Source organism: Artibeus jamaicensis, unplaced genomic scaffold (genome assembly GCF_021234435.1).
Source record: "Artibeus jamaicensis isolate MK-2021 breed Jamaican fruit bat unplaced genomic scaffold, CSHL_Jam_final contig_781, whole genome shotgun sequence".
Classification (NCBI taxonomy): Eukaryota; Metazoa; Chordata; class Mammalia; order Chiroptera; family Phyllostomidae; genus Artibeus; species Artibeus jamaicensis.
Window position 1 is genome coordinate 8219835 of NW_026521968.1, and position 70927 is coordinate 8290761.

At 43.6% G+C, this 70927-nt stretch overlaps 2 protein-coding genes and 1 pseudogene across 5 annotated transcripts; 2 read left to right on the forward strand and 1 right to left on the reverse strand.

Moving 5' to 3' along the window:
- Window positions 1-6718: 6718 nt before the first annotated feature.
- Window positions 6719-25712, forward strand: LOC119037161 (asialoglycoprotein receptor 2). 2 transcript variants are annotated; one of them, XM_037129218.2, is made up of 9 exons: window positions 6843-7019; window positions 7216-7528; window positions 11803-11922; window positions 12160-12255; window positions 12899-12970; window positions 13253-13339; window positions 13426-13571; window positions 24820-24926; window positions 25164-25712. In XM_037129218.2, the coding sequence occupies exons 2-9, from the start codon at window positions 7405-7407 to the stop codon at window positions 25318-25320; spliced, it is 909 nt and encodes a 302-aa protein (XP_036985113.2). In that variant the 5' UTR covers window positions 6843-7019; window positions 7216-7404; the 3' UTR covers window positions 25321-25712. The 2 variants fall into 2 exon arrangements, with proteins under 2 accessions (XP_053528626.1, XP_036985113.2); XM_053672651.1 differs by lacking the exons at window positions 24820-24926; window positions 25164-25712 and adding an exon at window positions 19691-24809 and having other exon boundaries at window positions 6719-7019.
- Window positions 25713-36507: 10795 nt separating this feature from the next.
- On the forward strand, window positions 36508-39077 carry LOC119037159 (C-type lectin domain family 10 member A-like; annotated as a pseudogene).
- A 21346-nt stretch (window positions 39078-60423) lies between these two features.
- On the reverse strand, window positions 60424-64096 carry LOC119037181 (C-type lectin domain family 10 member A-like). 3 transcript variants are annotated; one of them, XM_053672649.1, is made up of 10 exons: window positions 63831-64095; window positions 62980-63057; window positions 62286-62402; window positions 61908-62003; window positions 61745-61816; window positions 61597-61668; window positions 61404-61490; window positions 61163-61314; window positions 60981-61087; window positions 60424-60842 (listed from the first exon to the last, which is right to left on the reverse strand). In XM_053672649.1, exons 2-10 carry the CDS (start codon window positions 63044-63046, stop codon window positions 60686-60688), a joined length of 927 nt encoding a protein of 308 aa, XP_053528624.1. In that variant the 5' UTR covers window positions 63047-63057; window positions 63831-64095; the 3' UTR covers window positions 60424-60685. The 3 variants fall into 3 exon arrangements, with proteins under 3 accessions (XP_053528624.1, XP_053528623.1, XP_053528625.1); XM_053672648.1 differs by having other exon boundaries at window positions 62980-63065; window positions 63831-64094; XM_053672650.1 differs by lacking the exon at window positions 62286-62402 and having other exon boundaries at window positions 62980-63065; window positions 63831-64096.
- Window positions 64097-70927: the final 6831 nt, after the last annotated feature.

A 70927-nucleotide genomic window follows, 5' to 3' on the forward strand; every position in this document is an offset into this window, starting at 1 on the left:
TGGTGATTCCCTATCTCCAACCCAGATCTCTCCTCTGAGCTTCAGATTCATCTGTATCCACTGCCTCCTGGTTGGCTCCATCTACATGAATCACTGGTATGATATACCCATGTTCCAAGTGAAACTCAACCTCCTCATCCTGCTGCTAAACCAGATTACCCCCAGGATCCTTGGCTGATGAGTGGCACCACCAGTTACCTGCTTGTCTCAGCAAGAAACCTGGCTATGCTGAGTCCTCCACCTGCTCCCCCAGTGCAGTGGTTACAATGGTTACAGCCAACTCCATGGCCTCCTATGGTTGTGGATTCTGGAGTTCTAGCTAACATATGTTAGAATACAGAGGGTAGAGACTTGGCTTCACAAAGCATTAGAACAGAATGTTCTCCAAATGGTTTCTACCAGTGCACAAGTCATGCCAAGTCCCAGGACCAACCTTTTCATAAAGTGAAAGGACAATTACTTGTCAGGTTTCTCCAGTTAGTCCCACTCCCTCCCACTGCCATGTGGCTACTGGACAAAGTGGAGGAGGGGATTTATAAATGTTAGACCATTTATTTCTGGTTATGACAGATGAGGTTTAGCTTTCTTATGCCACTGCATCCTCCAAATGTAGTTACAGCAGCACCTTTAGCTAAAAGAGTGAAGCGTTGATGTCATATGCCTACATAAATATTATGTCCTATGGACCTACTATTGCAATGTGGTAACATTTTCTTTCTCTTATAGTTTATTTTGCTTTTACTGGAGATGTACTACTTATTCTTTTTCATCTTGCAATGTTTTCTTTATAACAATTTTCTATTTCTTCAAATTAAAATTCCATACAATCATATTTGCTTTTCCCAGGAGGACTTCCTTCATGGTGTTATTAGCCACTGTCTGAGTTTTTTGAGTGGTAACTTAATTCAAATTATTTGCTAAGCATTAATTCAACAGAACCATAGCTTTTAGTTATTCCGTCATGCCCATAAGAAGAGGAAAGAGCCAGTGAGACACTTCTGACTGGAACAAGAATCAGAACCTTGCTTATGGTCTCCAAGTTCAACACATTATCAGGAAAGACAACTGATCTGAATCACAAGCATTTGGGGGAAATTATTTTTACCAGTGATGACAACAATTTCTTATGTCTTGGGAGTCTTAAGCCTTCCAAAGGGAGAGTTAATATTGCAAGACCAGAATATGCCCTCAACAATTAGGAAGGTCCTCCTAAGTCTCCGTGGTTCATAGGAGAACAAGCTGGGAAAGCTTGTGAGCATTCTCACTTGAAGAGCCTATCAAATGAGAATATTCATGTCTTCTTAGATATTTATGTCCATTATTATAACAGGGTGCAGCCAAGAGGGGTGGCAAATGGGGATTCGTAATGGGGCTCAGAACTCAGGGTGTCCAGGAAATATTAGAGACAAAAATATGTATGATGTCCTCATCCTCACCAGTTCGGGTTGGAGAAAGAGACACAGGGAGCAGGGCTGCTGAGAGCTGTTTTGCATAGCAACAGCTTTTCAGCTAACCTCTGGCATGGTCATTTAACATATCTATAGCCTTTAACTGGTTTCACAGATATGTTAAATAGCTGTGGCCAGGCTTTGAGCCAGGAAAATGGGAGTGACTTCAACCCAGGAAGTAACTGGGAAGCAACTCCCCTTGGTTATAGCACCTGCATGAGAGCTTGGAGATGACTGGCTCCACGCCATGGGGCCGTTCCTGCCTAGACTTACTATGGCAGCCCAGTAAAGCTGGAAGGATACAGTAATGCTGTCAGGTGTAATTGATTGTGGGAGGAGTCAGAAATGGGGCTGCAGAGGAAGATTGGCTTGGGGATTTAAACCCAGACACTGTAGCCATGAGGGGAATCACCACGTGGCTTGGGTGAGAGTTGGGACCACGTGGCTTTGGATTGCTCCCTTTTGCCACATGACTTAGGAAGCAGGGGAGACTTTGCCTGGAAGAAAAGGGGAGAAAGGAGTCTTGCTGGTGGGCCAAGAGAAGGTGCCACATGGCTTTGGATTAACTGGAGATCAAGGTGGCAACACAGCTGATGGTGCCGGGAGCCTAAATCACGGACTTCTACTTCTTTTCCTGAGATTTGGTACCCCAGACTGAACAAAGGGGAGAAGGAAGTGCTGTGTGCATTTGTGGGTATTCAAAAGAACTTTAGCTTTAAAAAAAAAAAAAAGCCCTGGCTGGTGTAGCTCAGTGGATTGAGTGCGGGCCAGTGAACCAGACAATCGCGGTTCGATTCCCAGTCAGGGCACATGCCTAGGTTGCAGACCAGTTCCCTACAGGCCAGTTCCTAGCAGGGGACGCACAAAAGGCAACCATACATTGATGTTTCTCTCCTTCTCTCCTTCCCTTCCCCTCTAAAGATAAATAAATAAAATCTTAAAAAAAAAGAACTTTAGTATTTTAATGAAGACATTAAATCATTATTCTAAGTCTGTATAACTTTTGATGTCAATTCCGCACATAGAGCAATCAAGCCGCTCTACGTGTGCCACTCACGACAGAATCCCTTTTTTTAAGTCTGTATAACTTTTAAATAAATATGTTTTTTCACCAATCTCTGGCATTGAGAGATATCTTTCCTCTGGCGGCAGGCAAAGCAAACCTAGTATGAGGGGGAACCCCCAGAGAAAGAAGGGGGTTCCTTTCAGTAACAGTATATGGTTCATCACCCCCTGGGTCTGTTCTGTAACATTATGATGATTTTCAGTTTTTAAAAGATTTTATTTATTTATATTTAGACAGAGGGGCAGGGAGGGCCAAAGAGAGGGAGAGAAACATCAGTGTGTGGTTGCCTCTCATGCACCCCCTGCTGGAGACCTGGCCTGCAACCCAGGCATGTGCCCTGACTGGGAATCCAACTGGTGATGACCCTATGGTTTGCAGGCTGGTGCTTAATCCACTGAGCCACACCAGCCAGGGCTGATTTTCATTTTTAAGGCCAGGCTCTCAAATTTCACTAATTAACATTACAAGGAAAGAAAAGCTGACCTGCAGGCAGAAATACAGAAAGAGCTGAACAAGATTTTTACTTAATACTAGTGAAAAAGGCTCATATTGAGATGTTCTTCTACATACCTTCACTTTCTTTTTTAAAAAATAGTTATTTATATATTTATTTTTGAATTATTTCCTCACTTTCTTTTTTAAAAAATAATTATTTATATATTTATTTTTTAGAAAGGGGGGAAGGGAGGGAGAAAGAGAGAAACACCAATATGTGGGTGCCTCTCACGTGGTCCCCACTAGAGAGCTGGCCTGCAACCCAGGCATGTGTCCTGACTGGGAATTGAACCTGAGATCCTTTGGTTCGCAGCCTGCACTCAATCCACTAAGCTACACCAGCCAGGTCTATTTCCTCACTTTCTATGGTACTTCCTAAGACAGTAGAAATGGGAGATAAATATTCTGAGCAGTGGCATGTCTGAAAGCTCTTTATTCTCCTCTCTCATGCTGATGATCACTTGTCTACAGTTCTAGGTTGAAAAACATTAACCTTGGGTTCGAAGGCATCATCCTGTTGCCGTAATGTCGAATTTAACAGCTGGGAAGTAGAACCCATTCTCATTCCTGTTTTTTTTGCAGGTGACTTTTTCCCTCTCCTGGAGTTTTTAGAATATTCTCTTGATCTCTGGTATTCTAAAATTTCACAATGGTATGCTTTGGGTCATTTTTCAGTGAAAAGCTGTGGAATTAGTATCTTATTTAAATTTGGAACTTCATCCTTTTAATTCTAAGTAACATTCTTATATTATTTCTTTGATAACTTTTTTCCCTTTTACTTTCTGCTGTATCTTCTAGAACTCCTGTTAGATGTTGATTCTCCAAATTGATCTTTTATGTTACTTGTGGATGTTTTACAGGGATATATATATATATGCCCTTTTTCTCCTCTAAAATTTGAAATCAGTTGAGAATTAAGATGCAGTAGACAGATAAATGGATGTCAAGGTGTTCGCTTTTGCTGATAATCAGTGAAGGAGGATTTGGCTTAACATCTTAAATCAAAAGCACTTGTTAATGTTTTATTCTAAAATTAGGCAGCATACCTATGGAGTCATGGGCAGAGCTGGCAAAGCTGGGTTCAGTCCACCTGTCAGCAAGTGGACAAGGTGGGCAGGGAGGCAGCGAATGGAGCCCGGGGGAGCTGTGCCAAGGCAGCTAAGCAGTAAGCCAAGCTTCCTCTTCTGGAAAGGAGTGAGCAGGCTGGGGGAGAATCTGGAGAGAGAGCCAGAAAGCTTCACTTGTGGGAACTTGAGGCAGGGAAAACCGCCCCCCCAAATTTAGTTATCAATTTTCACATTAATTCTTTTTGTTCTTATCTCTTTTTCCTTCTTATTTTTCTGTAAGATTTTCTAAATTTTATCTTCCAAAGCTTCTATTTTTGGCTTTAACAATACTATTTTTATGTTTGAAAGACTGTTCTTGTTTTCTGAAAAAGTATCTAGAATATACAAGAAATTCTGGCTAATCAACAAAGTGAATTCAGAAAACCCAGTAGAAACATGGACAAAGGAGATGAAAAGGCACTTCATACAAGGGGAAGCTGAATGGCTGTTCAGTAGATGAAGAAATGTTCAGACCCACTATCACCTAGAAATGAAAAATAAAAAACATGAGATGGTATCAGGTTGGCAGTAGTTGGGAAGCTGAATAATATCAAGTACTTGGAAGGGTGGATGAAAAGAGGGAGCCTTCCTATGCTGGGGGTGGGCGTCACCCGGCATGGCCGTTCTGGAGAATGGACGCTCTGGTGACACCCAGTAAAGCACAATCTCATTCCTGGATGCATTTCACAGGGGAAATCTTATTCAGGTTCACTCGGGAACATAATGAGACCATGGTGTCGGTGTAGTTCATGACGAGGAGACAGCATAAATAAACCAGGACATATACACACCATTTAATATGGGTCATAGCAACAGACCAGATGCACAAATAACACCATAGCAGACCTTAAACAGCTCTTGTTGGGTAAAAAAGGTCAGCAACAAATGAGATTTGTAAAAGTTTCATTTATGTATATGAAAAACAGATGGACATAAACTATACTGCCATATATTTTATAAGGATATATTTTAAGAATATATATTGCTTTAGTTAACTATTGATACATAACATAACAACCCAAAATTCCCGTGGCTTAAAACAAATAACCATGTATTATTTCTCAAGATTCTCTGGGTGAGAAATATGGGCAGGGCTAGGCCAGGTGGACTGTGTGGTACTGGCTAGGTTACATGCTTGGATTCATTCAGCTGTTGGCTGGGCTGCTCTGGAAGCTCCCAGAGGCTTTGTTCACATGTTGGGGGCCTCGTGCTTCTCTAGGTGGTCTCTCTCACTCTCTCTTTCTCTTCATATTGTAACTCAACTTCCCTACCCTGAGAACCTCCCACACCGAGTGAGTGCTCCATGAGGTCAGTCTCTCTCTAGCAGGATAGCAGGGCCTCCTTATAGCATGGCGGCTGGCTTCCTGGGAGTGTTCTCAGACTTTGATTTGTGACCCATGAATGGATTAGGAAACTCAGTTTAGGTGGTCATGAAGTAGAATACAACTAGTAAGGTAAGTATTATTTTATGAAACTTTCATGTGAATAGTATATCTACAAATTCATTAACTAATTCATTCGATCCCTTGTTCATTCAATAAATACCTGTTGAGCTCTGCCAATGTGGCAGACACTGGGTACTCAGGAGAAATAACATACAAACGTGTCTGTGTGCAAGTGTTGGCAGGCATGTTCAGGGTCATGTTGTAGTATGTCTCTCTCACTGTGTTTACAGTCAAATGGCAAGGCAGCTGCCACTGCCTCGGGGGTTTCGTAGGAAGGTCGGGATGCTGAATTGTGTGGCTACTTCCCTTATATGTCAGAAAGTCACCACATACTTTCTCCATTAAAAAAGAAAACAGGAAACAAAAAGCACAGGCCTCTGTTTCAACCCCTTTTCAGCACAGGGGGCAACATGGGCTGCTTTATAAGTAGCCAGTGTGGCGAGGGTCTGAAAATCAGGGACGAAAACTCTGCTTTCTTTCCTCAGCTATTGTTAGTGTGAATGTGGATGGTTCCTCAGCTCGTGGAACTCGCCTTCCCCATAGGACTGAGAAGGGCCCCCTTTCACATGACTTTTTTCCTCTTTATCCTGTTTTGCTTTCCATTTCCCTCCCCTCTGACCCCTCCACCCAGGGCAAGTCACTGAATCTCCCCGAGGATCCATTGCTTCCCCTGTAAAATAGGAACAACACAAGCAGCCCCTTGCTGGGGTGTTGTGTTGTGAGAAATACAGGAGAACCTGGCTGGGAGGGAGGACGAAAGCTTAGGTTGCCCAGGCCTGTTAAGGACTTAGTGAGGTTGAAGACCTCCTGCCCCAGAAGTGTGGCTTCTGCCACTGTCCCTCTCCTCCCCCTGCACTTCTGCTTTTCTGGGCCCTTAACTCCCCAGTAGGGTGAAGCTGTCAGTCCTGAGCTGGGGAGACTGGGGCTGAGCCTACAGGAAGTGGGGCCTAGACTTAGATGGTGCCAGACTGGGCAAGAGCTGAGAATCATCAGCCCCTCTGATCCTGGCCAGAGGTATTTAGCAACACCAACAATTCTGGGAAATTCAGAGGCAGGAAGTAAAAGGGGGGAAGAACAACGGGAAACCCTGAACCATATTTTTGCCTTCCCGGCCTGGTCCCCCTTCCAAACTGTGTGATGATGAGTAAGGTGACCAGCTTATGGGGGTGATGGGGACAGACCAGGAGACCCTTTCTCTAGGGAGAACAGAGACAGTCCTGTCCCAGCCCCCACTATACTTTGCCCAAGTTCCAACTCCATTTCCATTCTGTTTACTGTCCAAAGTCCCGGGGTCAGGACATGCCAGCATAGAACCTCTTGGACATTCAGACACATGGGCTCAGGGCCCTCACTTGGACCAGCCTCCTCCCCTCCTCTTCTCTCCTGTCTAACACCACCTGCCCCACTTCTCCCAGCCTGCTTGAGGGACCCGGGAGTCAGCTCTTCACACCTTTAACAGGTATTCAAGGTTGGGGAGGCAAGTGGGACTGGGGATGTTTGGGATTAAGGAGACCGTAGGTCAGGGACAGTGGGGGCTGGATGGAAAGATGAGAATGTAGAGGGAAGGCACCTCCCCAGCCATGTCACAGCCTAGGGAATCATCTGAAAAGGGAGAAGACCCGGTTGTATTTCAGGCCCAAACTCACCTCTTTCAGCCCAAACTCACCTCCAACCTCAGACTCAACCCAAGCTGTCTCCTCCACCTGCCCTGACCCTGCCTCCAGTCCCATCCTCAGCCTCCACCTGAACTAGCATTTGAGCAGGAGCACCAGCCCTGAACTGAGCCCCAGCCCTGAGAGCAGCCTCAACAGCAGCCCAGGCCCAGCTCCTGCCCTGGGCCCAGCATGGCGAAGGACTTTCAGGACATCCAGCAGCTGGACTCTGAGGAGAGCGACCACCAGCTCAGTGGGGGTGAGGGGCCAGGCACCTTTAGGCACAATCCCAGGAGAGAAGATGCATTTTGGAAAGGCAAGTATCCGGTTTCCAGGGCTGCACTTCACCTCTCTTTCTCGCTCCTGATGTCTCTGTCTCCCTGAGGTCTCTGTCACATTCACCCTGTGAGCAGGGACCAGTCCCTCTAGGAGTGTGGTGCCAACTCCTTTGCTTGCCCCCTGGCTCCACCTTTCTCTCCACCCTCAGGACCCCAGGAAAGGGTGTGTGTCCAGAGGTGAGGGAATAAGTGGAAGCTGGAGATGACTTCCTCCTCTCTTCCTCCCATCCTTCCTTCTGATAACATGTGCTGTGTGTCTGTGCACATTTGTGTGTGCAAGGAAAGCACATTCAGCCAGGAGAGTGTACACGTATGTGGGAGGGTATGGGGGTGGGTGGATGAGAGGCAATGGACACAGACATACAGAGATATTTCAGAAAATTCCCACTCTCTCCAAGCCCCCCATCTGGATCTTTCTCTAGCAGATCTTGATGGAAGGCCCCTTGTCTAGGAAAAGGTTTTAATGCAAGAGAGACATGAGACCAGGGGTGGGGAGTGGGGCGTGTCAGGTGTGTGGGTGCTGGCAATAGCATGATGCTCTGTGGAGACAGGAGGGGCTGGGACTTGGAGCTCAGGAGAGGAATTGGTTAGCCTGGGCTGGGAGGTGAAACCCCTCATTTCTGAGGCTGGCAGACTGTGGAGGCTGGTGATGTCACAGGTGAGGGTTGGAACCGGGCAGGGCAGGAGCAGCAGGAGGGACAGGCGATCCCACTGAAGGCTTCTCCTTTCCTGGGTAGGGGACTGGCAGGTCTCCCCACTGGGCAGTAGGCTTCAGGGGGCAGACACCACATCTGTCTCACTCCCCTCTGCACCCTCAGTGCCCATATGATGCCTGATAACGTAGTGAAATGATTTTGGATCACTTGACTCATGCTCACTCAAAAAAGATTTTGGATATTGTTGAATCTTTGGAGGTGAGAGGGTTGAGAGTTTTAGCAGGAGGCTTGGAGAGAGGCCGGAGGTCTTGGGTTTCATGGGAGAAGGAGCTCACCCAGAAGGCCTGATGGGAGGCACTACAGGGCAGCTCTGAGATGGCCTGGCCCTCAGCGCGTTCCTCCCCGGCAGCCTCTGCTGCCCTCCTGTGAGCTGGCACCTAGCACCCACCTACCTGCAGCCAAGATGGAATATCCTACAGTTTTCAGCAAATGTGGAAATATTTTGGCCATTGTTATCCTCAGCCTTCTCTCCTTTCTTTCAAGGACCCCAATTCTGCATCTATTAGTGGTCCCACAGTCCACTGATGCTATTTCCACTTTAAAAAAGTTATTTTTTCTCTTAGTGTTTCTTTTTATATATTTTTTATTGTTATGTCTTTAAATTTACTAATCTTTCTTTCCTTATGCATTTCTAATCTTCCATTAACCCCACTCAGTGTAATTTTCATTTCAGACATGTATTTTTTGTGTCTAAAAGTTCAACTTTGGACTTTTATATATCCACCTTGATATTCTACTTAATTTTTTTGAACATATGGAGTACAGTTACAATATCTGTTCTAATGTCCTGTCTGCTAATTCTAGCATCTTTGTGAGTTCTGGATTTGTTTTGGTAGATTTATTAACCTTCTTGTTATAAAATATGTTTTTCTGCTTCTTTGTCTGGTAATCTTTGATTGGATGCTCAATATTGTGAATTTTACCTTGTTGTGTGCTGGATATATTTGTATTCCTCTAAATTTTCTTGAGCTTTTATTCTGGGATGTAGTTAAGTTACTTGGAGTCACCTTGGTCCTTTTGGGCATTGCTTCTATGACTTGTTAGGTGGGTCTGGAGGATGGCCAGCGCAAGGCCTTCTTGGGTCCTCTACCCAAAACCTTGAGGGTTATGTTGTCCAGTCTGGCTGGTGGGAGTAGGCACTGTTCCTGGTCCTGTAGGAGTGTCAGGCACTGCTCCCTAATCCATTCAGATGGTTTTCTCCTGGTCTTGGGTGGTTTTCTTCACACACATGCACTGATCAGCACTCAGCTGATTGCTTGAAGGAAACCCTCCGCTCATCTCTGCATGTCTCTGGGCCGTCTCCTCTGGTACTTTGTCCTGTGAAATCTGATGACCTTAGTTACCTTAAACTCTTGGCTCCATCTCCTTAAGTGGGGGAGTCTGCTGGGCACTGCTTGGTTTGCCCCTCCCTGTCCTGTGGCCTGAAAACTTTCTCCCAACACTAGGCCGGGACAATTGATCGTAGGGCTCATCTAGTTTATGTCCTGTCCCTCGGGGGTCATTGCCCGGTGTTGCTTGAAGTCCAGTGTCTTGAAAATGGTTGTTTATTATTCTGGTTGTCTCTGGGAGGAGGGCATGTCTAGTCCTTGTTATTCCATGTTGGGCAGATCCTTTCTTTTATTTTCAAACTTGCTTAGTCAGTACTTTACATGTTTTAACTAATTTCATTCTCAGTACAGCCCAATCAGGTAGCTACTATTCTTACTTATATTTTTTCTATTGTTGTGAGAACATATAACATGGAATCTGTCCTTTAACAAACTTTAAAGTGAACAACACTGCTTCATTAACCATAGGCACATGGACGTTCAGCTGATCTCTCAAACTTATACATCTTGCGCAGTTATAACTTTATACCCATTGAACAGCAACTCCCAGTTTCCCAAGCCCCAGCCCCTGGCAACCACCACTCTTCTCTCTGTTTCTATGAGTTTGACTACTTTAGATTGTATAAGTGGACACAAGAAAACCATGGGGATGAATGACTTGCTTATGACCTCAGAGCTAGTTGGTGGCACAGCTGGACTCAGCCATGGGTGGTCTTGTTTCAGGACACAGGTGCAGAGAGATTGTTGAGCTGACTCAGAGCGGAGGGTTTATAGGTCATAGGTCAGTGGGAAGCAGAACAAGGGCCCACTGAGTGGACAGTATTGGAGAGGGCAGTCAGAGGCTCAGCCATGGAGTACTAGCTGGGTTGGGGAGACTGGTTTGGGAGAGCTCTCTAGAAGAACAAAAACTCAGGGGATGAGGAAAGACATGTGTGGGGAGAAGCAAAGGGAAGGCAGTGCTCACAGCAGGAAACAGGCAGTGGAGGTGTCAAAGACATGGCTTTTCTGGGTCCAGATGGGGTCCTGAGTGTGGCTGAAGTGGAAGAAGGTGACAGATATTGGTGTGAAGAGGTCAAGTGATCTGGGTGATTACTCATGGGGACAACTCACGATGGTGGCAACTGAGGGACTGGAGAGGAAGATGCTGGACCTCTGAGTATCCCCAGGATGTGAGGCTCCATAGGTGCGATGGGAGTGAGAAGAGAGGGGAGGTCAGGGTTTAAGGCAACAAGAAGGAGGCATTTTCTTAGAGGTGGATGGTGCCAATTGCAGAAGCCAGGCCTGGAGGGATGAAGCCAGTTCTGTGCATGTGAGAATGTGGGTGCATGTGTGTATGTGTGTGGGAACACATGTGTCACTGGGTGTATATGCGCAAGAAAGTATGTGAATGTGTTAAAGAATGAGAGATTGTGTATGAGAATGTGTGTGGTAATGTGTATGAATGTGAGAATGTGTGTTAATGATGCGTTTGCTTGTCCTGGGCCTCAATGCCCTGCTGATGGTGGCCATCCATGTAATTGGGTCCCAGAGTGAGGATCACAGGGGCCGGTGGGGATGGGACCACGATGGGAGGGGGTGTGGGCAGCACGGAGGGTGGTGAGTGTGTGTGCAGTAATGAGTGTGAGAGTGAAATGAAAAATGCATATGTGTGTGTGGCTGTGTTTTCAGTATTCAGCTTGATGAAGAGGAGGGAGAGGGTTCTGTGAAATGACTGAGGGCTAAGGGGAGGGTGTTTGTGGTGGGGCAAGGGTTTCTGGGGTGAAGGGGCAGAGAGACCTGGGAGATGAGGCTCTGAAGGCTGGGGGATGAGAGAGCTGGGGCTTGAAGGGCAGCCCTCATGGAGTGGTCTGTGGTGGAATGCCCTTGGACTTAAACATCCCACTGGAAGTGGGGGTGGTTGTGGTGGGGCTTCTACTTTTGGGTCTGAGAGGCCCAGCTCTAAGACTGGGGCTTTAAACACAGCTGATGTGAGTATCAGTACCACATGCAGGTGTGCTGTATGCCCATGTAGGTGTGTGCATGTGTGCAAATGAGTGTGTGTGCAACACTTAAATGCCAGGGTTAAAGCCCATTGACTCCCCCAAACAACACTCCCCAGCTACTTTCCTATCACCTGCCTGGGCTGCACTTCCGCAGACTTCTGTTCCCCTGGTGCTTCCATTAGGTGGGATCTAGGCGGTACTGCTCCTGACGCCCCTTCTCTTGCAGGGACTCCTGCACCCCAGCCCCTTCTGCTGCAGAGTCTCCACCCCAGGCTCTGGCTCAATCTGCTGGTCCTAGGCTTCAACCTCCTGCTGTTGGTGACCATCTGTGTGATTGGGTCCCAAAGTGAGGATCACAGGGGCCAGCAGAGATGGGGTGGCAATGGGAAGGGGGATGTGTGCAGTGCAGGGGGGTGGTAAGAGTTATTACAGGGGAAGAGAGGGAGGCAGTACGGGGCAGAGCTGGGGCACGTATGGGGGCAGTTAGGGGGTAGTGAGGGGACAGTGCTGTGGACAGTGATGAGGCTGTCCCATGGGGCACAGCCCCCTCCACTTTGTCCTGTGTCCTCTCTCTCCTGACAAGGAGCACAGATGCAAGTGGAGTTTTGGACCCTAAAACAAGCTTTCAGCAACTTCTCCTCCAGCACCCTGGCAGAGATCCAGGCTCTCAGCTTCCACGGTGAGTGGGTGCACTTGGGAGGGGAGGGCCGGGGGGTTGGGCCGCTGAGGCAGTTTACTAGCACAGGTTTGCTGGATTCCAAGGTGGTGCCCAGTGTGGGGTTTGCAAAGGGGTGTGTTTGGGGTGCTGTGGGCAGATAACCCAGCCTGAGATGCAGAGCAGTTTCCAGGGATGCTGTTCCCCAGGCTAAAGGACCCTGAATGATGAATAGGCAGGTGAAGAGGGTGGGGGTTAGTACCAGGTAGAGAGAATGAATCTGTGGTTACTGGGAGATGAGGAAGACCACTGCACATTTTGGGGCAATAAACACTTGCAGTGTGGCAGGAGCTAAGTGGAGAGGTGTGGTGGGTAGGGTCCAGGCCATGGAAGCAAGCTGTGTAAATAAAGTGAGGCTTTCTTTTGAGAAAATGCAGACCTATGGAAGGGGTTTGCCCAGGGGAGTGACCTGAGCGGGTTTGTTCCTCAGAAAGCCAGAGCAGCAGGGTGCAGGGAGACTGGGCAGAGCTGCGGGGACTGAGAGCAGGGCCTGGAACCTCCCAGGTGAAGGTGACAGGTGGCTCCAACTGCTGCTCCAGGGGCTGAGGATGGAGGGATGTTAAGGAGGCAGAATGGAGGGAAACGGTTTAACCTTCTTCTTTTTCAGGAAGCAGCACAGGTGACAGAGTGACAGCTTTGGAAGCCAAGCTGGAGAAACAGAAGCAGGACCTGAAAGCAGGTCGGAGACCCTCCCTTGAGTGTGTGATATGTGAGAGGGTGTTTATGTGTGAGAGAGAGTAATGTATATGGTGTGTGTGTGTGAGTGATGTGTGTGTATGTGTGAGTATGTGGTGTGAGTGATATGTTTGTTGTGCGTCTCTGAGTGAGTGTGTAGAGTATGGTATATGCGATTGATGTGTGTGTTGAGTTTTCCCAGACAAAGCCTGGGTTCCTGTGCAGGGCCCTGGCAGATGGGGCACTCATACTGCCCGAATCATTATCTATCATTCTGTCCCCCTAGATCATGACACCCTGCTCTTTCATCTGAAGCACTTCCCGTTTGATCTGCGCATTCTGGCTTGCCAGCTGGTGTTTCTGCGAAGCAATGGTAGGGAGAGGGGACGTCTCCCGTCCAGGGCGTGCCTGTGGCCTCCAGCTGGATCTCATCTCCCATTGCTACTGCCATCTCCTCAGGCACAGAATGCTGCCCCATTAACTGGCTGGAGCATGAAGGCAGCTGCTACTGGTTCTCTCGCTCTGGGCTGACCTGGCCTGAGGCTCAGAAGTTCTGTGAGGTGGAGAACGCGCACCTGGTCGTCATCAACTCCAGAAAGGAGCAGGTGAACCATACCCTTCCCAAAAGCAGAAGGCAACCTCTGGAGTGCAAACTCTGGGAAGCTGGACCAGGCTGGCTTTATTATTATTTTTTAACCTAGGAAAGAATTCAGAAGCAGAAGTCTGGCAGAACTCTGGGAGGTTCAGAGCAGAGTAGCCACTGATTCTAAGAGGTGGGAGGTGACAGCCAGGAGCTCAGGCAGAGGGGCAGGAGCCAAGAGAGCAGGGGGTGAAGAACAGGTCACCCTTGGAGACAGATTGAAAGACAGGATGAACTAAATAAAGTAAGACTTGGGTGGAGAGCACAAAGTCCCTTCCTGTTGTGTGCTGGCCTAGGGGTGTGGTGGCAGATTGGGTGAAAGGAACAGAGTGGGTAGGATTCCCAATGACGTGCCTGCCACAGCACTACAGGTCTCACCTGCCCCCTGCAGTCACCAGGCCCCAACCCCAAACACCAAAGTTCACAGGGAAAAACCAACCTGTTAGAATAGGTGAGCATTTCTTTTTTGAAAAGGAGCATATTAATGGTAACACTTACTTAGTCCTTACTAAGAACAGGCACTTTCATATGTATTCCTTTAACCCTCACACTCCCACAAGCAGGTGCTCTTATAATTCCCATTTTTGAGGAAGCGAGAGGTGAGGGAACAAAGGAACAGGGAAGCTAAGGGACTTGCTGTGTAGGTAGTAAGTCAGGATGGAGCCAGAATTCAAAACCACTCTACCTCCTTAGCCAGTGTTCTCAACTGCTACACATTGCTCGAATACATTCAGTTTACATTGTGCAATAATTACAGACATATTTAGCTTTACCAATCAGGTTGAAATTGCCAATTGCAATGAATTTTGACCTATAAAAATGTCAGTTTCACATGGGCCAGTGTAAGATTCCAGCGCTCTGCCAGCTGGCCCACAAGACTCAGCGAGCTGGTCTCGATGACAGTGGCTTCCTGTTCCGTGGGCTGTGCTCATCACGGTGCGGCGAACATCAGCATTGGCTTTGATACTTTTGCCTCAAGTTCATCTTTACATGACATAAATAGAATGGATCTTGATTTTTTTCACTTGCATTTGCTGAATGTAGCTCTGTCCATCTTTTCATTTCCAACCTTTTGAGTCTCTGTTTTGGATTAATGCTTCTCAGCCTTGGCTCTATATTATTAATATAAGCCTTTACACTTGGGGAGTTTAAAAATTCTGATTTAATTAATCTTGGATTCATCTGTGGCATTGAGATTTTTTTTTTAGTTTTCAAATTTTACTCTTGTTTATTCTGTTACAGTTGTCCCAACCCCCCCCTTTGCCCTCCTCCATCCTGCCCCATCCCCTGCTCCCACCATCCATCCCCACCCTGTTGTCCATATCTGTGGGTCATTCATACATGTTCTTTCACTACTCCCTTCCCCTTCTTTCCACCATCCCCCCACCCCCTATATTCTGGCCACTGTTAGTCTGTTCCCTGTTTCCATGTCTCTGTTTCTATTTTTTCTAAGTTTGTTTTGTTTACTAGATTCCTCTTATAAGTGGTATCACATGGTATTTGTGTTTCACCAACTGGCTTATTTCACTTAGTGTAATGTTTTTAAAAGTTACCCTGACTGATGCTACTGTGTGTGCAGCTCAAGGTATTTCTCTTATCCATTGTGCATTAAGTTTTTTAAAAATATATTTTATTGAGTATGCCATTACAGTTCTATTTCCCCTCTTCATTCCCCTCCACCTTGCACACTCCTCCCCCACTGCTCCCCCCTTAATTTATGACCATGTGTCTTAAGTTCTTTAGATTCTATATTTCCCATATTATTCTCACCCCCCCCCATTTTCTACCTACCGTTAATGCTACTTATTTTCTGTACCTTCTCCCCCCTTCTCCTCCTCCCACTCCCCTGTTGCTAACCCTCCATGTGATCTTCATTTCTATGGTTTGCTCCTGATCTAGCTGTCCTCTTAATTTGCTTTTGTTTTAGGTGTTGTTGTTAATAACTGTGAGTTTGCTGTCCTTTCACTGTTCATCTTTTTTATCTTCTTTTTCTTAGGTAAGTCCCTTTAACATTCCATATGATAAGAGCTTGGTGATGATGAACTTCTCGAATTTGATCTTATCTGAGAAGCACTTTATCTGCCCTTCCATTCTAAATGAAAGCTTTGATGGATAGAGCAATCTTGGATATAGGTCTGGATTTCATGACTTGGAATACTTCTTTCCAGCCCCTTCTTGCCTGTAAGGTCTCTTTTGAGAAGTCAACTGACAGTCTGATGGGAACTCCTTTGTAGGTGACTGTCCCCTTATCTCTTGCTGCTTCTAAAATTCTCTCCTTCATTTTAACCTTGGCTAATGTAATGATGATGTGCCTTGGTGTGTTCCTTCTTGGGTCCAACTTCTTTGGGACTCTCTGAGCTTCCTGGATTTCCTGGAAGTCTGCTGCTTTTGCCAGATTGGGGAAGTTCTCCTTTATTATTTGTTCAAATAAGGTTTCCACTTGCTCTTCCTCTTCCCCTTCTGGTACCCCTATAATTCGGATGTTGGAGCATTTAAAGATGTCCTGAAGGCTCCTAAGCCTCTTCTCATTTTTTTGAATTCTTCTTTCTTCATATTTTTCTGTTTGGTCACTTTTTCTTCCTTCTGGTCCACTCCCTTGATTTGAGTCCCAGTTTTCTTTCCATCACTATTGGTTTCCTGTGCATTTCCCTTCATTTCAATTAGTTTAGACTTCATATGTTCCTCTAATTTGTGACTAAAATCGACCAGTTCTGTGAGCATCCTAATCACCAGTGTTTTGAACTGTGCATCTGATAGGTTGGCTATTTCTTGGTCACTAAAATTTATCGGCTCTGGGGTCTTGCGTTCTTCTTGAGCCATAATGTTTTGGTCTGTTCGCGCCTGTTACGTATGAGGGGCAGAGCCCTAGGTGTTCACCCCAGTGGGGCAACTCAGTTGCTGGGTTGTGAGGCTGTATGTGGGGCATGGTCAAAGAGGGGCTATGGTGGTCCCCTCTGCTGCTTCCCGTCACTGGGGCCTGTGCGGTCTGTCTCCCTGCTCGCTCCTTTGTCTGGTTTATCTGTGTGTGAATGTGTGACCGTGGTCAGCCTTGTGCCCTCATTGGGTCCACCCATTGCTACTCCATGCCTGGGATCCATCCATGGCTGCCTGCACGCCTGGGTCGGGGGATCTTTTCTGACCAACCTGCTCTGCTGCTGGTTCTGCCCCTCTTACCGGTCTGGCTGAACGGTTAGTTTTTGTTGGACTTCTATATAGTTCAATTTTCTGTGTTTTAGCTGCATTTTCTGTTACTAAAACTTTATTGTCTTTAAACTTGGTTGTGGGAGAAGGCACAGTGTTTCCACCTGTGCCTCCATCTTGGCGGAAGTCCCCATAAGTTTTGTTTTTAGTGTTAAAAATTGAGGGAGTCTTTTAATAGATGTGTTGAGGTGGACCCCAAAATTTCCTAAATTACTCCTGGGGGGCAGGCCACTTGTAGTATAGGTTTTTCTTGCTAGGTGAGTGTTCTAGAAACCCATCTATATGAGTGTACCAGCAGGCATTGTTGTAAGAGGCTGTATTTGGCTTAAGTGAATTCTTTTGAAGATTCTTTCAACGCACTTTCCCATTTCATGATGGGTGATTTACAAGTGCACCTGCTCATACCACACTGAGTGTTCAGAAGTTTTTGACCAAAAATGGCATGAGCCCTGTGCCCCACTCTCCTTATTCACCTGATCTTGATCTCACCCCCAGAGACTTTTTTTTTTTGTTTCCCTGGATGAAAAAAGTCCTCAAAGGGAAATGTTTTGCTGATGTGGAAGAAATGAAACAAAAAATGGCAGAAGCAATAAAAAGCATCAAAACTGATGAGTTCAAAAACTGTTTTGAGCAGTGGAAAAAATGTCTCAATAGGTGTATTGCACCAAATGGAGAGTATGCTGAAGGTGATTAAAGTTTAAACATGTAAGAATAAATACACAGTTTTTAATAAATATATTGGTTTTGGGGGTCACCCTCATGTCTAATTTATTTTTAATAGATATGTTTAACCTGCATTTGCCTTTTTTTCTGTTTACATTCTTCTGTTTTCTCACATTTGTTGTGTAAGATGTGTTTTTATTTTCTTCCCCTACAGTATTTTGTACTGTTTATAGTTATAACAGTGATTCCTTTTATAACTTCAAATGATGGGCTGAATAAAATCAAGGAGTTGCCCTGGCCTGGTGACTCAGTTGGTTAGAGCACCATCCACACACTAAACAATTGTAGGTTCCATCCCCAGTCAAGGCACATTCTTAGGTTTCAGGTTCGATCTCCAGTAAGGGCATGTTCAGGACGCAACCGATTGTTCTTTTTCTCTCCCTTCCTTTCTCGGAAGGGAGATGTTAAAATCTCCCTTGTTAAAACCATCTCTGATGTTAAAATCAATAAACATATCCTTGGATGAGGATTTTAAAAAATCAAGGAGTTTATATAGTTTTTCATAAGAAATATGAGGAAACCAGGACACTTTTTTACACACCTCACTCTTTTTAAAAAAATTTTATTGATTATGCTATTACAGTTGTCCCATTTTCCATCCTTTATTCCCCTCTGCCCTGCACACCCCCTCCTACCCATATTCCCACCCTCCTTAGTTCATGTCCATGGGTTGTACATATAAGTTCTTTGGCTTCTCCATTTCCCATACTGTTCTTAAACCCCCCCCCTGTCGATTTTGTACCTACCAATTATGCTGCTTATTTCCTGTATCTTTTCCCCCATTCTCCCCTTTCCCCTCCCCACTGATAACTCTCCATGTGATCTCCATTTCTGTGATTCTCTTTCTAATTGTTTGCTTAGTTTGTTTTTGTTTTTATTTTTAGGTTTGGTTGTTGATAGTTGTGAGTTTGTTCTCATTTTACTGTTCATATTTCCTTTAACATTTCATATAATAAGGGCTTGGTGATGATGAACGTCTTTAACTTGACATTATCTGAGAAGCACTTTATCTGCCCTTCCATTCTAAATGATAGCTTTGCTGGATAGAGTAATCTTGGATATAAGTCCTTGCCTTTCATGACTTGGAATACTTCTTTCCAGCCTCTTCCTGCCTGTATGATTTCTTTTGAGAAATCAGCTGATAGTCTTATGGGTACATTTTTGTGGGTGACTGTCTCCTTTTCTCTTGTTGCTTTTAAGATTCTCTCCTTCTCTTTAACCTTGGGTAATGTAATTATGATGTGCCTTGGTGCGTGCTTCCTTGGGTCCAACCTCTTTGAGACTCTCTGAGCTTCCATACTTCCTGGAAGTCTATTTCTTTTGCCAGATTGGGGAAGTTCTCCTTCATTACTTTTTCAAATAAGTTTTCAATTTTTTGCTCTTCCTCATCTCCTTCTGGTACCCCTATGATTCAGATGTTGGAACATTTAATGTAATCCTGGAGGTTCCTAAGCCTCTCCTCATTTTTTAAAATTCTTATTTCTTCATTCCGTTGTGGTTGAATGTTTCTTTCTTCCTTCTGCTTCAAATCATTGATTTGAGTCCCGGTTTCTTTCCCTTCACTGTTGGTTCTCTGTACATTTTCCTTTATTTCATTTTTTATAGCCTTAATTTTTTCCTCTATTTTGTGACCATACTCAACCAATTCTGTGAGCATCCTGATTACCAGGGTTTTGCACTCTGCATTTGATAGGTTGGCTATCTTTTCACCACTTGGTTGTATTTTTTTTGGAGCTTTGATCTGTTTTTTTCATTTGGGTCCTATTTTTTTTTGTCTCATCATGCCATTTACATAGTAAGGGGTGGAGCCTTAGGTATTCAGCAGGGTGGGCAACCTACTCTGTTGCCTTGTAGTACTGTGTGTGGGGGAGGGGTCAGAGAGGAAACATGACACTTGCTGGGCTCTTTGCTGACTTTCAGTCACTTCCCCTGCTATCCACAAGCAAATTGGGCCCTTCTGGTGATGATTCCTGGGTGGATGGGTTTGTGTGCATTCAAGGACCTTGTCGGTCTGTCCAATAAACTCTCGTGTGAGACTGGGAGTTTCTCTGTTTGCAGTAACCCCCACAGAATTTTTCAGTCAGAGGTTTTGAGACTTTATTTCATGGCCTGGAGGCCTGGGTTGCACAGTCTGTCTCATTCCCCATTTGTTCTTACCAGATTATCCACCCGCAAATGTGGGACTGCCCGCTTCACCAGTGGCTGCCTTGCTATGAGTCCTCTCCACCCAGCTGTTCCTCTCTGCCCCTCCTACCAGTCTGGATGAATGTTTTTTATTTAACTTCTTGGTTGCCAAACTTTCATACAGTTTGATTTTCAGCAGTTCTGTGGGGTTTTTTGTTTTTAAATTTGTTGTTGTCCTTCTTTTGGTTGTGTGAGGAGGCAAAATGTTTCTACCCTACACCTCCATCTTGGCTGAACTCATTCTTTCTTTTTAAAATTGAGATATAACTGACATATAACAGTTTATAAGTTTGAGGTCTATACATATTGGTTTGATACATTTACATATTGCAATATGATTACCACACTAGCATTAACTATTACCTCTTTTGTGTTATATAATTGTCATTTTTTTGTTCCCCAATGTTTATTGTTTTTTTGGCTTTTATTTATTTATTTTAATATATTTTTTATTTTATTGATTATGCCATTACATTTGTTCTATTCCCCCCTCTGTTCCCCTCCACCCTGCACACCCCTCCCCCACCATTCCCCCCCTTTAGTTCATGAACACGTGTCTCAAGTTCTTTAGATTCTATATTTCCCCTACTATTCTTACCCTCCCCCTATCTATTTTCTACCTACTGTCTATGCTACTTATTTTCTGTACCTTCTCCCCCTTCTCTTCCTCCCACTCCCCTGTTGCTAACCCTCCATGTGATCTTCATTTTTATGGTTCACTCCTGATCTAGCTGTCCTCTAAATTTGCTTTTGTTTTAGGTGTTGTTGTTAATAACTGTGTTTGCTGTCCTTTCACTGTTCATCTTTTTTATCTTCTTTTTCTTAGGTAAGTCCCTTTTACATTTCATATAATAAGGGCTTGGTGATGATGAACTTCTCGAATTTGATCTTATCTGAGAAGCACTTTATCTGTCCTTTCATTCTAAATGAAAGCTTTGATGGATAGAGCAATCTTGGATGTAGGTCTGGATTTCATGACTTGGAATACTTCTATCCAGCCCCTTCTTGCCTGTAAGGTCTCTTTTGAGAAGTCAACTGACAGTCTGATGGGAACTCCTTTGTAGGTGACTGTCCCCTTAGCTCTTGTTGCTTCTAGGATTCTCTCCTTCATTTTAACCTTGGCTAATGTAATGATGATGTGCCTTGGTGTGTTCCTTCTTGGGTCCAACTTCTTTGGGACTCTCTGAGCTTCCTGGATTTCCTGGAAGTCTATTGCCTTTGCCAGAATGGGGAAGTTCTCTTTTATTATTTGTTCAAATAAGGTTTCCACTGGTGACTGTTCCTCTTCCCCTTCTGGTACCCCTATAATTCGGATGTTGGAGCGTTTAAAGATGTCCTGGAGGTTCCTAAGCCTCTCCTCATTTTTTTGAATTCTTGTTTCTTCATTCTTTTCTGTTTGGTCATTTTTTTCTTCCTTCTGGTCCGCTCCCTTGATTTGAGTCCCAGTTTCCTTTCCATTACTTTTGGTTTCCTGTGTATTTCCATTCATTTAAATTAGTTTAGCCTTCATATGTTCCTCTAATTTGTGACTAAAATCAACCAGTTCTGTGAGCATCCTGATCACCAGTGTTTTGAACTGTGCATCTGAAAGTTTGGCTATTTCTTCATTGCTTAGATTTATTGGCTCTGGGGCTCTGAGTTGTTCTTGAGCCATGTTTTGATCTGTTTGTGCCTGTTACGTATACGGAGAGGTGCCTTTTAGGTGTTCACCAGGGCGGGGCCACCCAGGTTGCTTGTTTGCGATGTTGTATGTGGGGGCAGGGTTAGAGAGGGAGCAATGGCGGTCCTCTCCGCTTGCCCAGTCTGCCTCACCACTTTCCCACACCTGTTTATCTGAGCACAAATGTGCAAGCCCGCCGCCCTGCACTGCCGGGGCCTGCGAGATCTGTCTCAATGCTTGCCTCTTCATTGGTTTATCTGCGTGCAAATGCATGACCAACCGCAGACAGCCAGCTGCACCTCTTCCCTGGGTCCACCTGTAGCTAGCCCGCACCTGGGATCCGTGCCCTCAGCTGCCTGCACACCGCCCGGGTGGGGGGATCTTTTTTGCCGACCTGCTCCACTGCTGGCTTCTCCCTTCTCACTGGTTTAGCTGAGTGGTTTGTTATTTTCGGACTCTGTATTGTTCCATTTTCTGTGTGGTTTGGTTGCGTTTATTGTTGTTAAAACTTTGTCGCTTTTAGATTTGGTTGTGTGAGGACACAAAGTGTTTCCACCTACGCCTCCATCTTGGTGGAAGTCTAATTGTCATTTCTTTTATGTGTTGAGAACAAGGAAGATCTAGTTTCTTAGCAATTTGGAAGTTTATAATGCCTTGTTCTTTTCTTCTCTTATATTCCTTAAGTGTTTCGCCTGAAGAATTGGAGCCTTTTCTATGTTTTAAAATTTCATTTATCTCATCCAGATATATTTTGGTGTTGCTCATTCTATATTTTTTCTCTGAGTCCAGGAGAGTCCTTTTATTATTTAACTTAGGTTTTCTAACATTTTATTTTATTATTTTTATTTTTAATCCTTACCTGAGGATATGTTTGTTGATTTTGGAGAGAGAGAAGGGGAAGAGAGAGAGAGAGAGAGAGAGAGAGAGACATTGGTCAGTTGCCACTCATGTGCCCAAACCGGAGATTGAAACCTCAACTTAGGTATATGCCCTGACCCTAAATTGAACCCAAAACCTTATGGTGCATGGGACCATGCTCTAACCAACTGAGCCACATGGGTAGAGTGAGGTTTTTTCACACTGTAGATTTTCTTAAGTCACATATGTGAATATTTTTTTGTCCATTTGTTCTCTTTTCCTCTGGAACATATCATCCAAAAGTATCTCCATTGTCTGCCTTCCACAGCCATCAACTTGTTTCCATTACTTTCATCTTTCTCTGTTTTCTACTGCATTCTGAGTCCTTTTCTCAGGCCCATTTTTATATCTCAGACTTGGCTTGCTGCTGAGATCCTTGGTTGTTTTTATACAGCTCAAATTGTTCTCTTACATGTCTTCTTTTTAGTTATTATATTGTGTTATCTTTCTTTTAAAATATATTTCTTGATATTTTATGTCATTCATCTCCTCTTTAATTTTTAAAAAAATAACTAATTTTAATTTGTAATTTATTGATGAGAGAGACATTAATTTGTTGTTACAATTATTTACACATTCATTGGTTTCTTCTTGTATGTACCCTCCCAATGTTCAAACATGTAACCTTGATGTATCAGAATGATGCTCTAACCAACTGAGCTGCCTGGCTGGGGCATCTCTTCTTTAATTTTTCTGAGGCTGTAAAAAAGTTGTTCTCCAACATCCATTTCTGTTCTAAAAGATGCCTTTTATTCAAAGTATATTTTTCAACTCTCTTTTGTGATATCACAGTTCTTTCATCCTCCTCCTCATCCTCTTTATTTTTGCATAGGTTTCATGATAATTCCCCTCTCTACCACTTTTATAAATGGGCACAATTCTTTCTTGCCTGTTATTTACCCATGAACCAGGGAGATGAATTCTCCTGGATTATTTTCTTTGCTTATTTTGCACTATTAGATTCCTCTCATGAGTCTGACGCAGAGGGCTGGGTTTTTGTTCATTTGTATTCTTTGTTCAGTTATTCAGCTTCTTGTGGTTTGGGGAGAGGGGACTGGGCAGCAGGCAGCAGCAAATAGAATATCTTGTCTACAGCTCTATTGACTTCTGAATTTGGATAATAGCCCCCCAACCTCCAAGGGCTGCCCTTGCAACACAGGACATTATCCTATTTGCAGGATTCTAGAATCCAAGGATGCTCCTATATCTGCCCTCAGATGATGAGACTAACGGTAATCTTAGGTGTGTCTCTAGGATGTGAGTGGAACCAGGAATTTGTTTCTACCTGTAGTTGGAGACCCTTCACATGCTGTCAAAGGGAACTAATTGCTAAGTGTGGATGTTGGCCAACCCATCCCTCTGCTTTTTCCACTCTCTCCCCCTCTACCCAGGGCAGCTTCCTGTGTTTATCACAGACTTCCAGACCCCATGTAGTCAAGTCATAATGGACTCTGGGTAGTGGGTCCAATGGGAAGCCCTAGGACCTGGTGAACTTTTGGAAATGACAGCTAGACATAGAAACCAAGGGCTCCATGGGGACCATCAGGACAAGGGCCAGAGATGGGATCCTGAGTTTGAGGTTGTGGGCAGAAGACAACGAGAGGACTAGAGCTGCAGCAGCATCCATGAGTTGAGAATAAAGTGAGGGGCCAGATTGGGGGCAGCAGTCATACACTTGGGCACTGCATTGACTTTTTGGGCTCCACCAGCTACTGTGAGTTCCTTAACATCACATGTAAGTTAGGGCAACCATTTTAGAGGGTTTATGAGGATTTAATAAAATAATCTTTGTGAAGCACTCAGCATGTACTTTAGTGCAGTAAACATTCTCTAAAGCAGGGGTCCCCAACCCCTGGGACCCAGACCCAGACTGAGGCCACAAAGTAGGACGTGAGCAGTAGGTGATCAAAGCTTCATCTGCATGTACATATTTACAGCTGCTCTCCATCACTTCCATTACCACCTGAGCTCTGCCTCCTATCAGATCATTCATAGCATTGATTCTCACAGGAGCATGAACCCTGCTGTGAACTGTGCATGTGAGGGCTCTAGGTTGCTCACTCCTTATGAGAATTTAGTGCCTGATGATCAGAGGTGGAGCTGTCTCCCATCACCTCCAGATGGGAACCGTCCAATTGCAGGAAAACAAGCTCAGGGCTCCTACTGGTTCTGTATTATGGTGAGTTGCATAATCATTTCATTATATATTATAATGTAATAATAATAGAAATAAAGTGCACAATAAATGTAGTGTGCTTGAATCATCCCCAGACCATCTCCTCTCCCTGCTCCCCAGTCCATGAAAAAATTGTCTTCCACGAAACCCATCCCTGTGCCAGAAAGGTTGGGGACCACTGCTCTAAACAATAGCTTAGGTTACAATAGAAAAAGTGAGGACTTTTTTTTGGAGGGGAGATGATACTTCAGCTTAGGGGCAGATCAGGCTGGGGAAGTGTAGAGGGAACCACAGCTAATGATTGCATGGAGCTACAAGGGACTAGAAACTTCCCTCCCACCTGTTTTCCAGCAATTCATTGTACAGCACACGCGCCCCTTTCATACCTGGATAGGTCTCACTGAGATCGATGGTTCCTGGAAATGGGTGGATGGCACAGACTACAGTAATAGCTACAAGTAAGTGCCCTCTCCCTGGCCTAGTTTGGCCTGGGGATGGCCACCTGGACTTTTGCCCCTAATATCCCTACCCATCCTTAGAGACCAAATTCCCCAACCCTCTCCCTTTCAGACTCCCAACCTCCAAGGCTGCAGCTTCTGCTTCCTGAATTCTCCAAGGCTATGCTTTTCTGATATGGGGATGAGGATTGCTGGAATAGGGGTGGTGAGAGCTTCATCTCTGTCCTGCTTTTCTAGGAACTGGAATGTCCCTTGGCTAGATAACTGGAGAGGGCATGAACAGGGAGGAAGTGAAGACTGTGCTGAAGTCCGAGTGGATGGCCGCTGGTCTCACAATTTCTGCCAGCAAGTGCAACGCTGGACATGTGAGATGAGACGGAACATTACCGGCTAGGAGTTCTGACCTCCAGCAAATCTGTCTGTACCCCATTCCCATGCTGCCCCCAGCTTCTCTTCTGGGGATTTTGAAGATAGTCAGGGGCATGGGGAGGAATTGAGGGAAGATAGAAGAGGATAGTTTAAGAATCTCAGACCCTGGGGAGGCAGATCCCAGCCTCCTGCTACTCACTGAGATTATTATCATTTTCAGCCTCCTCACTGGAGTAGAAGAAGAAACAAATACTTGAAACTCTGTGTGGACTAGTTATTTGGAACTGGGAAATGTAGTGTGCAAAGAATAGGGAGCAGAGAGCATCTGGAAGAAAGTTTAAGTCACAGACAGCTTCGCCTAGGTACCCAATCTCTTAGGAATGGCAGGGGTGGGGCAGGGGATCTTGGAGCAGAAGCATTCAGTAGAAGGCACTGAGGTTTGGGGGTGGGGGAAGGAGCTGGCTGGGCTGGGTTGGAGGGTCTGCCCACACACTGAGGGGTTCCTGGAGGAAGCGGCCTTCTCTGCAGCTGGGATTTGCTCCAGAAGAGGTTTCAGGGAGCACCCCACTTTCCTCAGCCCAGGAACTGTGGAGTGGACTAGCAAGGCCAGTGAAAAATGTTTGCTAAGAGAAGGAGGATTGGTAACAGACTTTTCCACTGTTTTCAGTGTGGCTGCTTCTTTTTGACCCCAGACAAATCTAGACATATATTCAGCACAGGGTGGCACCAACTATTTCACAGTGGATAAATGTCATCTTCCAAGATCATTCTAAAACCAATCTTAGAAGGATCTTTAAGCAAATAGATTTTTTGTTTTATTTTTATTGCAAAAGTAATATATACTATTAGTGGAAAATATTTTAAACGCACAGACATGTGGAGAGATTTGTGATAAGGAGTTGGCTCTTGAGATTATGGAGGCTCAGAAGACCCAAGTTCCTCAGGTAAGCAGGCAAGCTGGAGGCCCTGGAGAGACAATGGTGTAGTTCCACTCAAAGGCAACAGACTAAAGACCCAGAGAGAGATGATGTTTCCCTTCAAATCCAGAGGCAGGAAAAAAGCCAATGCCCCAATCTGAAGTGGGTCAGGCAGGAAAAACTCTCTTGTACTCATGTAGGGTCAGCCTTCTTGTTCTAGTCAGGGCTTCAGCTGGTTGGATAAGGCCCAACCACACTAGGGTGAGCAATCTACTTTCCTGGGTCCACTGATTCAAAGCTTACTCTTATCTAAAAACACCTTCATAGACACACAGAATAGTGTTTGACCACTATTCTAGGCATCTTGTGGCCCAGTAAAATTGACATATGAAATTAACCATTATAGGTTTCCTATCAGGATGTTTCCTGTGTATGTGCACATATTCAAATACTACATTTCACTAGTGGCTTGCTTTTTTCACTTTCCAGTGTCTTGTGGACATTGATCTAATCTATGCTATTCCCTGAGAAGTTTTACCTTGTGGAGCTTAGCAGGGGTGGAAATTCCAAAAGACAGATATGCCATATGTTATTTCATCATTTCCTGTGGTAGATAGATAGGAGTTGGCATTTTTGTATGTTTTCACATATAATGTTTCAAGTAATTTTTGCTTCTAACTTTGTGTCAGGTAAAGCCTTCCTAATTTTCAGCTGCATAATTTTTTAGGACTTCTCCTTCCAAACATATATGATTGGTATAAAGTAAAAAATATTTTGAAAGTAATAATACATGCATTTAAAGTCTTGTGGGACAAGAAAAAGCCACTCCTGTTGTCCAGAGAAAACCAGTTTCAGGTTTTAGCTGTTTCTTCCTATATGGACATCTGAATTTCTGAATAATGCATATAAACAGATATATCTTTATTTACCAATTGTTGACAGATATTATTTAGTCACTATCATGTAGATGAGGTACAATTTTCCAAATGAGTCTACAATTTCTTTTTAAATCATAATTCAGAATCTGTACCAGTTATGGCTGCATCAGTAGTGTTAACTGCTGAGCTAAGTAGTATAATTAATTAGATTTCCTTTCTGGTCCAACTTTTATTTCTTCTGAAGTTCATAATTATTTCATTTAAAAATGTACTGCATACTCTAATTTCTCAAGATGGTGGCATAGGTAAACACAGCTCACCTCTTCACACAACCATATCACAATTACAACTAAATTATAGAACAATCATCACTCAGAACCATCAGAAATCAAATTTAATGGAAGTTTGACAACCATGGACTTAAAGAAACCACATCTATCCAGATTGGTAGGAGAGGTGGAGACATGGAACAGGCTGGTTCCACATCCATGTGTGGCGGATAAAAATTTGGGAGGGATATCTTGGGAACAAGGAGTCCTAGCCCTATACCAGGCCCCCAAATCTAGGGTTCCAGTGACAGGAAGATAACTCACTACAACTTCTGGCTGCAAAAAACAGTGGGAACTGATTCAGTGGAAGAAACTTCTGTAGTTCCAAGAAGTTCTTCTTATAGAACTCACACATGGACTCACCTACTCATACTCACTCCCTCTGAGCTCCAGCACCAGGGTAGCAACTTGAAAGCACCAGTGGCATACAGGGAGGAACTGAAGTGTCTGGCATCAAGACAAGAGCTAGGGGACAGCTTTCTCCCAGACAGAAATGTGGACAGAACCATTGTCACTTTTCTGAAGCTTCCCCCACAAAAGACACAGAACCATATCTGATGGGTACCATATCTGAGGCTCCATCAATCTGGCTAATACTGTTAGTCCCACTCTGGAGATCCCCTGAGGCTCCATTCCACTAAACTTATGGACCCATCCAAGCTGTTAACAGGGACTTTTCTGTATGAATGGCTGGTTTGCTGCATGCTTCACAACTTCCTAAATCCTCTCAAACTAGCAAGAGCCAGCCTCAGAGAGCCCCCAGCCCCTGTACTCTTGCTAAGTGGCCCAGGGGCCAGCACTAGCAGCATCCAGTCTAGACTTACAGGTGGGTTTCACCTGGGAATCTCCAAGCCCAGCACAAATAGTATCTATCTCAGATAGCTTTATAGCCCAGGTAGGGTGGCCCTGGACAGAACACAAGTTGGGGCTGACCCTGGCCTGCACCACCCAGGGAACCGAAGAGCCGGTACACCAGTGGAAAGCTACAGACCACATTAGAGTACTACCACCCTGGCCCTGCACAGCTGATCCTCTGTGGAGGGCAGAGGTTGGTGGCCAGTGGTCACAGCCAGTCCTTGCAGCTGACTGGCCTGGGTAAACCACTTCCATTGATCTGCCAGCAGCAACCAAGGCTTAACTACAAGAAGAGGGTGTACTCAGCCCATACAATAGGTTCACCTAGAGTACCCAGTTTGGGTGTTAAGGGGTGCCACTGGACCCTACAGGATACCTACTACATTAGGCCACACTACCAAGACACAGAGTCAAAGCAGCTCTACCTAATACATAGAAATGAACACAAGCAGGCTGCCAAAATTAGGAGACAAAGAAATATGGCCCAATGAAAGAACAGATTAAAACTCCAGAAAAAGAACCAAACAACAGGAAGATAATCAACCTACTAGATGCAGAGTTCAAAACACTGTTTATAATGACACTCAAGGAACTTAGTGAGGACCTCAGCAGCATAAAAAAGATCCAAGCAAAAAATGAAGAATTGCAATACAGAAATAGAACTAATTGAAATAAAGAACAACTTATGGGGAAACAACAGTAGATGAAGCCAAGAATCAAATCAATGATTTGGAACATAAGGAAGCAAAAAACAACCAATCGAAACGAGAGAAAAAAAAGAATAAAAAATAATGAGGATAGTGAAAGCAGTCTATGGGACAATGTCAAGTGTCCCAACATTCACATCATTGTGGTGCCAGAAAGAGAAGAGAAAGAGCAAGAAATAGTACATCTATTTGAAAAAAATAATTAAAGAAAATGTTCCTAATTTGGTGAAGGAAATAGACATGCAAGTGCAGGAAGCACAGAGAGTCCCAAACAAGGACTCTTGGATGCAAAGAGGCCCACTCCAAGGCACATCATGATTAAAATGCTGAAGGTCAAAGATAAGAAGAGACTCTTAAAAGCAGCAAGAGAAAAAAGTTGGTTACCTCCAGTGGAATTCCCATAAGACTGTCAGCTGATTTCTCAAGAGAAACTTTGCAGGCTAGAAGGGATTGACAAGAAATATTCAAAGTCATGAAAAGCAGGGATCTATAGCTAAGATTGCTCTACCCAGGATAGATATCATTTAGAACCAAAGGGCAGATAAAGCACTTCCCAGACAAGAAAAAACTAAAGGAGTTCATCATCACATGAACCATTATTAACCATTATTATATGAAATGTTAAAGGTAACAAAACTGTGAGCAATAAAATGGCAATGAATACATATTTATAAACAATTGAATCTAAAAAACAAACTAAACAAACAAGAAGAACAGACAGGATAATGGATAGAAAAAGGGTTTTGATGGTTGCCAGATAGGAGGGCAGAGGGGGAATATGGGCGAAGAGGTGAGGAGACTAAGGAATACAAATGGGTAGTTACAGAATAGCCACTGGGATGTAAAGTACAGTGTAGGAAATGGAGTAGCCAAAGAACTTTTCCACACGACTCATGGACATAAACAAACATGTGGGGATTGCCTGAGGGAGTGGGGGGATGTTGAGTAGAGGTGGGCAAAGGGGGAAAATCAGGACAGCTCTAATAGCATATAATTTTAAAAATGCCAAAAAACCCCACAAATTTCCTTCATACTCCTTGAACTTATCATGAAGTCTTCCTTAACTGTGTAAAGTCTGGCAGTGTACAATAATCATCTACTCATGCAAATGGGTCCTATAACTGGGATTTCAGTTATACTTTTTTCCTTGAGCCACAGGTGTGAATGGAAATTTTATGAAGTCTGAAGTGTACACAATTTTTGGAAGCTGTCCTTAACAATAAGTCTGTAAAAAGGAAAAAAAGGGCAAGAAAATATGGTAGATCAAAACAAAAATGGTATAGCAGAAATAAATCCAAACATATTAAAACTTATAATAAATGTGGGTAGGTTTAAGTCTACTAATAAATGACGAAAAATCTTATTGTGTAAAAAAATCCAGTTTTATGATGTTTATAAGTCATGGTCATACATCTAAAACAAAAAACACCATATCTTAAATGAACAAATGCTATTTACTAGCATTTGTCTATATCGTAGACAAATGCTAGTCAAATAGAGCAAGTGGAATGTTATATCACAAAAGAGACTTTCTGATGAAAAATTAAAGGGGTAGAGATAGGTATCACATATTGATTGAAAAGGTAAAATGCACATGAAAAGAGTCATGGATTATTACATATTCAAAAAAGTAGATCCAAATCACAGGGAGCAGAAGTTTATGGATATTGTAGGAGAAATTGACGAAGTCACAACTCACTGCAGAGTAAGTGACTTTTGGTAAAAACAGAGTAATTTTGGCACCCCATCTTGGAGAATGAGGATTTGACATGAGAAATAGAGGCCTTCCTTTAGAAAGACTTTAATCTGCTTGAATAAAGGTGAACTAGAAAGCAATTCACTTGGGCTTCATGTACTGATGCTATGATACAAATGCTTTTTTTCTTTTGAGAGCCTGGATATTTACAACCAGTGAGCTAAACACACAAATTATTTGTGAAAACTCAGGTCAGGATAAAAGTTACACGATGTGATTAAATTCTACTCATCTTCACATTGTAAGAGACAGATTTTCTTTTTTTTTTTTTTTAAGCCATTAGATGAAGAGATAAGGATTCTCTCGTCAACTCCTGTCACTTGGGAGCCTACCGTTCCCTACATAGAATGTAAATCTCTGTGTACGGACATTAAGGTTGTGAGAAATATTTACACAATGGTGGGAAGTCACAAAGCATTGCTAACGTGGGAACAAGTAATTTCCTTGAGGGTACTTATTGGTAATCCCTGTTGATGTAACTGAATTTAAAATGAACTCACTTTTTACACATTTTCCTTTAAATCCTTGAAATGTAATTCTTCGTTTCACACTTGTAAACTGCAAGTCTGCTTTTCTTTTTTTTTTTAAACTTTTTTATTGATTATGCCATTACATTTGCTCTATTCCCCCCCTCCATTCCCCTCCACCCTGCATACCCCTCCCCCACCATTTCCCCCTTTAGTTCATGAACACGTGTCTCAAATTCTTGATTCTGTATTTCCCCTACTATTCTTACCCTCCCCCCATCTATTTTCTATCTACTGTCTATGCTACTTATTTTCTGTACCTTCTCCCCCCTTCTCTTCCTCCCACTCCCCTGTTGCTAACCCTCCATGAGATCTTCATTTCTATGGTTCTGCTCCTGATCTAGCTGTCCTCTTAGTTTGCTTTTGTTTTAGGTGTGGTTCTTAATAACTGTGAGTTTGCTGTTCTTTCACTGTTCATCTTTTTTATCTTCTTTTTCTTAGGTAAGTCCCTTTCACATTTCATATAATAAGGGCTTGGTGATGATGAACTCCTTGAATTTGGTCTTATCGGAGAAGCACTTTATCTGTCCTTCCATTCTAAATGAAAACTTTGCTGCAATCTTGGTAGAGCAATCTTGGTTGTAGATCTTTGGTTTTCATGACTTGGAATACCTCTTTCCAGCCCCTTCTTGCCTGTAAGGTCTCTTTTGAGAAATCAGCTGACAGTCTGATGGGAACTCCTTTGTAGATGACTGTCCCCTTAGCTCTTGCTGCTTCTAGGATTCTCTCCTTCATTTTAATCTTGGCTAATGTAATGATGATGTGCCTTGGTGTGTTCCTTCTTGGGTCCAACTTCTTTGGGACTCTCTGAGCTTCCTGGATTTCTTGGAAGTCTATTTCCTTTGCCAGATTGGGGAAATTCTCCTTTATTATTTGTTCAAATAAGTTTTCCACTGGTGGCTGTGCCTTTCCCCCTTCTGGTACCCCTATAATTCGGATATTAGAACATTTAAAGATGTCCTGGAGGTTCCTAAGCTTCTCCTCATTTTTCTGAATTCTTATTTCTTCATTCTTTTCTGTTTGATCATATTTTTCTTCCTTCTGGTGCACTCCTTTGATTTGAGTCCCAATTTTCTTTCCATTACTATTGGTTTCCTTTGTATTACCATTCATTTCAATTAGTTTAGCTTCCATATGTTTCTCTAATTTGTGACTAAAATCAACCAGTTCTGTAAGGATCCTGATCACCAGTGTTTTGAACTGTGCATCTGAGAGACTGGCTATTTCTTCATCGCTTAGATCTATCGGTTCTGGGGCTCTGAGTTGTCCTAGAGCCATTTTTGGTCTATTGGTGCTGTTAAGTAAGCGGAGCGAAGCCTTAGTTGTTTACCAGGACGGGGCGACCCAGGTCGCTGGTTTGTGACGCTGTGTGTGGGGGCGTGGTCAGAGAGGGAGCAATGGCGGTCCTCTCCGCTAGCCCAGCCCGTCCAGTCACACCACATGCCTCGGGCTTGTTTATCCATCGGAATTGTGCAAGCCTGCGCGGGGCAGCAGGCTCGCCCCGCGCAGGCTTCCCTTCTCACTGGTTTCTCTGCACGCAGATGCGCAACCTACCCACCCGCCGCGCCTCCTCCCTGTGCACTCCCGTAGCTACCTCGCTCGCGATCAGCGCCTTTGGCTGCTTGCGCGCGCACCGCGCACCACCCGGGAATTTTTTCTTGCTAACCTGTTCCGCTGCTGGCTTCGCTCCTCATACCAGTTTAGCTGAGTATTTAGTTGTCCTTTGGACTCTGTATTGTCGATTTTCCGTGTGGCTTGGTTGTGATTGTTGCTAAAAATAGTTGTTCTTAGATTTGGTTGTGCACAGAGGCAAGGTGGTTCCTCCACCTACGTGTCCATCTTGGCGGAAGTCCCCTGCTTTTCTTAAGCAGCTTTTATACACTTCTGTCTTCCAGTTGTAGTTGTTTGCAACTTTATTAAATAAAAGTGCTCTGACTGTTTCTAAACCTAAAATGTAACACAAAGCTTTGTTCTTTTTAAACCAGTAATCAGTTAAGAGTTAATTGAAATAACATAGAAGATATTTATTGAACACCCTGTTGGCAAGGATTTACAGCTTTGCTGGTGAAGGTCTGGATAAATGAATAACCTCATGCATGGTTGGGGAATAGATAAATTGGTATTGTCTTTTTAGAGCAATTTGGCAGTACCTATCCAATCCTTATTTTTAAGATTGGTGTTTGTACTCAGCCATTATACTTCTAGATTTCCAACCAGGAGAGATATTTGCTTCTTAGCATCAGGCATGTCTAAGCCTGTTCACTTCAGCATTACTTATAAAAGCAAAAGATGCAGCATCTCAAAAATGCATCACTGGGGGAGTCAAAAACAGAGGTCTGGCATGTCTACACTCTGGAAAACCATGCAGCCTTTAAACAGAAGAAGGTGGGAAAATGGTTCTTGAGGACTTTCCAGGAAAAAGCATGTCACAGAGAAAAATGTGTGTAAAAACCCCACTGCAGCCCTGGCCGGGTGGTTCAGTTGCTTAGAGCATCATCCATACTCCAAAAGGTTGCACTGTGATGCAGTCTGGATGAATATTTCTTCTTTATCTCTTTGTTTCTCCGACTTCCATACAGTTCTATTCTCTGGCACTTCTGTTTGTTTGTTTGTTTGTTTAAGTTGGTTGTTACCTTTCTTTTGGCTGTGGGGGAAATGAAGTGTGTCTACCTATGCCTCCATCTTGGCTGGAAGATCCTTGTCTGTCCACATCTTAAGTCTGTATATTCTGAAGAAGACTGCCTGGCCACTGTAGATGCTCAATAAGTACTTGATGAATGGATGCTTACATGCATGTATGAGTGAATGGAGAAACATACCCTGTTCTCTGTGGGAATGACTCAGCAATTCAAAGTGGTTGATTATGCCCGAATTAACATGGGAGTACAAGGCAGTACTGTGGGAAAGAGGCACAGGAATGAGCTACCCAGATGCCCTCCCTTCCAGGAAGGACATGGTGCCCACTGTGGGGAGTGTGGCCTGTGCCCACAGCCCTCTCCCATCAGGTTATACCCATGCTGGGGTGACCCTCATCTGGCGACTGGGCAATGTGGGTATTAAAGCCCAGCACAGGACAGCTCTGAAAGGCACTGCTGTTGGAATCCCAGAAGCCCCTGCTGGATTGGCTGAGATTTGTGGGGTCCTCACAGCTATTAAACTTTCCACTCTGCCTTTTCTCCCTTTTCACAGGTGTGGATCCCTAATAAATAGCTTGCACCCCAATATCAGACAAATACTAATCAGAACACCTAATAAAAGCAGAACAAGAAAACAATGTCCATCAATAGTGAAATCTTAGTAAACAAGTTATGGTGCATATTATAAGATGAAGGGAAGATGACACATGAATAAAGGATATTATATAAACTGATGCCAATAAATGGTCCTGAAACATTGTTAATTGAATTAAAAAGCAGGTAGCACAACACAATCCCATTTATATAGAAAATATAATCTAAAATTAATCTGCTTCCTTCTCTACCTTTAAGACACTAAAGTTCCTTCGTGTTGGCAAGATAGTGTGTATGAGAGATCTATACAGAGTTTCCAGGATGTAAGTGAACCCCTTTCATGAAGACAGTGCATGTGCAGAGAGCCCAGACCAGGCTGTCAGGTGGAGCCGGACAGGAAGTCTGGCTCTTTTCCTCACTGGGTGAGTGATTTAGAGCAGGTCATGCAATGGCTCTGAGCCTCAGTCCATCATCGAAAATGTCTCCCATGGTTCTTATGAGAACTGGATGGTTAATGTACATCAAGTGCCTGGCAAAATCCTGATCACAGATGTGGTATACAATAAAAGTTTGTTCCTGTCCCCAGCTCCTCCTGTCCCAGTCTGGCCAGGAATCCTAATCTCCTTCCCCTTCTTTCCTCCTTCTGTGTAGAGTGAGGTGAGCTAGGCCAGAGCTGGAGGTGCTTAGTGTCTGAGGCCCCAGAGGACACTCAGATGCCAGGAGACTCAGGTTATGATCAAACAAGAGGAAAGAAAAAGGCTCCTCTAGACCTGGGTGTGCAGTGGTGGAGACACCATTAATTCTGGGAAATTCTGATGCAGGAAGTAAAAGTATTGTGGGAAAGAAAAGAAAGAACAGACAGCACCTGTGGACCCTTTTGGAAAACTCCCCCCACCCAAATGGTAACAATGAGGAAGTCAAGAGAGTTCAACAGAAGCTGAAAATGACCAGACACACCCTGGAGGAGGAGATCAAAGCTGGCCCCATATATAACATCTTCACACATGCAGTCTCTGCCTGTGTCCCAACTATTATTTACTGCTCAAGGTCAACAACACAGGAGATCCCAGATCATAGACTCCTGAGTTTTCAGACACAGGGACCAGCAGGACTCCAGGCACTCACGTGACTCCTCCTTTGGTCTCCTCTACTCCACTCTCCAGGATTTCATTTTATCCAACTCTACTCATTGCTGCCCAACAAAACCAAGCATCACAGCCTCCAGACTTTGCACAGGTAACTGGGCTGGGGATGCAGGGGAGACCAAGGGGACAGGGAGGGAATCAGAGAAAGCAGGAGGAGGGACCTGTGGGTCTCAACTGGGACAAATAGGAAAAGATATGAAAGGCAGCTGGGAGATTTAATGACCAAGTGTAATTTCAACTCACTTAACGGGTTTTGGACTGAAGTATGGGAGCCAAACCTTAGTCACAAACTGAGGTTCACACTCAGCCCCATCCCCAGCCCTATCTTCCCCCTGCCTAGCCACACCCCTAACTCTAACATTAAATCAGGTTTGTCTTCTAACCCCCAACCAGAGCTTCAACCCCAGAGCCAACTTGAAACTTAACACCATCCCCAACCCCAAGGTGAACCTCAAGTCTCTCCTATTTCCAACTTCAGAGCCAAGCTTAGGCCATACTCTATCCATGGCATCAACATGAGTATTGACTCCAGTCCTAGGAGGAAATGCAACCTCGACTGCATCCCCAGTGTTAGACCCATCCCGGTAATATACTCAGCTCCAACTTCCTCCACTTTCTGCCACACCCTAGCCCAAACACCAGTCCTCACCCTATTCCTGATCTCAGCTGCAAACCCAGGTCTAATGCCATTCTTCATTCTAACCCCTGGATCATCCTCAACCTGAACTTCTCTTGCCTCAACTCCAGCCCTGACCTCAGCTTCAAGCTAGTCCCAGCCTCCCCAGTCCCCCCACATTCAGCCCCAGCCCCAGCCTGGCCCTGGCCTTGCCTCCATTTCAGCTGTGACAGCCTTGGAGTTGGTCCAAGCATGTCAATGACATATGAAGACCTCTAGTCCTTGGAGAGTGAGAAGAAAAGCCAGGGGGTTAGAAATGGTAAGAAGAAAGGAGAAAAGGTGTCTCTTAAGTTACCCTCTTACATGCGTATAAAGATTTCAGTTATCACAGCATATCTGCACCTCTACCATGTGCACTGCTGGGGTCCTCAACTCTGACGGGTCAGGCTCCAGCGCCTGGGGGATCCTGTATGCAGAGGATTAGAGGTCTTCAGAATGACAGGACCAAGGAGGACCATAGCAGGCCCAAGGGCCTATACTCTGGGGGAGGGCTGAGCGTTTGCACCGAGGAAGTGAATACTAGTGTTTGGAAAAAAAACATTTGCTAACTGACAATATAGATAAGCACAAGTCTGCTGAGGGCCTGGCTGCCCCAACTCTCTGTATCTGCCTTCCCCAAACCAGCCCTGGTGATAAGACCTTACATATCACCATCAGGTGCCACAAGGCACGTGAGGGCCCATGTGACTGAGGACTGTGTTGGTCCATGAGTGGCCAGAGGCCTGTGCATCTCCTGCATCACAGCCTCCCCCAGCTTTCCCTGTACCAGCCTTCCTCCCTGCCAGGTCCCTGTGGCCTCTCCTCCTCCCCTGTCTGTCTCCTGTCCTGGTCCTCCTTGTCCTAAAGTCCTCTCCTCTTGCAGGGCTGCCTGTGCCCCAGGTCCTCCTGCAGCACCTCTGCTCTGGACCCCGCCTCTTCCTGCTCTTCCTGGGCCTCAGCCTCCTCCTGCTGGTCGGCATCTGTGTGGTTGGATCCCAAAGTGAGGGTCACAGGGTGGGCAGTAATGGGGGCAATAGTGACTGGGGTTCAATGATGTGGGCACTGATAATGATCATAGTGGATAATGGGTAATGTGGTCAAATTATTTAACCTCTCCCAGCCTTACTCTCCTCATCTGCAAGCTTGCACAAAACAGGGCCTTTACCTTTGGGATGAGTGGCAGTGAGGACCCAATGAGACAATGCATGTCAAGTGCCCCACTTGATGCCAGTAGAGGAAGCACCTGATGACTCTTAGCACTCAGTGTGCTGTCTGCCCAATCAGGTTCCAAGATTCAGAGGGACCTGGAGACCCTGAGAGCAACTTACAGCAACTTCACTTCAAACACTGAGGCAGAGGTCCAGGCACTGCATGCCCAGGGTGAGCCTGGCTGGAAGGGGCTCTGGACTGGGATGAGGGGGTGTGGTGGGTGGGAGCTGAATCCTGAGCACTGAGTCCCCATGTCCTCCAGGTGGCCTCTTGCAAGAAATGATAACATCTCTGAAAGCAGAGGTGGAAAGCCAGGGGCAGCAGCTGCAAGCAGGTGAGAGACCCTCCAGGAGTGTGTGTGCAAGGGTGGGGTGGGGCTCTCAGGAAACAGGTGGGGTGGGAGCAGCCTGAGGTGCTGAGTGCCCTCCCTTCCAGCTCACAGCTTGAATGACAAGGTGTTCTCTTTGGAGAGCAAGGTGGAGAAAGAGCAGCAGGAACTCAAAGCAGGTCAGGCCCCTTCTCCCCTCCACTGGGTCTGATGTGGTGGCAGGACAGTTAAGAGTCCAGGGCCGAACCCCCTGGAGTGTCCCACTGTCCTTCTGTGTGTGTCCCAGGCTATTCTGACATGGTTATGTGAGTCCAGGAGCTGGCCAGAGACCTGAACTCCCTGAGTTGCCAGATGGCTGATCTCAAGAGCAATGATGAGTAGAGTGTAGGGAGCGCCTAGCCCCATCTCCTGGTCTTGTCCCACTGGGCAGCATCTGAGACCCTCCCCACCCCCACCCATCAGGCTCCCAGAAGACCTGCTGCCCCATTAACTGGTTGGAGCATGAATGCAGCTGCTACTGGTTCTCCAGTACTGATAAGCCCTGGTCTGAAGCTGAGAAGTACTGCCAGTTGGAGAATGCACACCTGGTGGTGGTCAGCTCTTTGGAGGAGCGGGTAAGGCCTGGGAGGGCTTGTTTGGGAGGCTAGTTAATATACAGAAAGAAGAGCCACCACCCTCCTCATTTCTCCTCAGAAATTTACCAAGCAACACACATCATCTGTGAACTCTGGATGGTGCTTAGTGACGTAAATCTTGTCTGGTTTTAGGTGGACTGGACAGACATTGAGACAGGCTTCCAGTCAGTGTGCGTCATTTGCACTCTCTCTTTGACTATGATTGGGTGGGTACCTGGGTGCCTGTGGATTCTTGGGATTAGTCGAGGGTCTGGTCACTGGGCCCACATCTGTCTGGTGTCCTCAGGTACTGGAGAACAGAGCTTCAGGATGACTGGTACAGGTACTTGCCCATGGGAAATGGGAACTGTGTCTACTTCAGTAACAATGGCCACTGGTTCTATGACATCTGCCAGAGGTCCTACCACTGGGTCTGCGAGAAAGAACTAAACAAGGTCAGCTAGTAGCCTCGTCTCTGCTAAGTTATTCCCTCAATGCCTACACCTTTGCAGGGTCCTTATTTGGGGGTACCTTTCTCTGGGAGTCTCCAGCATGCTATCAGGGGTTTTCATGTAGGATTTTAAGGGAAAGGGAGAGAATGGTGTCTGAGGGATGAAAATGATGTTCAGAGGGGTGGGGCATTGAAACCATGCCACTTTCTGCAGTGTGCAGGTTGTTACTGTCAACTTTTTTTTAGAGTAAAAAGAAGAGAAATATATGAAACATTCTGATCTCTATGCTTTATTGGAGATTAGGGAGGAGAGGGGGCTTGTCAGCACTAGGAAGCCTTGGGCAGGTCATGGGTGACTGGGAGAACTGCATGGGCTTTGGGCTGATGGCAGATTCGTTATTTTACAGGCATGTGGTTTAGGGCCAGTTACTCTGCTCTCTGGGTCTCAGCTGGAAAACAGCGTTGTTATGGGGACCATTGCCCTTCTGGCAGTGTCCCAGAATTAGAATCACCCCATGTGCCAAGTGCTGCCAAAGCTTCAGAGGAATCTCCTTTGTGTCTGTTGGAAGCATTACAGTGAAGAGAAGCAGCATCCACAGGCAACAAATACAATGAATCGAAGCTGAAGTCAATCTTGGCTCATACTTTCTTTTGGGTTATGGACTTTCCTAAAATCTCTCAAAGGTTCACAAACCCAAACACATAACATCTGGCTTTGGCATGTTCTGTACCTCTTGCTAAGTAGTCCCAGGCCTGACATTAGCAGCAGCAGTAGGCCTTGGTTGGCAGCTTGGTCTCTCCCAGAGTTCTGCAAGCCTAGGACAAGTGGCACCCATTTGCAGATCAATTTGTACCTAAGCTAAATAGTCCTAGGCAGGGATTATGGGTGACCTTTGCCTGCACCTCCAGGGAGGCCCCTCAGATCACCTGGTGTCCAACTTCAGACTACACTGGATAACCATCCAGTCACCTCCATGAGCAACACATTCAAGTGGAGGACTCAGCAGGCACCAGAGCCCCACTGGAGCAAGTCTTGCTTTGTGGGGTTTGCTCCCTGCACAAGTCCTCCTCGCATCTGTAGCCAGTACTGGCAGCTGGTAGGCCTAGGTGTAAATCTCTACCACAGATGTGCTAACAGCAATCAAAGCTCAAGTATAAATAAGGACATGCACAGCTCACATGCTTGGCAGGGTGCTTGGACAACTTGGCTTGGGTGACCTGGGTGGTTGTGCCACTGGACCCCACAGGACATCTGCTATATAAGGCCACTCTACATAGACTGGGAGATGTAACAGCTCTTCCTAATACATAGGAACAAACACAGGCAAGAAGCTAAAATGAGGTGACATAAAAACCTGTGCCAAATGAAAGAAAAGAACAAAGCTTTAGAAAAAGAGCTAAACTAAATGAAGATGAGCAATCTTCCAGATGCAGAGTTCAAAACATTGGTTATAAGGATGCTCAGTGATCTCAGTGAGAACTTTGAACAAAAAATAGGAGACATAAAAATAGAGATAAAAACATAAAAAAGAACCAGTCATAAATGAAGAATATAATAACTGAAATGAAGAATACATACAGGAGTGTCAAACTTATTTTCACTAGGGGCCACATCAGCCTCTCAGTTGCTTTCAAAGGGCCTAATGTAATTTTAGGACTGTATAAATGTAACTACTCCTTAACTAGGGTTAAGGAGCTTGGTGCTACCACTGGGTAGAAACAAGGTGGAGGGCTGGATTCAGCCCAAGGGCCTTGTGTTTAACACCTTTGCATTAGAGGGAATCAACAATAGATGAAGCAGGAGATTTGGAAGAAATTTGGAAAACGAGGTAGCAGAAAAGACCTAATCATAACAGCAAAGAATAAAAAATAAAAAAATAAGATTTTAAAGAACTGCAGAATACCATCAAGAATACCAACATTTGTATTATCACAGTGTTGAAAGAAGAAGAGAGAGCACAAGGAATTGAAAACCTATTTGATAAAATAATAGAGGAAAACTCCCCTAACCTGGCATAGAAAATATATATACAAGTCCACTAAGCACAGAGTCCCAAGCAAGATGTATCCAAAGAGGCCCACTCCAAGATACATCATAATTTAAATGCCAAAGGTTAAATACAAAGAGAGCATCCTAAAAGCAGCAAGAGGAAATCAGTTAATTACCTTGTAATTGGTTAATTACAAGGGAGCTCCAATAAGACTGTTGGCTAATTTCTCAACGGAAAATTTGCAGACCAGAAGAGATTGGCACAAAATATTAAAAATGATGAAAAGCAAGGATCAACAATCAAGATTATGCTACCCAGCAAAGCTATCATTTAGTGTTAAAGGACAGATAAAGGAGTTCCCAGACCAAAAAAAAACCCCAAAAACAAAAACTAAAGGAATTCATTCCCTCCAAAACAGTGTTATAAGAAATGTTTAAAGGACTTCTTTAAATGGTGATGGAAAGACACTTGACTTGTACACCTGAAACCCATATAATTTTATTAAGCAATGTCACCCCAATAAATTCAATTAAATGTTAAAAAGAAGAAGAAATGTAAAAATGTGAATAATACAATGGGTACAACTACATAATTAGAAACTTCCAGCCAAGATGGAGGCACAGGTAGATATACTTTCCCTCTTCACACAACCAAAAGAAGGACAACATCAAACTTAAAAACAAAAAATAACCAGAACTGCCAGAAAATTGAACTGGATGGAAGTCCAACAACCAAGAAGTTAAAGAAGAAACATTCATCCAGGCTAGTAGGAGGGATGGAGAGGGGCAGCTGGGATGGAGAGGACTCATGGGAAAGCAGTGGCTGGAGGACTAGGCAGTCCCACATTTGTGTGCAGATAAACCAGGAGGAACCACTAGGGGGTGAGACAGACTTCACAACCCAGAGTTCCAGCATGGAGAAATAAAGCCTCAAAACCTCTTACTATAAAAACCAGTGTGGCCCTGGCTAGTGCGGGCTGCGAACCAAAGGGTCGCTTGTTCGATTCCCAGTCAGGGCACATGCCTGGGTTGCGAGCCAGGTCCCCACTGGGGACCATGTGAGAGGCAACCACACATTGACGTTTTTCTCCCTCTTTTTCTTCTTCCTTTCCTCTCTCTCTAAAAATAAATAAATAAAATCTTAAAAAAAAACAACAACAGTGGGAGTTGTGGTAGTGGGAGAAACTCCCAGCCTCACAAGAGTATTCATTGGTGATACCACAGGGTCCTAGAATGTATACAAGCCCATCTACCCAGGAATAACCTCCAAAAGGGCCCAATTTGCTTGTGGATAGCGAGGGAAGTGACTGGAAAGCCAGCGGAGAGTGGGGCAAATGGCATCATCCCCTCTCAGACCCCTCCCCCACATGACACCATGACGCAGCAAAGTGGGTTGCCCCACCCTGGAAAATACCTAAGGCTCTGCCCCTTGCAACATAACAGGTGCCCCAAGACAAAAAAAAAAAAAGGCCCAAATGAAAGAACAGATCAAAGACCCAAAAATAGAACTAAGCAATGAAGAGATATCCAACCTATCAGATGCACAGCTCAAAATACTGGTAATCAGGTTGCTCACAAAATGAAAAAGTGATGGCTATGCAAAGTGAAATAAAGGAAAATATACAGGGAGCCAACAGTGACAGGAAGGAAACCAGGACTCAAATCAATGATTTGGAGCAGAAGGAAGAAAGAAACATTCAAACACAACAGAATAAAGAAATAAGAATTCAAAAAATGGGGAGAGGCTTAGGAACATCCTGGACAACTTAAAACATTCCAACATCCGAATCATAGGGGTGCCAGAAGGAGAAGAGAAAGAGCAAAAAATTAAAAACTTATTTGACAAAATAATGAAGGAGAACTTCTCTAGTCTAGCAAAGGGAATAGACTTCTAGGAAGTCCAGGAAGCTCAGAGAGTCCCAAAGAAGTTGAATCCAAGGAAGCACGAACCAAGGCACATCTTAATTACATTACCCAAGATTAAAGATAAGGAGAGAATCTTAAAAGCAACAAGAGAAAAGGAGATAGTTACCTACAAAGGAGTGCTCATCAGACTGTCAGCTAATTTCTCAAAAGAAACCTTGCAGGTGAGAAGGGGCTGCAGTAAAGAAGTATTCCAAGTTATGAAAAGCAAGGACCAGCATCCAAGATTGCTCTATCCAGCAAAGCTATCATTTAGAATGAAAGGGCAGATAAAGTGCTTCCCAGATAAGATCATGTTAAAGGAGTTCTTCATTATCAAGCCTATATTATATGAAATGTTAAAGGGACTTATCTAAGAAAAAGAAGATGATCAAAACTATGAACAGTAAAATGACAACAAATTCACAACTATCAACAACTGAACCTAAAACAAAAACAAACTAAGCAAACAACTAGAACAGGAACAGATTCACAGAAATAGAAATCACATGGAGGGTCATCAGTGGGGAGGGAGAGGGAGGAGAGTGGGAGAAAAGATACAGGAAATAAGAAGTGTAAATGGCAGGTACAAACTCGACAGTGGGGAGTCAAGAATAGTATGAGAAATGGATAAGCCAAAGAACTCATATGTATAACCTATGGACATGAACTAAGGTAGGGGAATGCTGGTGAGAGAAAGATGCAGGATGTAGGGGATAAAAGGAAGGAAAAATAGGACAACTGTAAGAGCATAATCGATAAAATGTGTTTTAAAAAACTACATAATTATTAATAATTAAATATAAATGTAAATGTAATTTAAATGTAAAGTATTAAATGCTTCATTCAAAAGAAATAGAGTGGCCAAATGAATAAGAAAATGAGGCCCTTACATATGCAGTCTACACTCACTTCAGATCAAAAGACACAAACTGGAAATAAAGGGCTGGAAAAAGATTTTTCATGAAATGAAAAAGAAAAAAAGGCTAGGGTAGCAATACTTATATCAGACATAATAGACTTCAAAACGAAGGCTGTAACAAGAGACAAAGAAGGACCCAGCAATTGCACCTTTGTGTATTTATTCATAGAAGCCCATAACACTAATTTGAAATGACATATGTATGCATATTTCATTGCAGCATTATTTACAATAGCCAAGATATGAAAGCAACCTAAGTGTTCATCAAAAGATGAATGGGTACAGAAGAGATGGTAATATATACAATGAAATATTACTCAGCTGTAAAAAGGAATGAAATGTTGCCATCAGCAACAAGATGGGTGGACCTAGAGGCTATTGTGCTGAGAGAAGTAAGTCAGACAGAGAAAGACAAACACATATGGTTTCAGTTACATGTGGAATCTAAAAAATAAAATAAATGAATGAGAAACAAACTCATAAATACAGAGAACATTGTGCTAGTCGTCAGATGTATTGTGGGAATGGATGAGAAAGGGGAAAGGATTAAGAAGTACAAAATGGTGGCTACAAAATAGTCACAGGAATATAAAGTACAGCATAGGGAATATAGTCAATAATATTGCAATAACTATGTATGGTTTGAGATGGGTACTAAATTTATCAGGGTAACCACTTCATAAATTACATAAATGTCTACTCACTATGTTATATACCTAAAACTAAAATAATATTGTATGTCAACTCTAATGAAAAAAACAAAAAAACAAAAAAGCTGAGCCCACAGCCAAAAGTAAACAAACATATGAGGAAAGCCAGTTCTATGGAAGGAAAGACCCTGGGTAAATAGAATCCACAATCCAGGACAGGAGTTAAAGGACAAACAGATAAAGAGTACAGACACTTATGAACAAAAATTGACAAAGTATTAGCCACAAATAACTCCCCAACTATTTCCCAAAAAGAAGCAATGCTCTGACCACAATAAAACAGTTAGAAATGAACACAAACGTAGAGTCAAAAGGGAACCACAATAGATATCTTTCTCACCATCTTTATAGGTAACATTAAGAGAAAAATCAAAGTAAGCTCAGTGAATTAGAAATGAACAAAGGGAGCACTACATACTGAAGTTGTGGGATGGTCTAACACAGTTCCTCAGGACGAATTGCACATAGCCTTTGACACATTTATTAAAAGAAAAAAAAAAGAGCCCTGACTGGGGTAGCTCAGTTGGGAACATCATCCCATACACTGAAATGTTGCTGGTTCCATTCCTGGTCAGGGCACATACCAAGGTTGTGGGTTTGATCCCCAGTCGTGGCATGTATGGCAGGCAACCAATCAGTGTTTCTCTCACATCAATGTTTCCCTCTATCTCATCAGTGAAAAATATCATCAGGTGAGGATTAACAAAATAAGAAGGGCTGAATTGAATTAAGCTAGGTTTTAACTCAGGAAACTTGAAAAACATAACCAAATATACCCCCAAAATAGAATGAAGGAATTTATTTTTAATAAAGCAAGAATTAATGAAGTAAAATGTAAAAATGTAGAGATGGCTAATAAAAGAAAAATTTAATTCTTGGGAAAGGTGAACAAAATAATATGAAGGTGACAAAAAGAAACATAGACACTCGACATTATAAAGGAGAAGGGTTAGAGAAGCACAGAATAGAGGATGCAATCATGTAACACTTCCAGATCTGAAACAGCAGAGTAAAGACAGTGTTTCCCTCCATTTTTAGGCTAATCCCTTAGAAACAGAGCTGATAACTTCCAAATTTAGTAAGGGAAAAAATGAAAAAAAAAAGTTAATCAAAAGGACGACAGGAAAGGAGAATAAAATAAATAAAACTAGTAGATAAAAATTAGCAGAAAATAAAAGGTTAGTTCTGAATTCAAGTATGTTGCTGGTTACATTAAATGCAAAAGACTAAATTATCTTGTTAAGGGACAAGAAGAATAAGAAGTCCAACCATATGCCCAAGAGACACAAATAAAACAGAATTTGAAAGCAAAATCATAGAAAAGATATGTTAGGCAAACATGAACCAAAATAATTATCATATAAAGTACAGTTTATAATAAAAAGTGTTATTGAAGATGACAAGGGTCACTTCCTAATGTCAAAGGTTTAATTCAATAGGAAGAAGATACCCTGGTATTAAACATGTGTGCATGGAATAAGATGGCTAGAAAATATATCAAACAAAAAATTTGGAAGAATATATCAACAAATCTATATTTATTGTAGGATATTGTAATATACCCCTCCTAGTAATTGATAGATCAAGCAGACAACATAATATCATTAAAGAAACATGTTTCTTGAGCCCCATTGAAAGCCAGATGGCAAGAAGCAATTTGATGCAGTCATACAGCTCCTCCTTCAAGGCCACTGGATGTGAAGGGACAAGTGGAAGGCACCCAACACAGAAAGAACCTAGAGACAAAGAAACACATCGGAAACGCATTAGAGAAATAGCAAAGGATGTCACCAGGCAGTTCACAGAAGAGTACTGGTCTAATGTTTACCCTGTTTTAACAGTACTTAAACATTCTGTAGTACCTCTTCCTGTCTGAATGGGTTATCCAGTGAGAAAGAGGGCACACCTGGCAAAATAGAGAAGTCTAATCTAGACCTTTAAATATATATATTTTATTGATTATACTGTTACAGTTGTCTCAATTTTCCCCCTTTGCCTCCCTCAATCAGGTACCCCTATTCCAGCAATCCACCCGGTAGTTCATGTTTATGGGTCATGCATGTAAGTTCTTTGGCTACTCCACTTCCTATACTGTTATTAATATCCTCCTGTTTATTTTGTATCTAGCACTTTGTGCTTCTTAATCCCTGCAACTTTTCTCCCATTCTCCCCCTTCCTCTCCCAACTGATAACCCTCTAAATGATCTCCATATCTATGATTCTGTTTCTGTTCTTTGTGTTTGCTTAGTTTTTTCACATTCCATTGTTGATAGTTGTGAATTTATGGCCATTTTAATCTTCATAGTCTTGATCTTCTTTTTCTTATATAATTCCCTTTAACATTTCATATAATAAAGGTTTGGCGATGATGAACTCCTTAGTTTTACCTTGTCTGGGAGAAACAATCTGCCCCTCCATTCTAAATGATAGCTTTGCTGAATAGAGTAATCTTGGATGTAGGTCCTTGCCTTTCATGACTTGGATACTTCTTTCCAACCCCTTCTTGCCTGCAAGGTTTCTTTTGAGAAATCAGCTGACAGTCTTATGGGAAGTCCTTTGTAGGTAACTGTCTCCTTTTCTCTTACTGCTTTTAAATTCTCTCTTTGTCTTTAACCTTTGGTATTTTAATTATGATGTGTCTCAGTGTGGTCCTCTTTGGGTCCATCTTGTTTATGCAGTTTGGACTTGTATGTCTATTTCCTTCACCAAATTAGGGAAGTTTTCTTTCAAACTTACTTTTTTGTCAAATAAGTTTTCAATTTCTTGCTTTCCCTCTGCTCCTTCTGGCACTCTATGATTTGGGTGTTGGTACAATTGAAGATGTCCTAGAGGCTCCTTAGCCTAATTTTGTATTTTTTTAAAGATTTTATTTATCTTTAGAGGGGAAGGGAAGGAGAAAGGGAGGGAAATATCAATGTATGGTTGCCTCTCGTGAGTCCCTTGCTGGGAACTGGCCTGCAACCCAGGCATGTGCCCTTACTGGGAATTGAACCACGATCCTCTGGTTCACAGGCCCATGCTCAATCCACTGAGCTACACCAGCCAGGGTAATTTTGTATTTTTGAATTTTTTTTTCTTCTTCTGTTCTAATTGAATGCTTTTTTCTTCCTTATGTTCCAAAACATTAATTTGATTCTTAGCTTTATCCCCTCCACTGTTGGTTCCCTGTAGATTTTACTTTATTTCAATTAATGCAGCTTTAATTTCTGCCTGGGTCTTTTTTATGCTGTTGAAGGCCCCAGTGAGTTCCTGGAGCATCCTAATTACCAGTGCTTTAAACTCTGCATCTGATAAGTTGCTTATCTCCATTTCATTTAGTTCTTTTTCTAGTGGTTTTTTTTTTCCATTCTTTCACTTGGGCCATATATATATGTTTTTTTGGTCTCCTCATTTTGACAGCCTCCCTGTGTTTGTTTCTGTATATTAGGTAGAGCTGCTTTGACTCCCTGGTCTTAGTAGAGTGGCCTATTGTAGAAAAGCGCACCTCTAAGTTGTATGTGGCAGAGCCTTAGGTAATCACTATAGAAGGACAACCTGTGTCACCACTTGGTGGCTCTGGGGCGGGGGGGCTCAAAGAGGAGACAACGCTGCTTCCTGGCCTCTGGAGTTTTGCCCAGGCAGAAGGTACCTTTCAGCACTCACCCTGATGCTGGTCACTTCAATTTCTCACTGTATGCCACTGGTGCCCTTCCAGCTGTTGCCCTGGTGCTGAATCCCAGAGCGAGTAAGTCTGAATAAATCCTGTCTGTTGCTGGCCCTTTAAGAGGAGACTCCTGAGATTCCAGCAGTTTCTTCTGCCACCCCAACTCCCGCTCATTTATACAGCCAGAAGTTAAGGAGATTTATCTTCCTTGTGCTGGAATCCTGGGCTCAGTAGTCTGGTCTGGGGCAGGAATCCCTCACTCCCAAGGTATCCCTCCTGATTTTTATTCACCACAGGTGGATGTGGGACTGCCTATTCCATGTCTCTGCACCTCTCTGGGTCTATGCCTACCTGTCTGGATGAATGTGGCTTCTTTAATTCCTTGGTTGTTCAACTTCCATACAGCTCAGTTTTCTGATGATTATGGGTTTTACTTGTTTTGTAGTCTAGTTGTAATTTTTGCTGCAGTTGTGTGAGGAGGCAAGGCATGTTTACCTATGCCTCCATCTTGACCAGAGTTGAAATCTGGAACTTTTAAAGAGCCCCAATCAGAAAGCACTGTGAAGCTCTTAAAGACTTCTGCACTGAGGGGCCATCTGCACCAGACAGTGCTGAAAAATGCAAGAAGCATTTGTTTCTTTTTAAAAAATTCTTTTTAGTGCTTTTAAAAATTTTGTTTATTTATTTTATTATTGTTAAGAAGCATTTTCTAATTAAAATCAACACAGCTGATTACATATGATGTAAGTTGATGCTCAAGTTTCATTTTTTTTGAAAATGAAAAAAATTTTCATTTTCATATAGCTGTCCATATCTCCCAACACCATTTATTGAAGAGGTTAGTTTTGCTCCATTTTATGCTGTTGTCCCCTTTCTCAAATATTAATTGACTATAGAGACTTGGGTTTATTTCTGGCTTCTCTGTTCTGTTCCATTGGTCTATGTGTCTGTTCTTATGCCAGTACCAGGCTGTTTTGATTACCGTGACCTTGTAATACAGTTTGATATCAGGTATTGTGATCCCTCCTACTTTGTTCTTCTTTCTCAAAATTGCTGCAGCTATTCAGGGTCAGATATTAATTTTTGTATCCTGCAACTTTGCTAAAATCATTTATCGGTTCCAGTAGTTTCCTGGTAGAATCTTTGGGGTTCTCTATGTATAGTATCATGTCATCTGCAAATAAAGACAGTTTCACTTCTTCCTTTTCAATTTGGATGGCTTTTACTTCTTCTTGTCTGATTGCTGTGGCTAGGACTTCCAGTACTATGTTGAATAACAGAGGTGAAAGTGGACATCTTTGTCTTGTTCCTGATCTTAATGGAAACACTCTAGTTTCTGCCCATTGAGTATGATCCTGGCAGTCAGTTTGTCACATGTAGCCCTTATTATGTTTAGTTTTGTTCCCTCTATTCTCACTTGGCTGAGAGTTTTTACCATAAGTGGGTGCTGGATTTCATCAAATGCTTTTTCTGCATCTATCGATATGATCATGTGGGTTTTTTTTCTTCATTTTGTTTATGTGGTGAATTACACTTATTGATTTGTGAATGTTGTACCAACCTTCCATTCCTGTAATAAATCCCACTCAGTCCTGGTGTATAATCTTTCTGATGTATTGCTGTATTCAGTTTGCTAATATTTCATTGAAGATATTAGCTTCTATGTTTATCATGGATATTGGCCTATAACTTTCCTTTTTTTGTAGTGTCTTTATTTGATGTTGGAATTAGGATAATGCTGGCCTTGTAAAATGAGCTTGTGAGCCTTCCTTTCTCTTGACTTTTTTGAAGTAGTTTGAGAAGGAAAGGTGTTAGTTTTTCTTGGAATGTTTGTTAAAATTCACCAGTGAAGTCATCCAATCTAGGACTTTGGTTTCTTGGGAGATTTTCGATTATTGCTTCAATTTCACTAGGTGTAATCTGTCTATTCAGATTCTCTGATTCTCCCTGATTTAGTTTTGGAGGATTATATGTTACTAGGAATTCATCCATTTAGTCCAGGTTGTCCAATTTGTTGGCATATAGTTGTCCATAACATTTTCTTACAATCCTTTATATTTCTTTGTTGTTAGTTGTTATTTCTCCTCCTTTATTTCTGATTCTATTTATTTGGTTCCTCTCTCATTTTTTTTCTTGATGAGTCTGGTTACAGGTTTGTCGATCTTGTTTACGTTTATATGGAGGCACAAAAGGCCCTGCATAGCAACAGTGATCCTAGAAAGAACAAAGTTGGAGAAATCACGTTACCTAATATCAAATTATACTATAAGCCCATTGTAATTTAAAAAGCATGGTAATGACATAAAAACAGACATATAGATCAATGGAACAGAATAGACAGCCAAGAAATGAACCCAAACCTTTATAGTCAATTAATATTAGACAGAGGAAGCAAAGACATACAATAGGCTTGAGATAGTTTGTTCAATAAATGGTGTTGGTCAAATTGGACAGATACATGCAGAAAATGAAACTAGACCACCTTCTTACACACAAGAATAAATTCAAAGTGGATTAAAGAATTAAACATTAGACCCCTAACCATGAAAATCCTAGAAGAAAACATAAGCAGTAAAATCTCATATGTTGCCTGTAGCAGTATTTTACCTAATTTATGTCCCCAGGCAAGAGAGACAAAAGAAGAAATAAACAAATGGGACAATATTAAACTAAAAAGTTTTTGCATAGCAGAGGAAATCATCAAGAAAATGAAAAGACAACCCTCAGGGTGGGAGAACATATTTGCCAATATATCTGATAAGGGATTAATATCCAAAATTTATAAGGAATTCACAAAGCTCAACACCAAAAAATATACAATTCGGTTAAAAATGGACAAAGGAACTGAATAGACACTTCTCCAAAGAGGACAAACAGATGGCCAACAGACATGGGAAGATGTTCAACATCACTAATCATCAGAAAAATGTAAATTAAAACCACAATGAGATATCACTTTACACTTGTCAGAATGGCTAACATCAATAAATCAACAAATAAGTGCTGGCCAGGTTGTGGAGAAAAGGGAACACTTTTGCACTGTTGGTGGGAATACAGATTGGTGCAGCCACTAGGGAAGACAGTATGGAGATAGATCAAAATAGATCTGCCTTTTGACCCAGCAATCCCACTTCTGGGAATATATCCAAAAGAAACTCAAAACACTAATTTCAAAAAACATAAGCATCCCTATGTTCATTGTTGTGCTATTTACAATCACCAAGATTTGGAAACAGCCCAAGTGCTCATCAGTAGATGAATAGATAAAACAACTATTGGACATTTATACAGTGGAATACTACTCAGCTATAAAAATAAAAGATAAGAAAATTTTGCCCTGTTTGGTGTGGATCAGTGGACTGGGCACAGGCCTGTGAACCAGAAGGTCACTGGTTCAGTTTCCAGTCAAGGTACAGGCTTGTGTTGTGGGCTAGGTCCCCAGTGGGGGGGCATGTGAGAGGCAACCACACATTGATGTTTCTCTTCCTCTCTTCCTCTCTCCATTCCCCTCTCTCTAAAAATAACTGAATGGATAAAATCATAAAAAATAAAAAAAAAGAAAAAGTTTTACCCTTTCATACAGCATTGATTGACCTGGAGAACATTATGCTAAGTGAAATAAGTAAGTCAGAGTAAGACAAATACCATATGACCTCACTCATATGTAGAATCTAGTGAACAAACTGAATTAACAGGCATAATAGAGACAGACTCATGGATAGAGAGCAGGATGACAGCCCTGGTGTGGTTAGGAGGTAGAGGGATCAAGGGAAAAGGAAAAAGGACTCAGGGGCACAGACAGCAGTGGGGCAATTGTGAGTGGGGGAGAGGGGAAAGTATAGTACAAGGGGGTTACATAGTAATAGGAAATATACAAAAAACTTAAAAAAAAGAAAAGCATTTGTGTAATTGAGTTGAATTTTTTAATTTTTATTTTTTAAAGATTTTATTCATTTAGTTTTAGAGAGGGGAAGGGAGGGAGAAAGAGAGAGAGAGAAACTACAAGGTGTGGTTACCTCTCACACACCACTCACTGGGGACCTGGCCTGAAACCCAGGTATGTGTCCTGACTGGGAATTGAACCAGCAATCCTTTGGTTCTCAGGCTGGCACTCAATCCACTGAGCCATGCCAGCCAGGGCTGAATTTCTTTAAATTTATGTTTTAACATATGTTTAAATTTAAATTATGTTTTAAATTATGTTTAAATTTAATTAAATTTAAATTATGTTTTCTTTAAATTATGTTTTATTGATTTTACTATTAGAGTTGTTTTGATATTTCTCTCTTTGTGACCCTCCACCCAGCACCCCACACTGCCTCAGGCAATCCCCCCACCACTGTACATATCCATGGGTTTTGCATATAAGTTCTTTGGCTTCTCTATTTCCTATGCTGTACTTTACATCCCCATGGTTATTCTGTAACTACCTATTTGTAGTTCTGAATCCTCTCACCTTTTTGTCCAATCTTTCCCTCTCTTCTCCCATCTGGCAACCTTCTTTTCTTTAACTAATTTTTTAACTAATTTTCTGTAACTAATTTCTTTTCTTTTGCTTTTAAGAGTCTCTCCTTATATTTAACCTTTGGCCTCTTAATAATTATAAAGTGACTTGGAGTGGGCTTCTTTGCATATGTCATAATTGGGACTCTCTGTGCTCCCTGGACTTGCATGTCTATTTCCTTCACCAAATTAGGGGAGTTTTCTTTCACTCATTTTCAGATAGATTTCCCATTTTTTTGCTCTTTCTCTTCTCCTTCTGGAGCCACTATGAGGTGAGTGTTGGACCTCGTAAAGTTGTCCCAGAGGCTCTTTATACTATCCTCATTTTTTTAGATTCCTTTTTCTTCTTGTTTTGATTGTTTTTGTTTCTGTTTTTTTTGCCTTCTTATGCTCTAAATCATTGATTTGATTTTCAGCTTCATTCACTCTTTTATTGTTTCCCTGTAAATTCTTCATTATTTCAATTAGTGTATCATTTGTCTCTGACTGGGTATTTTTTATGCTGCTTAGGTCCTCACAAAGTTCCTTGAGCATCCTTATAAACAGTGTTCTGAACTCTGAGTCTGATAGATTGCTTTTCTCCATTTTGTTTAGCACTTTTTCTGCAATTTTGATTTCTTCTTTCATCTGGGCCATGTGTCCTTGTTTCCTTATTTTGGTAGTCTCCCTGTGTTTGTTTCTTGTATTAGGAAGAGCTGCTTTGACTCTGTGTCTTGGTAGTGTGGCCTAATATAGTATGTGTCCTGTGGTGTCCAGTGGCACAGCGTCCCCTATCACCCAAACTGGGTACTCAAGGTGCACCTATTGTGTGGGCTGAGTACACCCTCCTCTTTCAGTTGAGCCTTGGTTGCTGTTGTTAGATCAATGGGAGACATTTACTCAAGCCAGTCAGCTGCAAGGACTGACTGTGACCACTGACCACTAACCTCTGCCCTCTGTGGAGAATCAGCTGTGCAGGGGGAGGGTAGTGGTGCTATAATATGGTGTGTAATTGCCCACTGGGTACTCAGGCTCTGGGGTTTCCTGGGTGGTGCAGGTCAAAGTCAGCCTCCACCTCTGTTTTGCCTAGGGTACCCTCCCAGGGCTATAAAGAAATCTGAGATGCCTGCTACTTGTGCTGAGCTTGGATATTCCCAGGCAAAGTCAAGCTGTGACTCTAATCTGGCTATAGCCAAGGCTCACTGAAGCCAGCTCTTACTTGTTTCATAAGATTCAGGAGACAAGATCAACAATTCTTATGGAAATAGAGCTTGGGCAGGCCTGTGAATTGGGTTGGGTAGAGCCTCTGTGGACCTCCAAGGTAGGTCACACAGTGTTAGCCAGGTTAATGGAGTCTCAGGTATGGCACTAGCCTACTGGCTCTGTGGTGGGAGGGCTCACACAATGAAGGGACAATGGCCTTTGCTCACCTCAATGCCAGATATTTCAATCTCTCCTTGTGTACCCTGGGTGCCTTCAAGCTGCCACCCTAGTGCTGGAACTCAGAGGGAACAAGTCTGAGTAGGTGATTTCATGTGTGGGTTCCCTAAGAAGAATTGCTTATGTCCAGAAGCCTCCTCCACCAACTCAATCCCTGCTGGTATTTGGAGCAAGAAGTTGTGGGGTCTTATTTTCCTGGCACTGGAATCCCAGGCTGGGGAGCCTGGTGTGGGTCTGGGACTCCTCACTCCTGAGATATCCCTCCTGAATTTTATCCATGTGGGTGTGGGGCCAGCTTGTTTTGCATCCATGCCCTTCCTACCAGTCTGGATTAATGTGGTTTCTTCAGTTCCCTAGTTGTCAGACTTCCATTCAACTTGATTTTGTGGTTGTGAGACTTTTTTACTCGACTGGATTTCTTGCATTCCTAAGTGATAGTTGTTCTGTATTTTAGTTGTAATTTTGATGTGGTTGTGCAAAGATGCAAGCCATATCTGCCTATGTTGCCATCTTGGCCAGGAGCCTTGTAAGCTGAATTTTTATTTCACAGAATGCTATCTCCACTTGAAAGAAACATAGATTAATTACTGTTATTCATAAGTTTACAGTTAGAATGATTGGCATAATACAGTGAATCAGTATTTTCCCAATGCCAATGCATGAAGTTTAAAAATCATACATCATGTGATAGAATCATAGTGTGCTCCAGAGCACTGCCAGGGTCAGTTATAGAGAGCTGAGTGAAATTTAATTTTATGTGTCTGATTCATGTGACTGTGAAATATCATCTCTGCTCCTTGGGGAACCTCCTTCCTCCACCCTCCACTCCACTCCAGGAGCTGAGACCACTTCAGTGAAGGGACAGGTATGGTCCCTCCCTCCTTTGGGCTTTGTCCATGAGGCAGGGCACGTTCTAACTAGTAATTGCAAAGAGCTGACAGCCCAGACGGGGAAATCCAGAGTTACAGAGAGATTTGTGACTGGTAGGGGAGGGGATTTCTTATTCTATAGGGGACAGGGCAGCCTACCTGAAGTAGTGATCTTTATATTGATATTTGAAGGATGAGCAGATTTTAAAGGAGAGAAAGGAGATGAAGAAAAAGTGATTGGATCAGAGGTAAAAGAAAACGTGTATATTCCAGTGTTATTCCATTGCTGAGTGAGGCAAACTGAGGTTCAGGGAGGCCAAGCAACTGCCAGAGGTCACACTGCACTGCAGCCCAGGTCTTTCTGGCTCCAGGCTGTAACTGTTGCAAACTGCTTAGCTTTAAGAACTGACAACACTTGGTAACGATAGCATCTCAGGTCTGCAGGCTTGGAAAGTTTCCTCATGTAGTATTATTTCTTCTCTTTACAAATCCTCATCCACCACCAACCACAGGTTATTGGTGATGATGGCAGAGAAAATGTGACAGCAATCTCCTTTCATTTGGATCTGGTACCATTTGAAGAACTGAGATCTTTGGAGGACTTGTGGGCCTTTTGCACTTGGCTGTTAGCTGGCTGAGGCAGTCAGTACCCTGGCTACAGATGCATCAATGAATGAGCCCTGTTGGCCTCTTGCTAAGCACCCTTAGCTCAGAGCTGATTTCTGTAGCTGGAATGACTCTCCTCAGATCTTACTGAAATGTCCCATCAACCTGTGATTCTCAGAGAGCTGAAAGAGTTGCCAAGGTTCACACTGCTGAGTGGTGCTAAGTTGGGGGCTGTGGTTGGGCCAATCAGAGGACTTAATCTGAGGCTGAGGTTTGGAGTTTAAGTTGTGAATGAGTAGGATGATGGCTAAAATAGGAACTAAGATAAAAGTTTGAGGCAGGAATTGAGGCTAAAGCTAATGCTGAGTTTGGTGCTAATTTCATTCCTGAAGTTGGGGCTTCCCAACCTCATCTAGAGGTATGTGGAGAGATAGTCCCTATAGTAATTCAGTTCTTGATCTCTACCCCAATATCTCTCACCCTTTAGATCACACCTAAAACTCTTAAGTCCTGCCTCCTGACCCACCTGCTTTCTCTGACCTCCTTGCTTTCCCACCTGTATCCTCTATCCATTTCCTGCAGTAGAGGAAAAGAAGGTGGAGAGAGTCAGTAAAAATGACCAGAGTTTTCACGCCTGAGTTTCTGAGACCCAGAATTCTCTATCCTAGATCTCCTGTTCCCACAATTTACACAGTAAATTAAAGAGAGAATTAGGCCTGATTAGTGTGGCTCAGTGGGTTGGGGGTTGACCCATGATCATTGATTCTATACCCAATCAGGGCACATGCCTGGGTTGTGGATTTGATCCTCGTTGGGGGTGGTGCAAGAGGCAACCGATTAATGTTTGTCTCACACATCAATGTTTCTCTCCACTCTTTCCCCCTCCCTTCCCCTCTCTCTAAAAATAAATAAATAAAAATCTTTAAAAAATAAATAGAAGGAGAATTAATGGGGTTGGAAACAGGCAGAGGACTATTTAGGTGGCAGTGGTTATGTGGTCAAACCTACCTCTTCTCTAGGGTGTGTCCCTGTCCTTGCTGCTGCTTTGACCTCCCCTTACTTCCTCACTGTTACCATTTGGTAGAGGGGAGTCTTCCAGAAGGTCCATAGGTGCAGCCTGTTGTTTTTCCTCTGCTCCACATGCCCTTTCACTTCCTGCATCAGAATTCCCCAGAATTGTTTCTGTCTCCATCATTGCACACCCAGGTCCAGAGAAGACTTTTTCTCTGCTCTTGCTGTTATGACCCAAGTCCCTGACATCTGAGCTTCCCCTGGGGCCTCAGTATTTGCTCAGTTTTTAAAAAAATATCCCAGTGTACTTGAAAAGAATGCATACTCTGTAGTAACGAGTCCAGTGTGTTAAATATGTCCATTGGATCATAATAGTACTACCTGGAGTTTGAAACATCTGTTTCTTTGGTGATTGTTTTGTCAGCTCATCTATCAACTAGTAGAGAGATGTATTATAATCTCCTACTATAATTATAGAACTATTTGTTTTTATACTTGCAAAATTTTTGCTTAATATATTTTGGGCCATGTTATTCCATGCACATATATTTCATATTGGTGTATCTTCCTGTTGGGTTAGACCTTTTGTCATTAGGAAGTGATATTCTTTATCTTTGATAACACTTTGTTATAAACTGTACTTTACATGTTAAACATTTTGGCTGAAATTTGGCTAACATATTCTTTTCATGTTTTTGCTTTTAAACTCTCTGTTTTTATTTTATTTTTTAACTCTTTTTTATTGATTATGCTATTACATTTGTTCTATTTCCCCTCCTCCATTCCCCTCCACCCTGCACACCCCTCCCCCACCATTCTCCCCCCTTTAGTTCATGAACACATGTCTCAAGTTCTTTAGATTCTCTATTTCCCCTACTATTCTTACCCTCCCCCTATCTATTTTCTATCTACTGTCTATGCTACATATTTTTTGTACCTTCTCCCCCCTTCTCCTTCTCCCATTCCCCTGTTGCTAACCCTCCATGTGATCTTCATTTCTATGGTTCACTCCTGATCTAGCTGTCCTCTTAATTTGCTTTTGTTTTAGGTGTGGTTCTTAATAACTGTGAGTTTGCTGTCCTTTCACTGTTCGTCTTTTTTATCTTCTTTTTCTTAAGTAAGTCCCTTTAAGATTTCATATAATAAGAGCTTGGTGATGATGAACTCCTTGAATTTGATCTTATCTGAGAGGCACTTTATCTGTCCTTCTATTCTAAATGAAAACTTTGCTGGATAGAGCAATCTTGGATGTAGGTCTTTGGATTTCATGACTTGGAATACTTCTTTCCAGCCCCTTCTTGCCTGTAATGTCTCTTTTGAGAAATCCGCTGACAGTGTGATGGGAACTCCACTGTAGGTGACTGTCCCCTTATCTCTTGCTGCTTCCAGGATTCTCTCCTTCATTTGAATCTTGGCTAATGTAAAGATGATGTGCCTTGGTGTGTTTCTTCTTGGGTCCAACTTCTTTGGGACTCTCTGAGCTTCCTGGATTTCCTGGAAGTCTATTTCCTTTGCCAGATTGGGGAAATTCTCCTTAATTATTTGTTCAAATAACTTTTCCACTCGTGGGTGTTCCTCTTCCCTTTCTGGTACCCCTATAATTCAGATGTTGGAACGTTTAAAGATGTCCTGGAGGTTCCTAAGCCTCTCCTCATTTTTTTGAATTCTTGTTTCTTCATCCTTTTCTGTTTGGTCATTTTTTTCCTCTTTCTGGTCCACTCCTTTGATTTGAGTCCCAGTTTCCTTTCCATTACTATTGGTTTCCTGTACATTTCCATTCATTTTAATTAGTTTAGCCTTCATATGTTTCTCTAATTTGTGACTGTAATCAACCAGTTCTGTGAGCATCCTAATCACCAGTGTTTTGAACTGTGCATCTGAAAGTTTGGCTATTTCTTGGTTGCTTAGATTTATCAGCTCTGGGGCTCTGAGTTGTTCTTGAGCCATGTTTTGATCTGTTTGTGCCTATTACGTATGAGGAGAGGCGCCTTGGTTTTTACTGGGGTGGGGCCACCCAGGTCGCAGGATTGTGACCCTGTATGTGGGGGCAGGGTCAGAGAGGGAGCAATGGCGGTCCTCTCTGCTCACCCGGTCAGCCTCACTGCTCACCCCCGCCTGCTTATCCAAGTGCAAATGTGCGAGTCTGCCACCCTGTGCCAGTCGCTGGGGCCTGCGAGATCTGTCTCAATGCTTGCCTCTTCACTAGTTTATCTGTGTGCAAATGCGTGACCGACTGCAGACAGTCAGCAGCGCCTCTCCCAGGAAGCTACCCCGCACCTGAGATCTGCGCCCCCCCCCCCCCCCCCCCCCCCCGCTGCTCGTGCACTGCCCGGATCTTTTTTGCCCGACTGGGTCCGCTGCTGGTTTCGCCCCTCTCACCAGTTTAGCTGAGTGGTCCGTTGTTTCTGGACTCCGTATTTGATTTTCTGTGTGGTTTGGTTGTGTTTATTGTTGTTAAAACTTTATTGTTTTTAGATTTGGTTGTGCGAGGACAAAGTGTTCCCACCTACACCTCCATCTTGGCAGAAGTCTAAACTCTCTGTTTTAGATGTGTCTCTTGGGCATAGACTGAACTTTGTTTTCTTATTCTGACTGGGGGTTCTTATCTTTTAACAAGATATTTAGTCTTTTGCATTTAATATAATCAGCAACATATTTAGATTCAGCATTAACCTTTTACATTGTGCCTTTCCATATCTACCAGTTTTATTTCTTTTCCTGCCTTCCTTTAAATTAACTTTTTTTTCCACTTTTCTCCCTTAATAAGTTTGGAAAGTAAAAGTTCTGTATCTAAGGAATTAACCTAAAAGTACATCAATGGAGGGAAACACTGTCTTTACTCTGCCGTATCAGATCTGGAAGTGTTACATGATTGTGTCTTCTATTCTGTGCTTCTTTAATCCTTCTCCTTTCTAATGTTGAGTGTCTATGTTTCCTTTTATCTCCTTCATTTTTGTTCATTATATTCACTTTTTCCAGGAATAGACTTTTCTTTTATTGGTAATATTTAGATTTTATATTTATATTAATTTCTGCTTTATAAAAATATCCTTCCTTCTATTGTGGGGATTTATTTTGTTATTCCTTTTCAAGTTTCCTGAGTTAAAACTTAGCTTATTTCAATTCTGCCATTTTGTTTTTTAAAATGCCAGAACAGCTTCCACAGGTCCTCCCAGGAGCTGCTTTAGACCATCCCACAGCCTCGCTGTGTGGTGCTCTCCTTGTTCATGAACTAATTCACTTGCATTTAATTTCCTTTTCTCTTAACATTATCTAGAAAGATGGTGAGAAAAATAGTACATCCTTTTTGGCTTTACTTTTGTGTTCATGTCTAACTATTTTATTGCCGTCAGAGCATTCCTCCTTTTTAGAACTAGTTAGGGACTTATTGGTAGCTAATTGTCTTTAAAAAAAAATACACACACACACACACACACACACACACACATATATATATATATATATATATATATACACATATATACATATATCCATAAGTGTCTATAAGTCTTGATCTGTTTGTGTTGTTAACTCCTATCCTGGGTTGCAGGTTCTATTTCCCTGGGGTTTCCCTTCCATGAACTGCTTTTCATGACTCTTGCTTGGGGCTCAGCTTTGATTCATTGTATTTGTTGCCTGTGGATGCTGCTTCTCTTCACTGTAATGCTTCCAACAGACACCAAGGAGTTTCATCTGAAACTTTGGAAGCACTCAGGACATGGGGGTGGTTATCACCCTGGGCTGTCGCTGGAAGGAGGATGGTCCCAGTAACAACACTGTTTTCCAGCTGAGACAAAGTAACTTGCCCTAAATCACATGCCTGTAAATAGTGAATCTGTCATGAGGCCCAAAACCCATGCAGTTCTTCCGATGCCCCAACGCACACCCACTACTTCATAGTGCCAACAAGCACACTCCTCTTCCTAATCCCCAATAAACAGACAACTCAGAATGTTTCATATATTTCTCTTTTTACTCTAAAAATTTACACTCATAACCTCCAGACAATAGAAAGAGGCATCGTTTCAATCTACCCACCCCATCAGACATCATTCTACATTCCTCATTCACCATCCTCTCGCCTTCCCTTAAAATCCTGGGAAAAAAAATCCATGAGAAGATGCTGGACACCTAGAAAAAAGAATCGCCAATCTAGGTTTCCTTAGCAGGTGAAGGCATTCAGGAAATATTGTAAATTAGGGGAGAGGAAGCTTTTAGCTGGTCCTGCCCAGCCTTTTCTCACAGACCCAGTGGAAGAGTCTCATGCAGACATTATCGTTCCATTGGCCAGAATCCATTAGGTGGGCACAGTCCTCGCCTCCCCCAAGCTTATGTCCATGCCAATTGTCTGGCTGTAGTGCATTCCAGAACCTAAGGACACCAAACAGATGTGAGCCCCGAATGCCAGACCCCCAGCCAATCTGAAGAGCCCATTTTGCCTTTGAACCAGCTGAGCAGAGACAGCAGGACCCAGGTTAGAGGTACAAAGGATAGAGCACACACACTCACTGGAAGCCCTTCTCATAGTCTGTCCCATCCACCCACGTCCAGGAACCATCTTTGTCAGTAAGGCCAATCCAGGTGTCAACAGAGAATGTTTGTTGCTCGAGAAATTTCTAGAAAGAAAAGAGGAGGGTGGTGGCCTTTTTGTAGAGCAACCAGCCACCCAAACAAGCCCTCCCAGGCCTTACCTGCTCCTCCAAAGAGCTGACCACCACCAGGTGTGCATTCTCCAGCTGGCAGTACTTTTCAGCTTCAGACCAGGGCTTATCAGTACTGGAGAACCAATAGCAGCTGCCTTCATGCTCCAACCAGTTAATGGGGCAGCAGGTCTTCTGGGAGCCTGATGGGTGGGGGTGGGGAGGGTCTCAGATGCTGCCCAGTAGGACAAGACCAGGAGATGGGGCTAGGCGCTCCCTACACTCTACTCACCATTGCTCTTGAGATCAGCCATCTGGCAACTCAGGGAGTTCAGGTCTCTGGCCAGCTCCTGGACTCGCATGACCATGTCAGAATAGCCTGGGACACACACAGAAGAACAGTGGGACACTCCAGGGGGTTCAACCTTGGACCCTAACTGTCCTCCCACCACATCAGACCCAGTGGAGGGGAGAAGGGGCCTGACCTGCTTTGAGTTCCTGCTGCTCTTTCTCCACCTTGCTCTCCAAAGAGAACACCTTGTCATTCAAGCTGTGAGCTGGAAGGGAGGGCACTCAGCACCTCAGGCTGCTCCCACCCCACCCTTGCACACACACTCCTGGAGGGTCTCTCACCTGCTTGCAGCTGCTGCCCCTGGCTTTCCACTTCTGCTTTCAGAGATGTTATCATTTCTTGCAAGAGGCCACCTGGAGGACATGGGGACTCAGTGCTCAGGATTCAGCTACCACCCACCACACCCCCTCATCCCAGTCCAGAGCCCCTTCCAGCCAGGCTCACCCTGGGCATGCAGTGCCTGGACCTCTGCCTCAGTGTTTGAAGTGAAGTTGCTGTAAGTTGCTCTCAGGGTCTCCAGGTCCCTCTGAATCTTGGAACCTGATTGGGCAGACAGCACACTGAGTGCTGAGTCATCAGGTGCTTCCTCTACTGGCATCAAGTGGGGCACTTGACATGCATTGTCTCATTGGGTCCTCACTGCCACTCATCCCAAAGGTAAAGGCCCTGTTTTGTGCAAGCTTGCAGATGAGGAAAGTAAGGCTGGGAGAGGTTAAATAATTTCACTACATTACCCATTATCCACTATGATCATTATCAGTGCCCACATCACTGAACCCCAGTCACTATTGCCCCCATTACTGCCCACCCTGTGACCCTCACTTTGGGATCCAACCACACAGATGCCGACCAGCAGGAGGAGGCTGAGGCCCAGGAAGAGCAGGAAGAGGCGGGGTCCAGAGCAGAGGTGCTGCAGGAGGACCTGGGGCACAGGCAGCCCTGCAAGAGGAGAGGACTTTAGGACAAGGAGGACCAGGACAGGAGAGAGACAGGGGAGGAGGAGAGGCCACAGGGACCTGGCAGGGAGGAAGGCTGGTACAGGGAAAGCTGGGGGAGGCTGTGATGCAGGGGATGTCCAGGCCTCTGACCACTCGTGGACCAGCACAGTCCTCAGTTACATGGACCCTCACGTACCTTGTGGCACCTGATGGTGATATGTAAGGTCTTATCACCAGGGCTGGTTTGGGGCAGGCAGATACAGAGAGTTGGGGCAGCCAGGCCCTCAGCAGGCTCACGCTTATCTGTATTGTCAGTTATCAAATGTTTCCTTTCTAAACATGACTATTCACTCCCCCCAGTGCAAATGTTCAGCCCTGCACCAGAGAATGGTCCACCAGGCCTACTATGATCCTCCCTGGTCCAGTCTTTTTGAGAATCTTGTATCTTCTTCTGATGGGAATCTTGACCCCACTATTGGGAACCCTAGCAGTGCACATGCTGTGCAGATGTGCTATGACAACAGGTCCTTCTAATCATATTATGAGGGTATTTTGGGAAACACCCTTCTCCTTCTTACCATTTCTAGTCCTCTGGCTATTCTTCTCACTCTCCAAGGACTGGAGGTCTTCATACTTCATTGACATGGTTGGACCCCCTGCAAGACTGTCAAAGCTGAAATGGAGGCAGGGCCAGGGCCAGGCTGGGGCTGAATTTTGGGGGACTGGGGAGGCTGGGACTATATTGGAGCTGAGGTCAGGGCTGCAGTTGAGGCAAGAGAAGTTCAGGTTGAGGATGAGCCAGGGAATAGGACTAGGAATGGAATTAGGCCTGGGTTTGCAGCTGAGGTCAGGAATAGGGTGAGGACTGGTGTTTGGGCTGGAGTTTGATTAAGCATTGGATTAAAAATGGAGGGAAGTCGGAGCTAAATGTATTACTAGGATAGGTCTAACATTGAGGCTGCAGTGAAGGCTGCATTTTCTCCTAGGATTGGGGTCAATATTCATGTTGATGCCATGGGTAGAGTATGGCCTAAGCTTGGCTCTGAAGTTGGAAATAGGAGAGACTTGAGGTTCACCTTGGGGTTGGGGATGGTGTTAAGTTTCAAGTTGGCTCTGGGGTTGAAGCTCTGGTTGGGGGTTAGAAGACAAACCTGATTTAATGTTAGAGTTAGGGGTGTGGCTAGGCAGGGGGAAGATAGGGCTGGGGATGGGGCTGAGTGTGAACCTCAGTTTGTGACTAAGGTTTGGCTCCCATACTTCAATCCAAAACCCGTTAAGTGAGTTGAAATTACACTTGGTCATTAAATCTCCCAGCTGCCTTTCATATCTTTTCCTATTTGTCCCAGTTGAGACCCACAGGTCCCTCCTCCTGCTTTCTCTGATTCCCTCCCTGTCCCCTTGGTCTCCCCTGCATCCCCAGCCCAGTTACCTGTGCAAAGTCTGGAGGCTGTGATGCTTGGTTTTGTTGGGCAGCAATGAGTAGAGTTGGATAAAATGAAATCCTGGAGAGTGGAGTAGAGGAGACCAAAGGAGGAGTCACGTGAGTGCCTGGAGTCCTGCTGGTCCCTGTGTCTGAAAACTCAGGAGTCTATGATCTGGGATCTCCTGTGTTGTTGACCTTGAGCAGTAAATAATAGTTGGGACACAGGCAGAGACTGCATGTGTGAAGATGTTATATATGGGGCCAGCTTTGATCTCCTCCTCCAGGGTGTGTCTGGTCATTTTCAGCTTCTGTTGAACTCTCTTGACTTCCTCATTGTTACCATTTGGGTGGGGGGCATTTTCCAAAAGGGTCCACAGGTGCGGTCTGTTTTTTTTTTTTCTTTCCCACAATACTTTCACTTCCTGCATCAGAATTTCCCAGAATTAATGGTGTCTCCACCACTGCACACCCAGGTCTAGAGGAGCCTTTTTCTTTCCTCTTGTTTGATCATAACCTGAGTCTCCTGGCATCTGAGTGTCCTCTGGGGCCTCAGACACTACGCACCCCCAGCTCTGGCCTAGCTCACCTCACTCTACACAGAAGGAGGAAAGAAGGGGAAGGAGATTAGGATTCCTGGCCAGACTGGGACAGGAGGAGCTGGGGACAGGAACAAACTTTTATTGTATACCACATCTGTGATCAGGATTTTGCCAGGCACTTGCTGTACATTAACCATTCGGTTCTCACAAGAACCACAGGAGACATTTTCGATGATGGACTGAGGCTCAGAGCCATTGCATGACCTGCTCTAGATCACTCACCCGGTGAGGAAAAGAGCCAGCCTTCCTGTCTGGCTCCACCCGACAGCCTGGTCTGGGCTTTCTGCACATGCACTGTCTTCATGAAAGGGGTTCACTTACATCCTGGAAACTCTGTATAGATCTCTCGTATACACTATCTTGCCAACACAAAGGAACATTTGTGTCTTAAAGGTAGAGAAGGAAGCAGATTAATTTTAGATTATATTTTCTATATAAATGGGATTGTGTTGTGCTACCTGCTTTTTAATTCAATTAACAATGTATCAGTTACTTCTGGCCAAGATGGAGGCATAGGTAGAAATACTGTCCTCCTAGCACAACCAAATTTAAGGACAACAAAGATTTAGAAATAATAACACAACCAAAACAGACAAAAACTGAACTGCACAGAAGTTCGACAGCAACAAACTATTCATCTAGATCATTAAGAGGGGCGGAGTCTGCAGCTGGTGGAGAGGAGTCCTAGCGGGAAGAGGAGATGGTTGGCAGACACCGGCTGGGGGAGAAAATGAGTATACCCAGTGTGGCACACGAGGTGGCTGGCTGACCGCATATACACCTTCGCACACAGATAAACCAGGAAGGTTTAAAAATGGTCAGTGAGACAGACTGCACAACCCTGGACCCCAGCGATGGGAAATAAAACCTAAAAGCACTGAATGGAAAAACTTTCTGGGGTTGAGGTGCCAGGAGTTGTGCCCAGCCTCACAGGAGAGTTTGTTGGGGAGACCCACAGGGTCCTAGAACATACACGAGCCCACACACCCGAGAACCAGAACCAGAAGGGCCAAATTTGCTTGTGGGAAGGTGCAGAGGGGACCGAAATCTGAGAGAGGACCCAAGAAATGCCATTGCTCCCTCTCTGACCCCTCCCCCAGTCATGACCCAGCTACCAGTTTGACCCACCCCAGTGAACACCTAAGCCTCCGCCCCTCATACATAACAGGTGCAAACACACCAAAACATTATGGCTCAAGCAGAAAAATGGCTTAAAGCCCCAGAGCCAATACTTCTAAGCAGCAAAAAGATAGCCAACCTATGGGATGCACAGTTTAAAACACTGGTCATCAGGATGCTCATAGAACTGGTTGATTTTGGTCACAAATTAGATGAAAAAATGAAGGCTACACTAAGTGAAATGAAGCAAAATGTACAGAGAACCAATAGTGATGGAAACAAAACTGGGACTAAAATCAATGGAGTGGACCAGAAGGAAGGAAGAAAAAAACAAACAGAAAAGAATGAAGAAACAAGAATTCAAAAAAATGAGGAGAGGCTTAGGAACCTTCAGGACATCTTTAGACATTCCAACAACTGAATTATACAGGTACCAGAAGGGGAAAAGGAAGAGTAACAAGTGGAAAACTTATTTGAGCAAATAATAAAGGAGAACTTCCCTAATCTGGCAAAGGAAATAGACTTCCAGGAAGTCCAGGAAGCTCAGAGAGTCCCAAGGAACTTGGACCCAAGTAGGAACATACGAAGGCACATCATAATTACGTTACCCAAGATTAAAAACAAGAGAATCTTAGAAGCAGCAAGAGAAAAGGAGAGTTACTTACAAAGGAGTTTCCATAAGACTGTCAGCTGATTTCTCAAAAGAGACCTTACAGGAAGAGGGTCTAGAAAGAAGTATTCCAAGTCATGAAATTCAAAGACGTACAACCAAGATTGCTCTATCCAGCGAAGCTTTCATTTAGAATGGAAGGGCAGATAAAAACACTTCTCAGATAAGGTCAAGTTCAAAGAGTTCATCATCATCAAACCCTTATTATATGAAGTGTTGAAGGGACTTTTCTAAGAAAAAGAAGATAAAAATATGAACAGTGAAAGGACAGCAAACTCACAGTTATTAACAAACACACCTAAAACAAAAGCAAACTAAGAGGACAGCTAGATCAGGAGCAGAGCCACAGAAATGGAGATCACATGGAGGGTTAGCAACAGGAGAGTGGGAGGAGGAATAGGGAGAAGTTAGAGAGAGGACTTCCACCAAGATGGAGGTATAGGTGGATGTGCCGTGCCTTCTCACACAACCAAGTTTAGGGACAACTAAATATTAGCATCAGAAAACACAACCAGAACACGGAAAATTGAACTTTTCGGAAGTCCGTTAACAACAAATTCTTCAGCCCGACCGGTAAGGGGTGAAACCGGCGTCTGGTGAGGAGTTGCACAGGAGGACTCCGGTCGGACGGACCCAGGCGCGGAATCCAGACGCGCGAATCCAGACGCACGGGTTCCAAACGCAGGATTGGACCTAGTGAGCGACCGATCAACCCACCAGGTGAGCAACTGCAGAGGAGACAGTGGGGAGGCGGTGCTGCGTGTTGACTGCGGTCGCCTATCTGCGCGCGAGCGACAGGCGAGGGAGTGGGCGGTTGGACCGGCCGCGGCGGGTAGAGGGCGCCGCCATTTCCCCGCTCTGACCACGCCTCCACATACAGCGTCACAACCCAGCGACCTGAGAGTCCAAGGCGCCGCTTCTCCCACTTAAAGGGCCAGAACAGACCAAAAATGTCGCAGGAAGACCTCAAAGCCCGAGAGATAAATCTAAGCGACGAAGAAATAGCAAAACTCTCAGACGCACAGTTTAAAACACTGGTCATCAGGATCCTCACAGATCTGGTTGATTATCACCACAAATTAGAGAAACATATGAAGGCTAAACTAATGGAAATGAATGAAATTCCACAGGAAACCCATAGCGATGAAAAGGAAACTGGGACTCAAATCAATGGAGTGGACCAGAAGAAAGCAAATAATGGCCAAACAGAAAAGAGTCAAGGAGCAAGAATTCAAAGAAATGAGGAGAGTCTTAGGAACCTCCAGGACATCTTTAAACGCTCCAATATCCGAATTATAGGGGTACCAGAAGGGGGAAAGGCACAGCCACCAGTGGAAAACTTATTTGAACAAATAATAAAAGAAAATTTCCCCAATCTGGCAAAGGAAATAGACTTCCAAGAAATCCAAGAAGCTCAGAGAGTACCAAAAAAGTTGGACTCAAGAAGAAACACACCAAGGCACATCATAATTATATTAGCCAAAATTAAAATGAAGCAGAGAATCCTAGAAGCAGCAAGAGCTAAGGGGACAATCACCTACAAAGGAGTCCCCATCAGACTGTCAGCAGATTTCTCAAAAGAGACCTTACAGGCAAGAAGGGGCTGGAAAGAAATATTCCAAGTCATGAAATCTAAAGACCTACAACCAAGATTGCTCTATCCAGCAAAACTTTCATTTAGAATGGAAGGACAGATAAGGTGCTTCTCAGATAAGATCAAATTCAAGGAGTTCATCATCACCAAGCCCTTATTATATGAAATGTTAAAGGGACTTATCTAAGAAAAAGAAGTTAAAGAAACATGAACAGTGAAAGGACAACAAGCTCACAGTTATTAACAACCACACCTAAAACGAAAGCAAACTAAAAGAACAGCTAGATCAGGAATGGAAACATAGAAATGAAGATCTCAAGGAGGGTTAGCAACAGGGGAGTGGGAGGAGGAGATGGGGGGAGAAGGTACAGAAAATAAGTAGCATAGACAGTAGATAGAAAATAGATGGGGGGGCAAGAATAGCATGGGAAATATAGAACCTAAAGGACTTGAGACACATGGACATAAACTAAAGGGGGGTAATGGTGGGGAGGGGGGGCAGGGTGGAGGGGAATGAAGGGGGGAATAGAACAACTTTAACAGCATAATCAATTTTAAAAATAAATTTAAAAAAAATAAAGGACTTGAGACACATGGTCATAAACTAAAGGGGGGGTAATGGTGGGGATGGGGGGGTAGGGTGGAGGGGAACGAAAGGGGGAATAGAAGAACTGTAACAGCATAATCAATAAAAAATTTTTTAAATTTAAAAAAAGAAGTTAGAGAGAATAAGTAGCATAGATGGTAGGTAGAAAATAGACATGGGGGAGGACAAGAATAGTTGGGGAAATGTAGAATCTAAAGAACTCGTGACACATGGACATGAACTAAAGGGGGGGAATTGGGGAGGGGGTGTGCAGGAGGGAGGGGAATGAAGGAGAGAAATGGGACAACTGTAATGGCATAATCAATAAAATATATTTAAAAAAAGAAAAACAATGTATCAGGACAATTTCTTGGCATCAGTTTATATATGTGTCATCTTCCCTTCATCTTATAATATGCACCATAACTTGTTTACTAAGATTTCACTATTGATGGACATTGTTTTCTTGTTCTGCTTTTATTAGGTGTTCTGATTAGTATTTGTCTGATATTGGGGTGCAAGCTATTTATTAGGGATCCACACCTGTGAAAAGGGAGAAAAGGCAGAGTGGAAAGTTTAATAGCTGTGAGGACCCCACAAATCTCAGCCAATCCAGCAGGGGCTTCTGGGATTCCAACAGCAGTGCCTTTCAGAGCTGTCCTGTGCTGGGCTTTAATACCCACATTGCCCAGTCGCCAGATGAGGGTCACCCCAGCATGGGTATAACCTGATGGGAGAGGGCTGTGGGCACAGGCCACACTCCCCACAGTGGGCACCATGTCCTTCCTGGAAGGGAGGGCATCTGGGTAGCTCATTCCTGTGCCTCTTTCCCACAGTACTGCCTTGTACTCCCATGTTAATTTGGGCATAATCAACCACTTTGAGTTGCTGAGTCATTCCCACAGAGAACAGGGTATGTTTCTCCATTCACTCATACATGCATTTAAGCATCCATTCAACAAGTACTTATTGAGCATCTACAAGAAGGGGTGTCAAACTCATTTTCACCAGGGGCTATATCAGCCTCATGGTTGCCTTAAAGGGGCCAAAATAATTTTAGGACTGTATAAATGTAACTACTCCTTAACTGTTAAGGACTTGAAATTACATTTGGCCCTTTGAAGGCAACCTCGACGCTGATGTGGCCCCTGGTGAAAATGAGTTTGACATCCCTGGTCTACAGTATGCCAGGCAATCTCCTTCAGAAGACATAGGCTTAAGATGTAAACAGACAGACAAACGAGGTATTGCCCCCATAGAACTTACATTGTGGTAGGTGACAGATATAATAATTGAGTAGATGTGTATATATATATATATATAATATCAAACAAGGATAAGTGCTATGGAGGGAAATATAACAATGAGGTAGTTGGGGTTAGTTTTTAATAGGCCATGAAGAATAGGTTATCAGAGTGGTCCTCCAAGCCATTACCAGAATAGTGAGAATGGGGGAAAGAATGAGAGGTTGGACAGTGCTCCCAAAGGCCAGGCCTAGCGGAACCCATCCTACTGCAGGGCACAGTTCCCACCTTGCTACATGCAGAGACTCTGTGGGTAATGACCCTCCCTGCACAGTATTCCAACCCTCCTATGCAGGGAGAAGAGATAGAGGGTGCTGACAACTGGGATGCAGGAGAACAAGGTTGACCAATGAGACAGAACACATATTGGGGCTATAGATCACAATCCACAGGGGCCCTCCTCCCAAAAGACAGCCTACAGAGGACAGCAATGAAGAGGATAAGGAAAATCAAGAGATGAGACCCAAGGTCAGCAGCCACCTCAATGTCGATATCTCTGCAGCTTTAATTACTGACATAGATGCTCAGTAAACCCTAAACCGCAAGATGGGAAAGAGACCAAAGCAGCTGATCCACCAGCTAAGAATTTGTTGACTCTGGAGGCTGAGCAGGGCGGGCTGAGTAAATGCAGATTTACCACCTCTACTATCATCCAGTTAAGTTACACAAGAGGAAATAAATTAAAAATTCCAGCAATCAGAAATGAGCAAAAGTTTGGAACTGAAAATCTTAAGTGCTTGCTTTTTGATTGTTGACCAGATAACTGGAACTATCCACGTTATCTATATGGCATGGGTTTTTATTATTTTTACTTAAAGATATCTTTTTTTGGTAATAACAAATACTTCTTTTTTTAGCCAGATTTTCTCAACACATCTTTAAAGGTTTTAAAATAGTTTCAGATTTGGTCAGGTTGAGATTTTAGAACCTCATTTTAAATTTGTAATAAAGGTTTACTACTTGATTTTTTTGTGTGTCAACAAACTGCAATCCCCTGTTACGATGGTCTTAAATTAATAAACAAACAAACAAACAGAAAAGAATTAGGTGTCAAGAAAGACTTTATTGGGAAAGTAATAACTGAGAAAAAGTCTGACAGAGGTGAGGGAGCAAGTCATGAGGAGCTCCAGGAAGAAGAGTTTTCCAGATAGAAGGCATAGCAAGCACAAAGGCCCTGGGGGTGGGAGCACAACTGTAGTTTATAAGGATCATCTCTTTGCCAGAGATTATA

Bases quoted from the DNA above. Each gene is read 5' to 3' on its own strand.
- LOC119037161 (XM_037129218.2), top strand. From the start codon at position 7,405: ATGGCGAAGGACTTTCAGGACATCCAGCAGCTGGACTCTGAGGAGAGC. The intron at 12,256-12,898 runs GTGAGTGGGTGC...CTTCTTTTTCAG, and splicing joins CCAGGCTCTCAGCTTCCACG to GAAGCAGCACAGGTGACAGA. The intron at 24,927-25,163 runs GTAAGTGCCCTC...CTGCTTTTCTAG, and splicing joins GACTACAGTAATAGCTACAA to GAACTGGAATGTCCCTTGGC.
- LOC119037181 (XM_053672649.1), bottom strand. From the start codon at position 63,046: ATGTCAATGAAGTATGAAGACCTCCAGTCCTTGGAGAGTGAGAAGAAT. The intron at 62,004-62,285 runs GTGAGGGTCACA...CTGCCCAATCAG, and splicing joins CTGTGTGGTTGGATCCCAAA to GTTCCAAGATTCAGAGGGAC. The intron at 61,669-61,744 runs GTGAGAGACCCT...CCTCCCTTCCAG, and splicing joins GGGGCAGCAGCTGCAAGCAG to CTCACAGCTTGAATGACAAG.